This window comes from Physeter macrocephalus, chromosome 8, assembly GCF_002837175.3.
Source record: "Physeter macrocephalus isolate SW-GA chromosome 8, ASM283717v5, whole genome shotgun sequence".
NCBI classification, from domain to species: domain Eukaryota; kingdom Metazoa; phylum Chordata; class Mammalia; order Artiodactyla; family Physeteridae; genus Physeter; species Physeter macrocephalus.
In genome coordinates, this window is record NC_041221.1 from 97,753,581 (window position 1) to 97,810,355 (window position 56,775).

Below are 56,775 nucleotides of genomic sequence, written 5' to 3' on the forward strand. Positions count from 1 at the left end.
AGCTTTCTTTTGGTTTCCATTTGCATGGAATATCTTTTTCCATCCCCTCGCTTTCAGTCTGTATGTGTCCCTAGGTCTGAAGTGGGTCTCTTGTAGACAGCATATATATGGGTCTTGTTTTTGTATCCATTCAGCAAGCCTGTGTCTTTTGGTTGGAGGATTTAATCCATTCACGTTTAAGGTAATTATCAATATGTATGTTCCTATGACCATTTTCTTAATTGTTTTGGGTTTGTTTTTGTAGGTCCTTTTCTTCTCTTGTGTTTCCCACTTAGAAAAGTTCCTTTAGCATTTGTTGTAGAGCTGGTTTGGTGGTGCTGAATTCTCTTAGCTTTTGCTTGTCTGTTAAGATTTTGATTTCTCCATTGAATCTGAATTAGATCCTTGCCGGGTAGAGTAATCTTGGTGGTAGCGTCTTCCCTTTCATCACTTTAAGTATATCATGCCACTCCCTTCTGGCTTGTAGAGTTTCTGCTGAGAAATCAGCTGTTAACCTTATGGGAGTTCTCTTGTATGTTATTTGTCATTTTTCCCTTGCTGCTTCCAATAATTTTTCTTTGTCTTTAATTTTTGCCAATTTGATTACTATGTGCCTCGGCGTGTTTCTCCTTGGGTTTATCCTGTATGGGCCTCTCTGCACTTCCTGGACTTGGGTGGCTATTTCCTTTCCCATGTTAGGGAAGTTTTCGACTCTAATCTCTTCAAATATTTTCTCGGGTCCTTTCTCTCTGTCTTCTCCGTCTGGGACCCCTATAATGCAAATGTTGTTGCGTTTAATGTTGTCCCAGAGGTCTCTTAGGCTGTCTTCATTTCTTTTCATTCTTTTTTCTTTATTCTGTTCCACAGCAGTGAATTCCACCATTCTGTCTTCCAGGTCACTTATCCGTTTTTCTGCCTCAGTTATTCTGCTATTGATTCCTTCTAGTGTAGTTTTCATTTCAGTTATTGTATTGTTCATCTCTGTTTGTTCTTTAATTCTTCTAGGCCTTTGTTAAAGATTTGTTGCATCTTCTCAATCTTTACGTCCATTCTTTTTCTGAGGTCCCGGATCATGTTCACTATCATTATTCTGAATTCTTTTTCTGGAAGGTTGCCTATCTCCACTTCACTTAGTTGTTTTTCTGGGGTTTTATCTTGTTCCTTCATCTGGTACATATCCCTCTGCCTTTTCATCTTGTCTGTCTTTCTGTGAATGTGGTTTTTGTTCCACAGGCTGCAGGATTGTAGTTCTTCTTGCTTCTGCTGTCTGCCCTCTCTTATTTTTTAAGAAAATAAAAGAGAAAGATTGACTTGTAATGTCCGAGTCTTTTTTTTAATTGAGGTATAGTTGATTTACAATGTTGTGTTAGTTTCTGCTGTATAGCAACGTGATTCAGCTTTACCTATGTATACATTCTTTTTTACATTCTTTGCCATTATGGTTTATCACAGGATGTTGAATATAGTTCCCTGTGCTATACAGTAGGACCTTGTTGTTTATCCATTCTATATATAATAGTTTGCATCTGCTAATCCCAAACTCCCAATCCATCCCTCTCCCACCCCACCTCCCCCTTTGCAACCACAAGTCTGTTCTCTGTGTCTGTGAGTCTGTTTCTGTTTTGAAGATAGGTTCATTTGTGTCATATTTTAGATTCCACATATAAGTGATATCATGGTATTTGTCTTTCTCTTTCTGACTTACTTCACTTAGTATGATAATCTCTAAATCCATGTTGCTGCAAATAGCATTATTTCATTCTTTTTTATTGCTGAGTAGTATTCCATTGTATATATGTACCACATCTTCTTTATCCATTCCTCTGTCGATGGACATTTAGGTTGCTTCCATGTCTTGGCTATTGTAAATAGTACTGTTATGAACATAGGGGTGCATGTACCTTTTTGACTTGTAGTTTTGTCTGGATTGGGATTGCTGGATCATATGGCAGCTCTACAAGAGACTTTAGAGTCATAGACGTGGGTTTGAATCCTACCTCTTCAACTTCCTTCTTTTTCCTGGGGTGGGGGGTGGGGGGAGGGGAGGGTGGGTAGCATGACTTAGTAAGTTACCTCACCTTCTAAATTTCCTATCTGTACAATGCAGAAAATAATGGTATCAAATTGTAAGATTGTTATGAGAATTCAGTGAGATAATAGTGAAGTTTATATTGGTTTCTGAGCTAATTTCCTATGTTAATTAATAGAATTTAGTTACAATTATTGCCTTTCTAAAGCCAAAAACAGATAATACAGAAGAGATCCCAACTATGGATTACTTTAAAATCAAGTCATTCTTTCCCCAAAATAAAGCGGATAGCCTAAATCAGATTCCCAAACCTGCAAACAAAGCTTGTTTATAATATTTTATAACATTTCACAAGTACCTTTTATCCTTGGACCAAACTATAGTTTGTTCTCACTCTTTTTATCTTTTGTTCCTTAAATTTAACTTCTAAGATTTCTAAACTCAACATGTTCTTTCCTACCTAAAACTTCTCTATCCTCACTCTTTTCTCATTCCATATACATATAATTTATAATCTACTTTTTTCTAGTCTTTTCCCCAAAAGGCCTACATTTCCTACCACTTCTCTGACTGCTTTGATCAAACTGGCTGTCCTGAATTTCATATGAAACATGAGGCACTCTAGGTGTTGGCAGGACATGTGAGAAAAATCCAGACCATTAACCTCTAACACTATAATCAAATGAACCATTTTATGTATTTTATTGTATATAGATATCAAAAAGGTTTTCATGTATCTTTAGGCAAATTTACTAAAGATAGGTATGTTTTTTCTAATTTACTGGACCTACAGGGGAAAGAACATATGATACACATAGGTAGGTGTGAATATGAAATCAGTCATGGCCAGTACCCTACAGTCTTTCGTGATCCATGGATCCCATCACTGAGATGTGGAATATCTGAAGTGTCAGATAAAGGAAAATTTGGTTCCAATTTCATTAAAATAATTTTAGTAATATGAAGGCTGTTAAAAACAAAAATACTTATACAAGAAAAAAATAATTCAGAGACTTCATCTGTTTACTGAAATGAAATAAAATTGATTATTCAAATTACATGTTTTTACATGCAGTGTGAGAATTCAGGGCTGGATACAGCAAACATCTTGATGTCAGGCAAGGAAATATTGAAGAGATATTCACCAGGAAATCTAACAGAAATCTTAAACCTAATAAGTCCAAAACTAAACTCTTTCTTTTCCTCACAGACAATATTTAACTTTACCTGAGCCCTCTGCTCCCACTCTTTTGTGTTCAAAGAAATGGCTAACCGTGAAGCACCACCCTGCCCTCAAATATATCAAGATAAGTCACCTCTACTCTTCCTCAAATGAATCAGATGAGAAAGCCCTCTCCATCCTTCCTCATGACTCCCATAAGATGACCTGATGACTCCATTTTGTACCTGCCTCTCCCTCAAGGCCTCTTCCTTTTTTCTGAGATGGTCCTCATTAATGAACTTTCTCCTTATTGCAACAGACTGAATAAAATCATCTCCTTAACTGGTGCATTTTGTCTTTCCAACCTGTTCCAACTCAGCTCAGTTGATGGCAATCCATCTTGACGGTGCCTCAGGCCAAAAGCCTTAGAGGGATCCTTGACTACTCTCTAACATCTCCATCTGATCTATCAAGAAAGCCTGTTGATTCAAACATCCAAATATATCCAGAATCAAACCACTTCTAAGTAATTCCTTTGCTACCACTATTGGTCTGACCTGCTATCGTCTCTTACATAGATTATTGAAATAACCATCCCAATGGACTCCCAGCTTCCACCTTTGCCTGGTCATAGTAAATTCTCAGCAAAACTACAGGAGTGAACTCCTAAAATTCAAATCAAGTCGTTCCTCTGCTCAGAATTCTCCTAGGGTTCCCAAATTCAGTTAGACTCCTTATAATGGCCTTGAAGTTCTTTGTGATCTGGGGCCCTGTAATGTATCTAAACTCATAACTCTCCCTTGCTCACTCCATTCTGACAAAACTGGCCTCTCTTCTCGTTCTGAAAACTGCCAGGCATGCTCCTGCCTCAGAATCTTTGCACTGGCTGTTGCTTCTGCCTTGAACTCCCTTCAGATAGCTGCGTGGGTCACTCAATCAACTCCTCCAAGTCTTTGCTCAAATGTCACTTTCTCAGCCAAGCCCACCGTAACCACCCTTTTAAAAATTGTACATACAAACCATCATTCCACATCTCACTTTCATGTTCTATTTTTCTCAGAGCATGTTACTCCTTTTAATATACTCTACAACGTCCTCATGTTTATGTTTATTTTCTGTCTCTCCTTCTAGGTGGGAGGATTTTTATGATTCATTCATTGATATATTTCTCAGTTCTTAACTCTTTTTTTCTTTCACCGATATATCTCTAGTGCCTAGAAGAGTACGGGCACATAGTAGGTAGTTCAATAAATGTTTATGGAAACATTGATTGGCTCAATAACCAACTGACTGAATGAATGAACAGTGGATAAAACAGTACTAGCTCTCTGTTAAAAGTAATAATGGGGGGCTTCCCTGGTGGCGCAGTGGTTGAGAGTCCGCCTGCCGATGCAGGGGACACGGGTTCGTGCACCGGTCTGGGAAGATCCCACATGCCGCGGAGTGGCTGGGCCCATGAGCCATGGCCGCTGAGCCTGCGCGTCCGGAGCCTGTGCTCCGCAACGCGAGAGGCCACAGCAGTGAGAGGCCCGCATACTGCAAAAAAAAAAAGTAATAATGGGTGCAGTAATGAAGTTGTGCATTGATAACTCAGATTATTTTCCATTGTGATTATATCAGACTTTTTCCACATAATTACCTCTAGTGTTCCTTCCAGGCTCTGGATGTGGTAGGAAGCCACTAATATTATTGTGTACCTGGCACCATGGACACCACTCATGCATTTCCATAGTCGCACAAACCTTACTAAGGAAATGGCACAAGCTACGTTGTGAAACAGGCACAATTATGTCCATAAGATAATTCTGCTTGTGAATTCCCTAGAAACGTATAGGCATCCCATTGAAAGAGTGTGCATCAAAACCTGTACTCCCGTGATCAAGCCATAGGCTACTGGACATTTAATCAAGTGAAGAATGTTCATTCAAGTCTTGACAAGAGCTATCTAGAGTGGCAGAATATGAGTTGAGAAAATCTTTGGCTCTCTGCACTACTGAGGAGAGATTCTTGATTGGGCTAGAAGAGGACTACATGTTTAATTTTAAATTTCTAAAAGTAATTCTTAATGTTTTTTCCCAATTAGTTCACCTTTTAATTCTCCTATTAATTACACTCATTTTATTTGTCAGTGGCGCAAAAACTTTATGATGAATCTCTGTGCATTCTAATGCCAGGACTGTCCATAAATAACTAGAGCAATGAAGTCTAATGGAAAAAAACTGTACTTTAGAATCAGAAAAACTTGGTTCAAATCCTGTACCAACCACTTATTATGTATCTTTGGGCACGTTTTTCAATCTTTCAATCTAAATTTCCTCATCTACAAAATGAGAACAACAATCTGTGCTTCAGAGAGAGGTTATGAGGGTGCACTTAGAGCCCACCCACTCCCACCTACATCGGAGTCAGACACAAGGTGTCACTCCTAATAGTAATTAATTAAATAAATGCTTCTTCTATTTCTTACCTTCCTGAGGTTTGGGAACAACCAAGAAGTCTCCCTCATTCAAGTGCCAAAGAACTCTGCCTTAGATTGCTAAAAATTCTCCCGGGTAAAATACTTTTTGCCATAGTTTTTTCCATTCCTTGAACACTGCAAGATTGTTCATACCTTGAGACCCTGACCTCTGCCTAGAACCCTTTCCCCCACATTATCACAGGCCTTTCCATGATATCTCAGAAAGCCCTTTCCATTAATGGTGACTCCTTCTCACCCTTGTTGCTAACATGCACCCTATTCCTTAAACTCTATAGCATTATTAAAGTTATTTTGTTTATTGACTTGTTTACCTGTTTATTTTCCCACCATCCAAATGTACATTCTTCAGAGCCTTGTCTGAATTATTTTCAGCAGTATCCCCGGGATTTAGAGGATTGCCAGGCTCACTGGTGGGTGCTCAAAAATCATTTGCTTAATCGAAGGATTAAAAGAAAGGAATTATATTTGTGCATGATCCTTTCTGTAACAAGGAGAAAGTATCCTGGATGCTGATTGTTTGCCGGGGGGTCTGGGGGTGGTATCCCCCATCTCCCTTGTGGCACCCCTACCAGGGGGCAGGGGAAAAGGAAACTTCATCTATTTCACATAGATCTCTGCACCAGTCATGCATTCCTCACATTCTTAGTTGATGGACAGTCCCAGCTGTGACAGCTGAAGAGCACATTAACAACTCAACAGCAAGAGCCTGTCCTCTGAGAATCCTTTCCTACTCTTCTTGTGAAATAAGCCCCACTCCTGAATTCAGCCAGATTTATTTCACTCAAACTTCTGATGAACATGCACTGTTTTCATCCCTGGGTTCATTCTCAGGCTCCAATCTAACCTTACTTCTGGCACAAACACTGCCTGAGTCTCTTTGTGTGGCTTAGACAACTTGAAAGGATGGCATGATGAAATATGAGAAAAAAAGAAGAAAAAGGAAAATACTTATTGTTTTTGTATTTGTGATTATTTGAACACTGATTTCTTTGGTCCCATTATTTTTTCAATTTATTAAGTGGAATTAAAATATATTTCCTTGAAATTTTCTCTGATATGGGTAGGTATAAACATAACATTCATATATTAGAACACACTTAGTTTTTTTATTATTTAAACTCTTAATTGGTAATATTGGCTATTAGAATTGAGGTTATCCAATTTCCCAAATGTCATAGATTTCATGACATTTTAAGGATTTTGGCATATTCCATTCTGTCATATTTTTATAATGTTCTTGCCACTCTGTATACAGGTGAGTGTGGGAATAGAGACTTCATCTCTAAAAGAAGTTATGAATTACCATGGTAGGTCTAAATTGGTTCACAGAAGAGTAACTTCACAATTTTTTACCTCTCTAAAAAGGTTCTTTTCCAGCTTCTTGAAGTTTATCTTTTATAGAGCAAATGTAATGTAAAAGAAAGTGAATATTGGGGGGATATATATTTTGCCTCTTAAGATTTATATTACAATAAACAAATGGGACCTAATTAAACCAAAAACTTTTGCAAAGCAAAGGAAACAATCAACAAAATGAAAAGACAACCTACTGAATGGGAGAAAATATTTGCAAATGATATGACTGATAAGGGGTTAATATCCAACATATATAAACAGCTCATACAACTCAACATCAAAAAACAAAACAAAACAAACAACCTGATTAAAAATGGGCAGAACCGAATAGACATTTTTCCAAAGAGGAAACGCAGATGGCCAATAGGCATATGAAAAGATGCTCAATGTCGCTAATCATCAGAGAAATGCAAATCAAAACCACAATGAGATATCACTTCACACCTGACAGAATGGCTATCATCAAAAAGAACACAAATAACAAATGTTGGCAAGGGTGTGGAGAAAAGGGAATCCTCGTACACTGTTGGTGGGAATGTAAATTAGTGCAGCCACTGTGGAAAAGAATATGGAGGTTTCTCAAAAAATTAAAAATAGAACTACCATATGACCCAGCAATTCCACTGCTGAGTACAGATCCAAAAAACAAACAAAAACACTAATTCAAAAAGATACACGCACCCCAATGCTTATAGTGGCATTATTTACAATAGCCAAGATATGGAAGCAACGTAAGTGTCCATCAATAAATGAATGGATAAAGAAGAGGTGGTATATACATACAGTGGAATACTACTCAGCCATAAACAAGAACACAATTTTGCTATTTGCAGCAACATAGATGGACTTGGTGGGCATTGTGCTAAGTGAAATAAGTCAAAGAAAGACAAATGTTATATAGAACAAAAAAGAAGCAGACTCACAGATATAGAGAACAAACTAGTGGTTACCAGTGGGGACGGGAGGAGTGGCAATATGGGGCAGGGGAGTGAGATGTACAAATTATTGGGTATAAGATAGGCTCAAGGATATATTGTACAAGATGAAAAATATAGCCAAGATTTTGTAATAACTGTAAGTGGAAAATAACCTTTAAAATTGTATAAATTTTTTTTTTAATGTTAAAGACATATTACAAGATCTAGAAAATTTGTGTGTGTGTGTGTGTGTGTGTGTGTGTGTGTGTGTATGTCTATAATGACTACAATTGAAAAAAATCTACAAATACAGTAGGGAAAAGGTCAGTCCCTGCTGTTCCATGAAATATGTGTGTGTGTGTGTGTGTGTGTGTGTGTGTGTGTGTATGTCTATAATGACTACAATTGAAAAAAATCTACAAATACAGTAGGGAAAAGGTCAGTCCCTGCTGTTCCATGTTCTACTATCTTACACTGTGCTGGATGGCTAAACGATTCATGACAAGAGCTTTTCTAATAGCAAGCCCACACAAAATTGTAGCTTTTTTCCTAGAACTTCAAGGAGATTATTGTCTACTTTCTTTTTATCACATATATTTTCATGAATATTAACTTTATTAATTTAATACACATTCATTTATCTACTTTATTGTATACGTATGTAGGAATACTTTAGAATTGCAGGGTTTCTCTAAAAAATCAGGCTTGCATTGCTGATAGAATGTAATAGTTTTCATCTTCTGAAGGATTTTAAAAAAAATTTTCTTTGTTCATTAGCTATGTGTCCAGGGGTTTCATTTTAAAATTTACAATTTACCAGAATTCTTTACTTCAACCATCACGTGAGCTGATGGTTCAAGACAGCTCTCTTACATCTTTGTATAGAGGGAAAAAAGCAAAGCAAATTCTCACCCTTTTACAGATAGAAGTAGGTCTTAGATCCTTTATAAAGTTTTCACTCAATTTAAACACTGATCCTGTAAAATAAAAAAGATCTTGATGAACTTCAATAACATTTAACTAAATTAATCACATGTAGAAAGTATAACAGCATTTTCTCCCAGCATTATTTTATATATGTTCTATTCCTTACCAATCTTATTATTGGTGCTACTAACATTTAAAATAGTGTAATTTATTAGCAATAATAATAATTCTCAAACATTATGAGTAAATAAAGGATATTAAATTGAGCATTAATCTGAAACTAGAAAAGAAGTACAACACATGCAATAAAAAAGAAAACAAATACTGAAAAATGGATTCATTTGGTGCTTGATCATTGAGATGACTCTTCCAATTTGCAAAAGGAAAAACTAGAAATATCAAAAGTAAGCAAACTATGACCTTGACAACTGGAGAGTTGAATGTATACATTAACCGAACATTTTAAAAGCTGAAGTTCTATCACGTTTAAGTGGAAATTCAGAGGATGGTGCAAATACACATTGAATCATTAGAAGGTTTCTTTACAGTCAGTAGAGAAATGCTAAGTCAAACACTGAAGGTGACTTTTTTGTCCCTTTTCTATTCCCGTCTTTGGTTTATTTTGGTTGGTATGAGAAAAAAAAGAAAGATTAAAATGAAATAAGAGAAAAAAGTTATGGAGCATTGAGCAAGATAAAGAATTTTGGGAGGAAAAAATAAGCCATGTTCTTTTACTAGTGGAACATACAGTGTCTAATAAGAAATATAACTGTTTTTAGCATATATGAATGGGACAGTTATGAGGGTGGGTGTGATTGATACAAATGAAAGCAACAGAATTTAAAAAGCTGAAAATGTTTCTCCACCACTATTGTTTAAACAATAACTTATATTCCCCAATGAAAGTGTACTTAAGAATTCTCTTTAATATATAACTTTTAAAGTGTGCATTGCTATGAAAGCTAAGCAATTCTAAAATTCTTTTGATAAAACTGAGGAAGCAAGAGATTTGTAGTTTGAAAATTAGCACTTCATTATGAAATTTCACCTTTTTTTGTCTTGGTTTCAGAAAAGATTCCACACAAAACAGTCAAGGTTGTCCAGAGGGAGAACTAAGTCTAAAGATTCCAAAGTGAATTGAAAATTCTGGAAAGTATCATGAGGCTAAGGAAAAATTTAGTGTATTGATTTGATGAATGCATTTACATGAAGACTGGCAATATTTGATGAATGCATTTACATGATGACTGACAGTACAGATTCCACTGACCAATATTTATGGGAAGGGTGTGGGGGGGAATTCTGGCAGCTTCTGCCTACTATTTATGTGCTGTCCAAAGCCAGCTTTAGCAGGGGAGTGGTGAAGGACTGGGGCTGCATTAGAAAATGTCCTCTGGGCTGGCTCTCTGGTCTTGCTTTGAACTCTTGTTCATCATTATTTTATGTGGCAGCTTGTCTTTGTGTTGGTGGAAGGAAAAAGAAAAACACAGGAGACTTGCCTTTACGTTCTAAATCAAAGCTCTGCTCTGTTGATTGCTGAAGTGGCTTTTCAAAGGCAAGCAAGTGAGGACATTAAAATTCCTTGTTTCTGTGGACCAGGAGCTGAGGGTTATTATTTTTTTAATTCTCAATAGCAAAAAGAGCATTTTTCAGTGTATCTTACGTTTACCGTGACACATCCCCAGTATTTTTATTTTCAATTTGATTGGCATTTGGAGAAGATAAAGCAAGGTGGGTAAACGCTTCAAAGGGGAAAAGGGAAACTACAGAGAGGGTGCGAGGAGACGTCTCTCGTCATAGGATTTCAGAACCAGAAGGAACCCGACCATTGCCCCTAACACACCCATTTTGATAGTGACCCAAGGTCCAAAGACATCAGTTGCCTAAGACTCCTATTCAGAGAGTTCTTCCTGGACCCTCCTCACTAGATTCCCACTCCTCCCTCTTTACCCTGCCCTATGCTGCCTCTAGCGTTAGACCGAGAAACTATAAACAGTGGGGGCAGCAGAAGGTGAAGAAGAAAAGCTAGAGAGGGTTGGAGAAACTCCTAAGGAGGCAAAAAGTGAAATACCTAGGTCAAGACGCTTGAATATTTATTTGCCTGGACAAAGAGAAGCAGCCCGCTCGCCCCAGGCCTTGCTCGCACAGAACAGTAGCTACTGCTGAATACCTGTGATGCTCATTTTCAACTTTGGAAGATCAGCTAGTCCCTTCCCTCTCGTCCTGCATACCTTCTACTCTTACCCAAGTGATTCTTTCCTTGAACATTGCGTGGGCTTGTTCTTAATAACACACTTCCTCACCTGTGTCTTAGATGTCTCTCTCAACCTTCTCTCCCCTCGTAATTCCCAAATCGTTATCCTGGGCCTTCTTAAGCTGCAAACTCAAGCCACATTTAGATGGACAGGAAAGGTCGCTGGATTCCTTATTTCGGCGAAAATCCAGAGGACCACTACTGCCCCTCTCCCCCAGTTTAGACATACTAGGAAGACACTCAAAGATCATTTATGCAAGGGAAGGAATGCATTTTGTGGCCGCTGGTGGACAGCTAGAGAAAGCGGTGAAAGGGGGGACAAGGGACCGCATCTGTGCCTGTGCCGAAGCGCAGAGCAGGAACAACCTGCATACGTTCACTGCCGCCCTGCCCCGGCGAAGGCTGGCACACTCACCAGGCGGGAATGGGCTGGTGCTGCGGGTGGGCAAAAGCAATGCGGCCGGTCTGGAGGGCGGCGCGGAGGGTGGCGCTGGCAGCGTGAAAGGCTCTTTGTGCAGGCCTTAGGGGTGGAGGTGTACGTGCGAGAGGCGCCAGCGGAGCGGGAGCCGGGGGCTGGGGTTCTGTGACACCGCTACCTGCCACTCCGCAGCCGCGCTGGAAAGATCCGGGGTGTGCCGACAGGGGGAGATGTGGAGGGGTGGGGTGGAGGCCCCTAGGTTTGGTCTTTGATTCCGGAGGGAAGAGAGAGCATCTTGGAGAAAGCAAGACGGAATCGAGGGGTTTGCCTCCCGCGCCCTCCCCGAGGTAGCGGAGACGTCGCGGCAGCCGGAAGGGCGCAGCCGCTCGCCGGGCGCTCACGCAGCAGTCGGGGAACAGGGAGAGCTGCCCCCAGGCGGAGCCTCCCTCCCGCCTCGGGTTACCGCCGCCCCGACCTGGGGAAGAGAAGCGGGCGCCGCGCTGCCCCCCTCAGCGCCCCGGCCGCGTGGCTTGCGGCTTATTTTCCCAGCTGGCAAGCGTCGCGCTGCAGACAAGGGAATGCCTGTGGTGAGTTGTTTATTTTGTTGAAGTTTGCGGTGGGCCAGAGGGACGTGGGGGGCGAGCGGCAGGCAGCGGCTGGGACTATTTTGTTTAGGTCTCCGTCCACCTGTGTGGTATAAATCTGCCAGCCTCGGGGCGGCGGGAACCGGGGTGAGAAAACCCCAGCCCTCCAAAAGGCCCCTTCTTGCCCCTTGTAGACCTAGACCCACCTTTGCTTCTCCACTCTTGGAATCGGCTGGATCCTAGCTAACACTACCCCCACGCCCCTGATCAGTGCTTCCCGCCCCCGCTGCAAACAGGGCTGGCGCTCCAAAGGGGAGTCAGCGCCCACTCCCCGGGGACAGCTTGCTATTGAAGTTCCTCCCGGGTACCCTCCCCCGTTCCTTGAGGATAGGGGAGCTGAGGACTTGATACGAGGGGCTCTTGTGAAATTAGTGGGAACTTGTTTGGGCTGCTTCCGGCATGAAGTCGGTTCAGGGGTGTCGGGTCAGCCCATTAGTACAAACTGGGATTTGGGTTGGCCAGAGTTTCCCAGCCTGGAGGCTGGGGGGAAGTAAGCGGTTGGCTCCCGGCGGAGCTCAGAGGAACCCCCGGGGCTGATGGCAGTCGCGGCAGCGGCTGCGTTTGCCTGGAAGAAAAGCTTAAATACATTAGCGAGCTGGTAAAGCTTTTAAGGCCTTCTCGGGAATGAGTGGCTGGGTAATGAGAGGTTAATTTTGTTTGGAAGGGAAGGCTGCGCTGGTTTCCTGAGATAAATGGACAGGAAGCGCATTACCTCCGCGCGCTGGCAAGCGACTCCCAAATGCTTTTTGCACCTGCCGCTTTGAGCGGTGTGAGCCGCGGCTGAGCCCGAAGGGATCGCGGGGGCCGGTTGTGTTCGCTCGGGTGATGAGCCCCACGCACGCCCCAGGCCCTCTCCTTCCGGGGGCGCAGCGCTTACCCCTGGCTCTGGGACTCTTCTCTCACACCCAGGTCCTGCGTGTTCCGGAGCTCAGGGATCCCCTGACCCCGCCAAGCCCCCTCCAGGAGCGGAAGGGTTAAGAATGATGTAAGTACAATACACAAGCTGCTTGCTGCTGGGCTGTCGGACTCCGGGCTCCTTCACCCCTGCCTCGCGTAGGGTGGACTGGGGAGCCTTTACTCTAAAATGGGTTTTGCACAAATCGCAACCCCGGGTCTGATTCCTGGCTCCTCTGCCCCCGGTGATCTGTTAGAGACCTCGCGTTAGATTTCTGGAAATGGAGATTCTGTATATTAACAGGGGAACAGTTAAGACATCATGTAAAGGTTCAGGAGAAGAAACCACATCTTGTTTAGAATCCATTAATGTTGCTAGCATGTGTTTTAATTCTACCCATTTTGCACGGATGCTTTGCTGTGTCCCCTAATTATATTGTTCCAGTCTCATCTTTTTTTTTTTTTCCTGAAAACAAAGACGCAGGAGGAAAGAGTACAAGTGGCAAGAAACAGGGTGGATTTGTGAGTTGTGCAAGCTGTCACTTCACGATTTTTTTCTGATTAAAATATAAAAACTTTTATAAGTCATCGATTTTATGTTTGTGTTCTAGCTCCCTCCCCAGATTTTTCTTTGTAGAGTCTTAAAATCCTCTTTAACTTGCAGCATACTAGCTGCGGGAGTGGATGCGCTGTAAGTGACCATTCACCACGCTCTTGCTTCCCAGGCTGATTCGGGATCTTGCTAACAGTCCGAATTTACCCCGCCGATGTGTCAACTAGACTAATGTCTTGAAAATAGGAACCACCTTGCGGTTTAATTGTGAAAATTAACATTTTCCTCTAGCAGGCTGAACACTTATGCAGCAATAAAAATGAATTGTTAGGCGTATAAATATTAAGCTTGTCAAATTTTACAACAGAGGAGCAGTAAAGTGTCTTAGAAGAAATGAAGTTTTTCCTCTAAAGAACAACAGCTCCATTTCAGGACACCAGAATTTGCAGTGACTCGAGGGTGCCCTCTGTTGATAAAATTTAAAGCATCCGTGTTCTTAAGGAGCAGGATGTAGGAGGGAGAAGAGGAAACGGGGGAAAATCATAGAAAATCAGGAGTGAAAAGACTCAAACTAAACTGAATTTGGTCCTTAACTCTTGGTTATATGTTTTAAAGTATGGTCAATAAAGTAGGATGCTTCTTTCATAGGGGTCGAATTAAATCTTGGGTTAAGGAAGAAGAAACATCTTACTGTTAGTCTTTGCTAGCAAAATACTTTGAAAGATAGTGTTCACATTTGATTACTATTTAAAAGACACTTACCAGTATTTCATTAACTTCATTTCATTTGTAATATGTAGTAATTGTAAGAGAGTAAATTTTTGATTTAACAGTATTTACAACACAGTATCATCTAAAAATCATATCAGATAACTCCCCCCAAAAAGTCATTTATCCAGGCAACTCTGAAGCTACTATTAAGCATATTATAGATACACACAAGGTTTGGATTATATCTTGGGCAGTGGAAAGGTGTGTTTACCACTTGAGTCATCATAGTACGTAATAAGTAAGTAATGAAAAGTTGCAGTAAAAATAGATAGGCATCCTTCATTAGGGACCTAGTGGTTTGTATAATTCAGAATGCATCTAATGAGTAAGCTGGAGCGTTGGAAGGTTTGCCCTCAATTATCCTGGTCCATTGATTAGCACTTTTTAACATGTGGAATATTAACGTGTCCGTGGTTGATACGAAATTCCTAATTAGAGATTCTAAGTAATGTAGCAGGTAAGGTTGCAGACTGTGACTTGGATATCAGTGAATTTAAAATGGCAGCCCTTTGCCGTTTGGGGAAGGGCAAAGACAAGGGCAGTACGAAGTGGCTCCCGGCCTTTGAGGCCATTCTTGAGATTAGACACCACTTCACACCTACTCATAACAAATTAGAACCTATCATCAACCTCACAACATGCTTTCCTGTATCTCCACTGGCAACCTCTTTTCTGGCAGACAATTGGTTTTCCCTCATTTTTGGATCCATTCAATCGCAAAAGTAGAAACCGACCTGCCATTGAGTTAATTTGCTAATAGACGATGAAAATTTGTGGAAAAGCCACTGAGCAACAAGAAATCATGGCATAATTACTCTACACAGCATTAAAAACTCACTATCCTCATTAATCTAATTACACTGTAGCCGAACACATTGAAGTTCGCCCGCTCTCAGACCCTTCCCCGCAGCTTTCAGGACGGGAAATGTCAAAGGAACAAGAACACCGGAGCCTCGCACAGCTGCCAGCGAACTCCGCCGGGAGCTGGCGGGTACCTTCCCAGCCCATCTGATTTGTTCCGGACCGTGGGTCACATTCGGATTTCCAACGCGACTGGGTGCTAGCTTTACCAAAAGTCCGCAACAGGCTAGGAACGCGGTTCCGCAGATGTGATTGGCTGCGAAGGGACCTGCCGCAAGGCTCAGGGTAAAAGCGCCCGCTTCCTCCAAGGAGCCGGAGCCGTAGCTGGAGCTGGAGGGACAGAGTGGGGGTGATAAAAAAAAAAAAATTTAATAAAAGTCATGGAGGGAGGTTGAACCTGATCACATTAATTCAAGGAGAGGTCAAAGGCCGGTGCCTTTGTAACGACGCCAGGACAAAGTTGCTGTCGCCTGTTTCTATTGGGCGCGAGGAAACAGTAAATCGCAGAAGGGGGTGGAGGGGAGAGCAGAGGAGGGAGCCGGAGGGAGGCTGGGCCCGGGCGCGAAGGACAGTACTCGCAGCGGGAGGACGCGGAACTCGAATAACACTGGGCAGGCAGAAAGAGGGAGGAGGCACGGGGGGGGCGGGCGCTTTGGGCCCTACGAGTGGCGGGCTGGGCCCAGAGCGCCCGCCTCTCAGCCAATGGAGCTAGAGGGAGGGGCGAGGCCGGGGTGAGGACGACGCGGATTGGCGGGTGTAGGGAGGGCGGGGCGACAGTGAGGGGCTGAGATTGATTGAGCGCTGGGCTGACGCGCAAAGATATCCTGGCCGGCGGCGGCCGCTGGCTGGGGCTGGGTGCTCCTCCTTTTCGTCCACACCCGAGCTCCACGCCCGGTGAGCCCACGCTGGCCGCGGCCAGGGCGCCCGCGCGCTGCAGGCCGGGCCCCGCACTCGCTCACGGTCTTTGTGTCTTCTCTCCCGCCCCTTCTCCCTCCGCCCGCCGCCGTCTCCGGCCGCCACGATGCCACTGCGCCCTGTTGCCGCCGCCGCCAACTCGCTCCGCCCGCGGCGCACTGCTCGCTGCGGCGGTGGCGGCCGCCCGTGTCCGACGCGGGCCTGAAGGAGGAAGAAGAGGAAGCGAGGCGCGTCCTCCGGCCCATGCCGCAGCCACGGCCCGGGACCCGCCACGGCGCCCGCGCCGCCGCCCTCGCCGGAGCCCACGAGACCTGCATGGACGGGCATGGGCTTGAGAGCAGCATCTTCCTGCGCCGCCGCCGCCGCCCTCGCCGCTGCCGCCGGGGCTGAGCAGCGCCCCCGCCCCCGGCTCTGCCCGCCGCCCCTGGCGCTGCTGCTTCTGTTGCTGCTCAGCCTCGGGCTGCTTCACGCAGGTATGAGGCGCGCGCGCGAAGGGAGCCAGCTCTAGGGCCGAGTGCTTTGTTCCCCGACACCCCTGGTCCCGTAGGCGCTTGCCGGGGCGGAAGGCGGCGTGGCGCCACGGGAAAGGCCTCACCAGCCCCTGCCATGCACCTTAGCTGGGCTCGCGGGGCGGCGGCAGGAACACACCCGCTGACCGAGCGGAGCGCCCGAGGCGCAGAGGAGAGGCCTCTTGCCCTCCCTCCCGCCTTCCCCGCCTTCTGCTCGGACCGTTGATAAATCTCCCCTCCAACAGCCACTTATCAAAGATGTAGCGGGCGGGGGCTGCGCACCCGAGACAAATGTTCCGGATGGTTTATTGCTCTCTGCATTGGTGTTTACTGAAAGTCAGGCTGGGATCAGGTTTCCGCAGCCGCCGCCTCCTCGGTGGGGTGACTAGGAGCCTTGTGCTGCTTCTCTGGAGTTGGGGGTGGCGACGAGGCGAAGAAGTCGCACCAGATGGAAAGATTTTCACCAGAGCTGGAAAACCTGGGGGTTAATCTCGAAGTAACTTAAACTTTTTTAAACTGGGGTTTCTTTCATATTTGCGAAAGCTGCTTTTAATTCAGCTTTCAACCTCTTTGGAAAAACTCGTGCTTTGTGGCTAGCCGCGTGTTTTCGGGTTCCAGGAGAGGTTGACAGATGTCTTGCCTTCTGGAGGTTTGGCGCTTCCCCTATGGAAGCAGCGGTGAGGAATCTGTTCTTAACGAAGTAAGCCTTCTTCGTTCTTCTTAGCGAAGATGAGCCTTTTAGCATGTTTTAACCTACTTTTAAAAATCGTTTCATTAACACGATGATATATGTGAGTCACATTTCAATAAAGCTGGGGAAAAAATCTAGGACCCTCTTTACAAATAAGTACCACTTCTAGGAGCAGGTCTAGACAAAGAATTTTTTTTAATACCAAATTGAAAGATAATTTATCTTTTAGTTTGAGAACACCTAGAGCATTAGGTAAGTTTTCCTTCGAGATCTTTTTGTCCTGTATTTGTAGGACAGCAGTCACAACGCTCTGATCTGGAGAATACTGAACTTTAATGCCACCCAACTGTACGGAGTAATTTTTATTTATTTACTAAGTCATAGCAGCAGTGTTAAAAATCCAGGAGGTCTTTTAAGTAGTGGGGAAAAAATGTGGCATTTGGAGGAGGCGACTTAATTTACTTTGCATAACTTTGCATTGTGATGTAACAGCTGCATTTTAACACTGTCACTTGTGGAAACAGACCGAGGTCTTAATAGAGAGTGTAAATAGCAAGTTTTACAATGATTGAGGTTTTAAATTAGTGACTTTAGAACCTTAGAAAATAAAGTCAGTTTGCTTATGGTTACATGGAAGATTTTTTATGACGTGTCAAAAAATCTACTCAGGAGGGTTTTGTGCGAAAAAAATAAGTGTCCATAATGTCAAAGTGTAGGCTTCTTGAAATGGAAATTGAAGTGGTAGGCAGCACTGTGTCCCTCTTGACTACTTGGATATCGTTTCCTTTAGTTGCTATTGGGTCCTATAACAGGATTGGAATGTGGTCCTTGAAGATTTCTTCGTTGGCCCATGAAAGGCCTAAGAAGTTGGTTTAAAGGTTTAGAAAATTAAGGTGCCTTAGTTCAAGAACTTGGAATGTGAAACTCCTCTCAGTATCCTAATGTGCTCACGCTGAAGTCACCATTAGATTCTACCCAGAGTTGCTGTGGTGAGTGATATCTGTGGACAGCTTGTTGGAATGGAGCAGTTAATCTGGTTATAGAAAAGAGGGCTCCTTTTTGAGAGACTTCTTTGAAGAGCAGTGCTATTGAAATGCAGGGGTTGTTTCTCCTCAGAGCAGGGAGCCTAGCCGAGTGCTCTTTACAGATGGGCTACCTTATGTTTGATGCCTGGATCCATATAATTTGCCTCTGCACCCCATATGGCTCTGCATTTCACTTAATTCACTTCAGCTATCTGATTTCTTTTATTATAAACTGGTGATTGGGCTGCAGATTCACACGTGCAGTCCAGACATTGAGGAAACTCTTGAATGGTGAGGTCTTTATGTCTGGATCATTAATGAAAGCTGTAGACCCACAAATCCCTTAGTAAGTTTCATTTACCGGAATGAAAATACTGTCACATCATAGATGATCTGATTTGAAAAATAGATCTGTAGCTGCAGATTTTGAATTCTGCCCTTGGGAAATGAAAAGAATACTTTTATTCACTTTTTTTTTTTTTTTTCCTTACACAAACCTCTGCTCTTCCTGAATGGAGATCCAATATGGGAGTTCCTTGCTTACTCATACACTTCATGGCCTTCTTGGCTGCATCCTTGAAATTGTTTCTGCTCTGCATTGTCTTGGTATTTTGACAGGAGGCTTACTTTACCGCCTATAACAGGCAGAGTGCGCATTGTCATTATAAATTCATGAAGCCTGCATGTTTCTGGGTGTATGCTGCAAATTAGTCATTATACAGGAGCCTGTGATGGGGCTGAAACTGCTGACCCAAATGCACTTTCTCTCTATTTAGCCCTCCTCCCTCCCATCATCTGTATTCAAAAAGTCTGTTAGAAACCTCATCCAAAACAAAGGAACCCAGGGAGTTCTGTTTTATGTGAGATTTCTCAAAGGAATCAGCACCCACCTGCTGTGAAAAAGGGAGGGGGGAGGAAAGAAAGGAACAAAAAAGGAGCTGGGAATCTAAATTCTGCTTTTCTCTTTCTTTCTGAACAATTGCATCTGCATTTCCATGCTGGTCTTACTTCTGATATTTTATGACTATTTGAAATAATTATTAGTAAGTGTATGCTTGGCTAGATTTTATAGGCCATAAAAAAGAATAGGCACTGCAAGTTTAGCAGAAAGTTCTTGTGCTGTCATTTATATGTTGTCCAAGAACTGTTCATTACTGAGTGATCTTGGCCCATATTTTATTTTCTTGCTTACTGCTTACTGTGAAGCTGATTTTAAAAGAAATACTATAGTTACGTCTTTTTTTAAGCTATCAAGTACTGTCTTGAGAATCAGGCATTTAGTAGAGATGTGACATGTGGAGGAATGAAAACAGGATTTGAGGAAAGGCACCATGCTCTGGGCTTCATGCTAGCTGTTTACAATCCAGCCAGGACAAGGCCTTTAGTGTCCCTTTGTCTTGATTTTCCCATCTGTAAAATGGCTTTAATACCATTTGGGGGGTTGTTGGTTGGTTGTATTTTTTGTTCGCATTTTTGTTTTTTTGAGTAAAAATAGTTGAAAAATGATTTGATCTACTTTATAGAGAGGAATTCTATAAATATCAACTTTGGAATGAGTAAACATAAAAGGAACCAAGCACATAAAGATGTATTTGATTTTTTTTAAGTGCGATTTAGTGATAGCTGTAAATTCATATCTCCAAGATATTAAAATATTTTAATGTTCTCTTTTACTCGTGTTAAATCAAATATCCAGTCTTGACTATATTTTTCCCTTTTTGGTGTTTGAAATTTAAGAATGGTTGGGGAAGTGCCTTAAGAGGTTGTCATTTCCTACCCTTTGTTTCCCCAGCTGATGCCATGAGCAGAGATTACAGGCTATTTTATTCAGATTTAAAAGCAGTTTACTACTGAAAAGGTTAAAATATCTTTCTAAGATGATTATTAGGGTTAGTTTTAAGTCTTTGTCAGATAAAGTACTAAATCTTGATATTATCCTGAAGTTCTCTATACCTGAATCTTGAATAATTATACATTTAATAATACTCTACTGACTGATACCCCCCCACACACAATAGATATTTTATGCCTAGAAAAGATCACAGAGTTTACTGTAGAACAACCTACTCATTTCTCATATGAGGAACCTAAGACTTGACATTGAGGCTCCTCCATGGTTGAGAGACCTATAAAGAATGTGCAAGTAATACAAATACACATTACAGTTCATTTGTATGAAATTTGAGGTGGATGATAAAGAAAATCGTTTTTCTTTTCAGTAATTCTGGTGTTCCCATTTTAAGGAATAGAGTGTTAAACTGATTGGTGCACACCACTGACCTAGTATTGGCAGTTCATTGTGTTTTTTGTGCTTTGAGAGATTTTACAAATTTTTATATGAGAAGCTAGGGGCAAACCATAATTTGAAAACTGACTTTTTAAATAATAGGGCAGTAATCACATGATTTTTCATTACTTCATTTTAGCTTGACTTAAATCATTACATTAATATGAATAAATCATTAAGTTTATGTGAATTGTTGATTTAGGGAGAAAGTAGTTTATATATACTCTAATAATTCTGTATCTGGTTCTGTTTCTGAAAAAAAACATAGCTGGTGGGATCACCTGTCAGTGTTATGTACTTTGTGAGTTAGTGTACTTTTACTGGTGAACGGTTTAGGAGCTGGAATCCTAGTGTGATTGATGTTATGGGATAAGTGAATACCTAGCTTGGTCAAATCAATCACTTCATTTTTTTAAGGGAACATTTACACTTTGTATTGATAGAAACCAGGAGATTGTGTTAATTTATATGCAATTTGTTGATAAACATTCCTCAAGAAATGCAGAATAACTTAATACCTGGATTTTTTCCTGATATTCTTTGCCTATAGCCATAGTAGAATCGGGTAAAGGTGTTTTACCTAACCATGCTGTAATTTAGGCGTTTCCCCTCCCTGAGGTGTGCAGGCTTTACTCGTGGTTTTGTGCATAGACAGTGATTTCCAAAGCAAATTACTTATGCAGTTTTCAAAATCAAAACAAAGTTCATATCTTTGACTTGGTCTTAAAGCAAAGACATCTTTCTCAAAATCTGTAAACAATAGCAAATTTGATAAAATATTTCATTTATCATTCCCTTGTAATTTTACCCTTAGAACCCTGGGCTAGACTCCTGTTTACTCACAATGGCCCATGCTTTAGTTTCAAGTTAACTAGCTGCATGCAGTGTTTCTCCCAGTGGCTTACTTTGTGAGAGGTCAAGAAGCACAATACAACCCTATTTCTGAAGGCCGTCTTAAAATAGGAGTATATGAAATAGAACAAACAGTTCCCAGAGGAGAATGTCATTTTCTCATGTCGCTCAGGAAGTTGTGAAGCATTTAAAAAATGTTTGTTCTTATCTTCTTTCTCATAGGTGACTGCCAACAACCAGCCCAATGTCGAATCCAGAAATGTACCACGGACTTTGTGTCCCTGACTTCACACCTGAACTCTGCCGTTGATGGCTTTGACTCTGAGTTTTGCAAGGCTCTCCGTGCCTATGCCGGCTGCACCCAGCGAACTTCAAAAGCCTGCCGTGGTAACCTAGTATACCATTCTGCTGTGTTGGGTATCAGTGACCTCATGAGCCAGAGGAACTGTTCTAAGGACGGACCCACATCCTCCACAAACCCTGAAGTGACCCATGACCCTTGTAACTATCATAGCCACGCGGGAGCCAGAGAACACAGGGGAGGGGACCAGAACCCTCCCAGTTACCTTTTTTGTGGCTTGTTCGGAGATCCTCACCTTAGAACTTTCAAGGATCACTTCCAGACATGCAAAGTGGAAGGGGCCTGGCCACTCATAGATAATAATTATCTTTCAGTTCAAGTGACGAATGTGCCTGTGGTCCCTGGATCCAGTGCTACTGCTACAGATAAGGCAAGTGTTCTTTTTTCTTCTTTCCTATAACTTTCAGAGTTTGATTCTTCAGACAACTTTTGAAGTGTGATACAGAAGACCTAGTTTAAAAGGAGCTCCTCTTGGTCATCTTGGCACACAGGGTGGATGAAGGATTAAATGAAAATTACTTGGTAAAAAAATTTCTCAGTGGAATTCTAGGGCTTATGTAAAATGTGGGTCTAAATTTAAATAGGCAGTGATATGAAAAATAAAAAGTAAACATTGAAGTTGGGTTCTCTAGGGAAAAGGCAGGCCTGTTTAATAGAAAAAAAAGTTCTTTTTTTTTTCAGTGGTGTCATTTTTAAGTGCAGATGTGTGTGGCTCTTGAAAAAATCCATGTTCAGATTTATCAGATGACTGAAATGGGTGTTCTGAATAAAGAACGCTGTGAAACCAGAGGCAGTAATCCATCAAGAAATTTTATTGGGAACTTGGAAGCTATAGTAAAATGTAATGGCTATAAGCCAGCTTCTCAGTGGCAAGCCCACAGTGGTGTTTTAGTTCCTAACCTAGTGGTGACCAAAGAAGTTAAGAATTGGATATTGCGTAGCAGTGATTTATAACCCCATGCAATCTCAGGATAAAAATGTAAGTCAGCATGAGGGGAAAACTGACATAGTTAAGTTAAGCTTACCCTGTCTAGCTGCCAGTGTGTGTGGTTGTTGTTTGTTTGTTTGTTTTAAAGAAACTAATACTGAATAGAGATCCTCTAAGCCAATTTTAAGGCACCAGTGTCTTAATGCAAGTAGGTGGAGAGGAACTATGACTGGCTTTCCAGTTGCCAGTCCGAGCTGATTCAGGTGTTAATAAATAAAGCAGTCAAAAAGGGTTGTCCATGAAAATAGTGTCCCAAGTAAGCAGCTCCTTCACTGTCTCCTCCAACCACAAAATCACACATACAGGTTTTCTCATCTTGCTTGATTTCCTTTGTTTATCTTTTCATCAGTTGGTTTAGACTAAAATATAATTGACAGGGAACAAGCTTTTATAATACTTACGACTGTTCTTTTGATTCCAGGACACCTCCCTTGCCTCCAAACATATGTGGCATAGTTATTAAGTGAATTTAAATTATTTTACTTGACATTTTGTGGAGGGAATGTTACAGCACCTCCAGAGATGTATGGAGACACCCCGGGGGTGTCACAAATCTAAGATTAGAAGTCATTGCTCTGAACAAAGACTGTTACATCGGTCTAGACATCTTAGGGGAACTTAAAACTATTTACACTTCAACTCCCAATAAAGCGCAAGCTTACCTTTCCAAATCTTATATCTCAAACTTTTCTTCCTCTGTGTTTTACAAGTATGCAAATAATTTTTCCTATCTGTATATTAAAATATGTATTTGCTGTATGTTATAATTATGAAGTCATAAAACAAGCCATGGGCAAAAAATCCATCATTATTGCAGTCATAGGATATAAAACCTGGGAATAGTCTTTGGAAAGACATAACACTGAAAATTCAAGAAGACAGTTCCATTAGGAAGGTATAAAATCATCAAAATCATTGTGTAAATAATTGAGGGCTTGGACTGGTAGCCTTCAAACGATACTTTTGAGATTAATAAGTGCTGTGTGCATGGGAAAATACAGTTGACCCTTGAATAATATGGGTTTGGACTGCACCAGTCCAGTTACGTGGATTTTTTGCCAGTAGTAAATACTGCAGTACTACACGATCCATGGTTGGTTGAATCCTTGGGTGCAGAACTCTCGATACGGAGGGCCAGCTATAAAGTTATATACGAATTTTCAACTGCACAGGGGTCTTTTCCCCCTAATCCTCCTGTTGTTCAGGGGTCAGCTATATTGTTTCTTTCCACAAGCCCAAAGTTTTGTTTTCCAAGCCTTCCATCCAGTTACATGTCACTTCTGTTTGGTGTTCAACCTTTCAAAATTTTATACTTTTTACTGATCATGTTGCAAATATTTGGGGACCACTGTTTACCTTATGAGTATTAACATTATATAAATGGAAAAGTTGACACTGAAGTACTTCAGATCATTCTATTTCAGTTGTGGTTGAATCTCTCATAGCTTTTAGCAAATAAATAAATACAATTTTTTTTCTCCCTCACTTTGGTAAGGATCAAAGATTTTACCCATTCCAGAAAGGAGAAGGGAAAAATTATCCTCTAACATAAATTCAAGCAGACAGTGAGAATGTTTGGTCTTTAATTGCACTATTGGAAAGTATTTCCCCACATCTGGTGACCATGCTGTTCAGCAACAAATTACTCTATGACCTCTAGTAGTTGTTTTTTTCCTTCTTCTTTTTGTAACTCTCTCCAAAGCCCTCAAAAGCATCTGGAAGGTTACTGTTGAGGGCCTGTCTCCATGTTGGTATGGATTCTGCTGGTGAAACCAAACAAAGGCCTAAAATTTTGCACTGCAATTTCCTTTTACCAACCCAGGGCCAAAATAAAACTTTAAAAATTCTAAGCAATGAAAGAATGATGGCAATAAAAATAAAAACAATGAGACAAAAAAGTACATAAGAAATAAGTTCCAAAAAAGATCTAATTTTTTTCCTTGATGTCTACTGTAATACTGTTTTCAAAAAACCTTTAAGAAGAATTTTTTATATGAGTCCCAGCTTTACTGAGACCTTAAACACATACATAGACCAGCTATTGGATAACCCAGCACTGCACATTACAGATACTGTGTCATCCTGTGGTCAAGCATTTTTAATGACCTATGTGCTCAGTGTCACTAGATTTAAAGACTGACCAATGATGTCATATCATAGAGGCTGGCTGGTTGTGATGCCGAAATTATAGTATTTAAGCAAACATTCATTTCACCACCTTCAGCACTAAACTGAAGCACTAGACTCAGGTGTTTTGCTCAGGGAAGTCCCTAAGGCAACTCAATCCTGGTAACCTGGCTTCTTAAGCAAGTCATCTTCAAGGCTGTCTTTGTGAGCTCTACCTGCCCCTAAACACCCACGTTTCAAACCTCATCACGAAAAGACAAAACTTGGGGGGAAAAAAATCTAAACTACAGGGTCACCTGTATACTCAAGGGGTTATTTATTAGCTAAGACTTTTCCTTATCCACATGGCAAGCAGTGAGTGTAGGGCAGCAAGACCTGCAGTGCTTGACAGTTTGGCTTCATCTTCCCTTGTCTACTTTCTCTCCCCCTTCCCTGGGAAACGTCGGTCATGCTGTGTGCAGGTATGCCTTCTCAGGGCCGCTGGGTTTATGTTGTGCCTTCCACCAGCCTGTTGGGGATCCTTTCCCAGGAGTCTGTATGGTTGGCCACCTTGCCAGCTAGATGTGTTCCTAAAGGGGAGACCAGGGCTATTTTTTCAGCTCTCCCCACCCTGGGGCTGCCGGGGTTCCTGGCACACCTGCACACCTCTGCTGAGATCCATGTCAGCTCTGGGCCACCTTCTACACCTTTGGCTGTAAGGGGCAGCTTCTGGCCTGCAAACACTCTGCGGGAGAGAGATGAGAGAGGGTGCAGGCTTAGAACTGGCAGTGCTGGCTACGTGGGAAGAAAAGCAGTTTCTGTTTTGGGCTGGGGGTGGGGGAGGGGACGCAATGCCAGTATCTCTCCTGGGCCTCACACAGGTAAATAACCAGGTCATCTGTGGGGATGCTGGGCTTCTGTACCTTCTCTTCCACATTCTCTTTGCCAGCCTCTCAGTCTCAACTCTTTTTTACTTCATTCTATGTATCTATGTATCCCTGTTTATGTGGATTTAATAAGGAATTGTATATTGTATATGCCATTATATCACCATTACAGAAGGTGATTTGGTATAAATTATTTTATGAAAGGATTCTGCACTTTACAGATGTATCCCTAGTAACATGTATTAAAAGCACCAATCTCTCAGGTGCATTTAAAATGATTCCTTTTCCAAAAAATTTCAAGGATGAATTTATTACACACCTAAACAATGGCAATATTTTAAAAAATTATTCTGTACAAATAATTGGTATACCTTTGCTTTGTTTTTCCTTTTGTTTTAACGTAATCATGTCCTTTCTCATCACTCTAGCTTTTGTATGCTGTTCTTCAAACTCAGTGAAACAAAACTGCAAGTAGGAGCGGAGATTGAGATGACAGCAGGTCCTTTTATAGATCTTCAGATTTTTCTGTACTTCATCCTTTAGTGAGAGAAGGTGGTTTACCTTCAGGCAGTTTGACTTTGGGGAAGAGGTGTTTTCTTTGTGCTTGACTAAGCCAGGTGGCTGTTGAACGGGTACTCTGAGATGCCTTGTAAATTCTTGCTGCTGCCATGGGCCACCAGCTCCCAGTGACCCCATGGGCAGTAGCTTTCAGTGCCTATCCAAAGCATGGTAAGAGACCCTATCTTTGAAAGTCCATAATTATCCCTAAGTCTCGAACTCTAGGTACTTTCTGGGAAATTTCCTGAAAACTTCCACTGGTTGATGATACTAGAGATATAGGAAGACTTAGTCCCTTTGACCCATTCTTGCTTACTATCTTCATCAAGCTGTATAACCCAAGGTGTTCCCTGATGATAAAATACTCTTCACTTGTAGGGTCCTAGAGCGTGATTGGATCCTTGGCACCTTTCTGATGCCCCTTAGCATGAACTGTTGTTCGACAACCAAATGTGGGCATGTAAACCAATGTTCTGGGTCATTCTCTGTTGGTTACAAAATCAGAGCCAGATGCGCCTGCATTGCAAAGGCTTTCCACCGTCTTTTAGGCATATCTTTGGATCACAGTTTGGAAATCTGTCCTCTCTTGACCCTGGGCCTAGTGCAATTTTTTGTAGCCAAGTTTTTGTAACCAATTATGTTTTTAGTATCTTCATGGAGACAATGTGAGCTACACAGTGGTGATCATTCTTATTTTTGTGGACTAAGGAAGATGCCTCATCCTTCTGTCTGCCGGATTGTGTTTTGAATACATGGACACTGTGCTTAACGTGCAACATTGTTACAGAAGGGACACGTGGCAGTTTCTTTGAGAATATAGAGCCCTTTCCTTCCAGAGAGCACAAGCTGTCTTGCAGATACATTGTAACTAATCCTTAAAATCTGAGATTGCTCTTTGTTTTGTTATGATTATCTGTTATGCAGCTAATTCTTGCCATCTTTTTAAGATTTGCATCTCGTCATGGTCCTCCTTATTTTGCAGAAACGCTAAAAAAAAAAAAAAAAAAAAATGTTGTAACACCAGTTGAGGCATATTGCAGAACAGATGGGAAAGAAGTTTGCAGTTGTAGCTCCCAGCTTGTATACTATATTCATTTCTCTGATAAAATGTATAATGTGGTGCTGCATTTGAAACACCCAGCATTAAAGGGCCTATTGTGCATGGGAGATGCAGAGGTGAATGTTGTCTCTGCCTCAGTCTAAGCACATAACTAAACTTTGCAGCAGTCGGTGGAGAATTGTGGGGTTTGTGTGTGTGGGAAAAATAGCCATTTTCAGGGTTTCTTTTTAGAACATTGGTGGCCCACATTATAAGCTGGTTCCAAGTGCTGCGAGTTGTCTCGGGTGTCAGGAAGGACCAGGAGGTTGGGCCAGAGAGATGGGCTGCTGTACCCAGGGCCTGACTGTCCCCGCTGGTCACCATCAGACACATGAAAGCATGTATTAGATAACCTTATCTTCCCTGAATTTATTTATTGTAGAGGTAATATTGAAACATTAAAGAATAGTTTTTAGAAAAGCAGAAATTAGCTATAATTCCAGGTGGTAGTATTCCTATTTGTCCTTTTCTGTTTCCTGCATAGCTCTTGTTTGTACTGGATTGTAAGGTCTCAGGCCCAGAAACTATTCAACTTTGCTTCATAGAACTATATGAAACTTCAACAGATTGCCTGGAGGTAAAAGTATATGTGGGCAAAGGAAGCAGGAAAAGAAGGAGAAATTATTAGCTCCATGATTTATCTGTAAGTGTGAAAGATCATTTTGTAAGGTGAAAATGGGCCTGCCTTGGTTATTCTTTATGCTGTACTTTCCAAACAAGATACACCTTTATATTGTTCATACAGATTCATGTACTCTGGGTAATGAGTCTTTTATCATCTTTCTATTCTCTGGAATAGAATGAAGAAACACGGAAGATGTTAGTGGAAACTGTCTAAAAATGTATAAAATTTGTGTCTGCGTATCTTGTCAGTATCTTATATTTTGAATCTCTCTGTGCTGCTCCCTCTGTCCCAGATGTGGTTTGGAAGGACAAAAAGGACCTTTGTAATCCCCCATTTATAAGTGAAATTAACCCAACGCCTGCCTGAGCCAGCCAGGATTCCACACGAGTGCTGTGGGCCTCTACTCCTTTAAAACAAATCCACACTCCTCCATAGTTTAAACCAGAGGCAGGAGGCCAAGTCTGATGCACAGCTGAGAGTTAGCACTTTTCTGTCACATTTCCAAATGTTTCTCTCTGCCCTGTTAAATTTTCTTTGAGTTAACATTTTGAGAGGAAGGGGCAAGAAGGAAACATTGGATGGTTGGTACTTTTCTTGTTGGCTTCAATTAATGCTACTTTTTTTGTTGGCTTCAATTAATGCTAACCAAACAGTTTCTGCCTGTGCGGAATGTGGGATAGTTACCTACAGTGTTGAACAATGAAAAATGCTACCTTACCCATTTTGTCTTTATTTGTTTTGACTGTAGTTGAACTTGCTCTTCCACTGTTTTGAATGTTGTGTTCTCATGGGTGGGGTAACTTCAGGACTTCTTAAACTGCTCAGCTTGTCGGTAAGTAATAACTAACAAGAATAGCAGCACCCATCTAAGATGCAGAATTTAGCTGGAGAGCCTTGTAGTGAAAACATGATGCTGTTGGGTCTAGAAAGAACTTCAGGTGAAATTGGGTCTGTGGAGAGAGGAGCTCTGTATGTCCCAGTTAGCTGGTTATTTTAAGAGTTGGAGCCCAAAGTACCTTCGCTACTGCTGGTGGGGTTCTTTCAGTGTTGGAACTTAGTATGCACACTGTGGATAGAATTGATGTGACAGCATTTAAATACTACCCATCTACTCTGCATATGCCCCTGAAAAGGGGGTCAGGGTTTAATCTTTCCATCTAAAGGTGTGTGTGAGTACACACATAAGCACACATGTGCATTTATGTGGTGTCCATGCTTTCCCCTCTCCCTGCCTCAGGAAAATGAAGACAGAAGGATATTGTTTTGTAACTTTCCAGTTAACTGGCTTCTTGGAATATATGGTCACTGCCTCTAACCACCTCGTTCCTGGGCTTTGCTTTTTTTTTTTTTTTAATAGCCCTGGGAACCTGAAATTGAACCTACAAGTGACAGAATGTGAGTGTATTATCGAGACCTTCAAGCCCTTTTGCATTTTAAATCACCAAAACTGAAAAATGATCAATGAGGCTGTGATTTCCTGATCCCCATTGGTTTGGGAAACAGCTGTGCTGAACCTAGGCCCAGAGCATTTGCCCGAGGTCCTGCTAGAGCCTGGGGATCTGTGGCCCTGTGCCCGCCCCGCCCCCCAATTAGGAGGGAGATCCCTGAAAGCAAGACCTGCTAGGGCGGATTCCTGCCCCTAGAGTTACTGCCTCTGGCCCTGGGTGTCACCTTTCAGAATATTTTTAGCCTCTGGTCTAAAGCACAGTGGCAGCCTGGGCCTCTAATACTGTCCACACATATCTAACTTCGCATCTAGTAGCGTAGTGAGTTCCTACATTTGCTGGCCTCCTCGATGCAAAGTCCGAACACAACAAACAAACAAGAAGTTCCCTTTGGAGTTCTCTGAGTGCCAAGACTGTGAGGACCAGAGGCCTTTCCTCCCCAGACTCAGCCCTGGTCTGTACAAGGAAGCTGGCCAATTTCCCTGTCTCTGAGCCTATTTCTACTTCCAGCCTTCCTTGTTTTAAGTGTACAGAAATTGCTCTTTGGAAGTCGACATTTTTTTTGCCTGTCCCTTTTATGTGTCATCCCTGGGCCTGCTTCCGTTTTTCTCTCACATGCTCTTTCCAGCCACTGAGCTTAATGCTTCTCCCCTGGACCACCCTAGCAGCCTCAACTGTGGGTGTCCTTTCCCTCTGGTTTGGTTTCTTCTTTCTCCATCTGCTGCCAAGAACCCCTCCAGCAGCCAAGGCAGCCCTTTTTCCTGCATGTATTATGTAGGGCAACACTGAAGAATAAATAAGTCTGATCCATTCCATTTCTCTGAAATCCTGTAAATGCTCCTAGAACAGAGCTCTGTGGAAAGAGACTCATGAGCATAGAGGAACCTATTTTGATATCCTTAGAAGGTAGGAGATTTTTATAGTCTCATTCAGGACTTAAAAGAAGTCTAGAGTAAGATTTTTAACCTGCCACCCTCCTCTTAAACACATGTACTACTGTCTTCCTGTTAGTATCTTGTCCTAGTCCAATGAAACTACTTAAGAAACTATACTCTTGTAGATCTTAAGTTCAGATTTCCTATAGGTAGATAGCTGATATGTAGGCTGAGTCGCAATGGTAAAATTACATTCGGTTCATCGAGTTCACACCTTCCTGACAGATTTTTTTTCTTAGTTTTTCGGGAAAATTATCAATGACATCAGTTATTAGCCAGTGCAACATTTTTTCCTTAAGTATGGTACATATACTCTCCTAGGTTTTGTATGAAACTGTTCAAACAGAAAGTTATTCTAGATGAATATGCTTTTGTTTCCTGTTCCACAAAAGGGAGAGAGTTCCAGAGTTCTCCCCAGTCCAGCGGAGATACTTCCTTATGGTGCTTCAGAGCTTCCGAGGCTCAGATTTTTCAACATTTAGAAAAACTGACCCTCTGAAGTTAAGTTTATGTGTTTTAGAGCTGGAGATAGAGCACGTGTATTTATTTCTTTGAAGCATGTGCTCTTGTTGGAATGGTTTCTTGTTTTGCTCAGCCTTGAGGACTGAGTGTAGAGGCTGTACTCCACTGATCTGGTATGAGCAAAGGGGCCATGGGCACAGCGTTCTCTTATTCTCCCACAGTCGCCTGTTTTTGCAACCTATAATTGCACCCAGAGGATCTGAGGAAATAGACGTATCAGCTAATTATATGAAATAAAATTAATTTTAGCTTCCTTAACACAAGCAGAATCTTAATTAGGTACATATCAAAATTGTTTCTCTATGTTCCAGGCTGATTGCTGTGACTTTCAGTTTGGTTTGTGGGCCCATCTTAATCCAAGAGATGGAGTCCCTTGATCTTAAAGTCCAGTTCTGGTATTAGAGAAATCTAGTAAGGTCCTGCACTTGCAGTGCCAGATGGCCTGATTAAACACCAATAAATGTTTCTTCCAAAATACAATAAGCACATATAGTTAAGTGCACAGCCTGTGGGGAATTCTACTGTTTGAAAACTTCTGTGCAGCACTTTTCAAGGCTGTCGAGCCAGGGGAAAACTCTGTGCATTGCCAAGGCAATGCCTGGTTCTCTGGGCTACATCGTTTTCATTTAATTTTTTTTTACTTTCCTGGTGGAAAGGAGAGGCAGCTGCCTCTAAATATCGGTATTTCATAGCAAACCTTAAATCCTTATCGCCTTACTCATGTGGAAAGGTTGATTTGTAGCTGCTATCTTGCTCTTCCTAAGAGACCCGTTGGGTGGTAAAGATCTCAGGGAATGAAACATTAAAAATGAATGAGGGGACTGGAGTAGTTTGTCTGAGGTGAGGGTTGGGAGGGGCTGGGCGGGGGAGGTTTAACAAAAGGCACTGGTGTTTTAAATGCACAGAAATGCCATCCATTAATAATAAATGGTGTGGCATAGAACAGATGTGCCAAATTGAGTTATTACAGCATATGGATCAGTTCATAGAGGGGGGAAGTAAGCAGCATAGCTGGTGTTTTTAAATTATCTGTTTGAGAGCTTTAGAATACAATTTTGAATGTCCTGTTTTTACTCTCTGACAGCTGCTAGTTGGAAATATAAAACGTGTAGAATTACCAAATATTCCAATTAAATTTTGAGTGTTTTTAAAGTAAGAATTATTGAGAGTGAATAAATTTTGTTTTTGTTTTTTTTTTCTGAAGAGGGAGACAGAATCTGAAAATGAATTTCTGGCCCTTCATGGCTGAGTGCCTGCTTTTTAAGACCTCGAGTTGTAATTAATTGTATGAGGAATGAAATTACATTACAAAACTTAAGTCATGTGAAACTGTTACCTAGTGTTTTCTACTACATTGATTATATCTCTAGGTATCTCTTCAGTACCTACTTAAACTACAGAACCACTCAGGAAACCTCTCTCATGCTTTGAGGTTGCTTCATTACCCTCAGCATCTTGATTCAAGGGCTAATTCTATACATAGGCTCCGTGCGAATTATTTCACCTAAAGGAGGAACAACAAGAGAAATACCAGCTTTGTTGTCTCATAGAGAAAATCGCTCCTAGGAAATTGGACAGACAAAAATCCATTAGGTAAACTGGAATATTTTGTAAGTGTAGATAGTATGCAGAGGTCAAGCTTTAAGTTTTACTTGATCTTCTAGAAGTAGTGGGAGTTACTGTCAGTGTCACAGGCCTAGCAGAGGACAATAACTTGAGAGTGTTTGAAATGACTCCTGAGTTGGAATTGGTGGACTTGGTGAGAGCTGGAACTATTCCACTCATCTTAATATTGACCCTTGCTTTCCTTTTTGGAAACTTGTTTGGAATTGGATCTCTCTGGTGTGTTGTCCCAACAAAACTAATTCCTCTGTGTTTTTCCTAAGGTGAACTAAAAAGTACTTAATTCTTGCAGATAACGCCAAGTTGGTTTAAATTTGAGGTTTGTTAGACTGGAAGGACAAATGGCCTAGCTGTTGTAGAAGAGTTCATTTACCCTTTGAGTGTGGATGTTCTAGTTGAAAATGAGGAGAGTGGCTGTATGAAAAGTCTATTACTCTTATTGTAGCCGCCTGTATTAACTTTCAACTCTTTCAGGTGCAGAATTTACTTGAATAAATCTTTTTCACCTCCAAGGGATCCCAGCTTGCCTTAAAAAAGCACTTGTCAAACTGTCTTTAGAGCCACCGAATAAATCTATTTTATAGTCCCATTAGATATCTAGCTCAAAATCCCACTCGCTCTGGAAGGTCGTATGGTTGGATGCACAACAAATTTCCTGAAATCATCTCTGGTACACCTCCTTCAGGTTGTTAGGAAGGTGTTGAAATGTGAGAAGGCTGGTCATGAAATTAAATTGTGGCTCAGGGTAATTAGGAAGGGAGAAAACCAAGCATTTTCATAGTGCATTGTCTGGCTTTTAGTTGCAGCTGCAATCAACGGATATGAATTTAACCAGTTGCTACAGTGCAGCTGGTTCAGATCTGGCTTTATAACTGGTTGAAGTGAAATGAAATGGCTGGAAAATTCCAGTCAGGTAACACTGGTGGTAACATGTGGAGTTAAATAGTGTGAGCAAATGCTGGCCGAGCTGGGGAAAAAGCCCTTCGGACATAAACTTGAGGGTGGTAGTGAGGACTTGTAGAGAGCAGGGTGGGGAGGGGCCGGCATGGCCTTTTTAACAAGGGTCTATTGTTTTGATTAGCCCCCTTGCAGGAGGTGGAAGGTTCCCTCCATCCAGAGTACTCTGTAGAGTGTTTGGCTTGTCTACCTCCCTCCTTGACTGAAGTCACCTGATACTTTTTTTTTTCTTCAAGAAGAAAGAATAATTGGGATTGACACATATACACTATTGATGCTATGTATAAAATAGAAAACTGGTGGGTACATACTGTACAGCACAGGGAACTCTACTTAATGCACTGTGGTGACCTAAATGGGAGGGAAGTCCAAAAGGGGAGGGATAGGTGTGTATGTATGGCTGATTCGTTTTGCTGTGCAGTAGAAGCTAACACAACATTGTAAAGTAACATACTCGTTTTGCTGTGCAGTAGAAGCTAACACAGCATTGTAAAGTAACTATACTCCAGTAAAAATTAATTTAAAATAAAATAGTTCTCTGAAAAAAAAAAAGAATAATAAGCTGTTACCTCAGTTATTGACAGTAACTCAGATCTCAAAGCATAGTCTTTTTTCCCCTTGGGGACCGTTTTCCCACCTCTGTGACCCAGAAGACCCTGTCTCTTCCTCGTCATCTTCCTTCCATCCCCTGCGGCAGAGATGTTGAGGATGTTGGAGACAAAGGTGCTCAAGGTTCATTTTTTAAAATAATTGTTCTAATTAAGGAAATAAAATCGGTTCACTAAAGGGAAGCTTTTGTATTATCAGTAGTTTTTTCTCCATGAATTGTCTGCTTAACTTGGAGGGTTGAGAGTTGACTGGGGAGCAGATTTCTGAGAAGTCGAAGGGCCATCGTGCTGTTTGGGGAAAACATTTGCTGTAACTAGGTTTAGGGTATTTAGTCTCTGCCAGTGCTTGGGAGCTGCATTTGCTAAGTGAGTTTGCCGTCACAGCGATTAGTCAGTCATGTGAAACATTTGATTAAGGGACTTAAGAGAAATCTTTCCAGAGGCACATGATTGGTAGCTGTTGCTGGGATGGCCCCCTCCTCAGCTTCCCATTTCCTCCCGCAGTGTTTATAAGTAAGTTTGTAGTGATGAGTCATGGGATATGGTTTTAGCGTCCAAGGGAGAAACTTTTTAGAAATCAAAGTTCTGGTAGGTTTATTGTTAATTAAGCCACTTAGAGCTTCTGCATAACTGAGAACGGAATCTTTTTTTTCTCAGAGCTCTACCACAGCTCATCTGTTTTTGGAAGGAGACAAGATATACATTACCAATAAAAATTGCCTGTATCCCAACAACAGCATTGTTCTGTCTTAGGAAAATGAAAATTTTTTCCTGAGGCACATTCCCCGGACCTGTGTTAAATTATCATTCCAAATACATAGGACTTTAAAAAGTTTCCCTAACAGTGACACCATTCACTTGCAAGGCAGAAGCAAAGAGGCCTAGTCTGGAGATTCTGTCTCTAGCCATTCAACTCCAGAATGGAGAGCAGCTCTTGCCACACAAGGATGCACCGTCCTGTATCCCTCCCATCGTGTTAAACTTTGTACGCGTTCCTTCCCACAGATCACCATCATCTTCAAAGCCCACCGTGAGTGTACAGATCAGAAAGTATACCAAGCTGTGACAGATGACCTGCCAGCTGCCTTCGTGGATGGCAGCACCAGCGGAGGGGACGGCGACATCAAGAGCCTGCATATCGTGGAGAGGGAGAGCGGCCGCTACGTGGAGATGCATGCTCGCTACATAGGGACCACGGTGTTCGTGCGGCAGCTGGGTCGCTACCTGACCCTCGCCGTCCGCATGCCTGAAGACCTGGCCATGTCCTACGAGGAGAGCCAGGACCTGCAGCTGTGTGTGAACGGCTGCCCCCTGAGCGAGCGCATCGATGACGGGCAGGGCCAGGTGTCTGCCATCCTGGGGCACAGCCTGCCTCACACGTCCTCGGCCCAGGCCTGGCCTGGCTACACACTGGAGACTGCTAACGCTCAATGCCACGAGAAGATGCCGGTGAAGGACATCTATTTCCAGTCCTGTGTCTTTGACCTGCTCACCACGGGGGATGCCAACTTCACTGCCGCAGCCCACAGTGCCTTGGAAGACGTGGCGGCACTGCACCCCAGGAAGGAACGCTGGCACATTTTCCCAAGCAGTGGCCGCGGGCTCTGAAAAAAAAAAAGAATAATTTGTTACCTCAGTTATTGACAGTAACTCAGATCTCAAAGCATAGTCTTTTTTCCCCTTGGGGACCGTTTTCCCACCTCTGTGACCCAGAAGACCCTGTCTCTTCCTCGTCATCTTCCTTCCATCCCCTGCGGCAGAGATGTTGAGGATGTTGGAGACAAAGGTGCTCAAGGTTCATTTTTTAAAATAATTGTTCTAATTAAGGAAATAAAATCGGTTCACTAAAGGGAAGCTTTTGTATTATCAGTAGTTTTTTCTCCATGAATTGTCTGCTTAACTTGGAGGGTTGAGAGTTGACTGGGGAGCAGATTTCTGAGAAGTCGAAGGGCCATCGTGCTGTTTGGGGAAAACATTTGCTGTAACTAGGTTTAGGGTATTTAGTCTCTGCCAGTGCTTGGGAGCTGCATTTGCTAAGTGAGTTTGCCGTCACAGCGATTAGTCAGTCATGTGAAACATTTGATTAAGGGACTTAAGAGAAATCTTTCCAGAGGCACATGATTGGTAGCTGTTGCTGGGATGGCCCCCTCCTCAGCTTCCCATTTCCTCCCGCAGTGTTTATAAGTAAGTTTGTAGTGATGAGTCATGGGATATGGTTTTAGCGTCCAAGGGAGAAACTTTTTAGAAATCAAAGTTCTGGTAGGTTTATTGTTAATTAAGCCACTTAGAGCTTCTGCATAACTGAGAACGGAATCTTTTTTTTCTCAGAGCTCTACCACAGCTCATCTGTTTTTGGAAGGAGACAAGATATACATTACCAATAAAAATTGCCTGTATCCCAACAACAGCATTGTTCTGTCTTAGGAAAATGAAAATTTTTTCCTGAGGCACATTCCCCGGACCTGTGTTAAATTATCATTCCAAATACATAGGACTTTAAAAAGTTTCCCTAACAGTGACACCATTCACTTGCAAGGCAGAAGCAAAGAGGCCTAGTCTGGAGATTCTGTCTCTAGCCATTCAACTCCAGAATGGAGAGCAGCTCTTGCCACACAAGGATGCACCGTCCTGTATCCCTCCCATCGTGTTAAACTTTGTACGCGTTCCTTCCCACAGATCACCATCATCTTCAAAGCCCACCGTGAGTGTACAGATCAGAAAGTATACCAAGCTGTGACAGATGACCTGCCAGCTGCCTTTGTGGATGGCAGCACCAGCGGAGGGGACGGCGACATCAAGAGCCTGCATATCGTGGAGAGGGAGAGCGGCCGCTACGTGGAGATGCATGCTCGCTACATAGGGACCACGGTGTTCGTGCGGCAGCTGGGTCGCTACCTGACCCTCGCCGTCCGCATGCCTGAAGACCTGGCCATGTCCTACGAGGAGAGCCAGGACCTGCAGCTGTGTGTGAACGGCTGCCCCCTGAGCGAGCGCATCGATGACGGGCAGGGCCAGGTGTCTGCCATCCTGGGGCACAGCCTGCCTCACACGTCCTCGGCCCAGGCCTGGCCTGGCTACACACTGGAGACTGCTAACGCTCAATGCCACGAGAAGATGCCGGTGAAGGACATCTATTTCCAGTCCTGTGTCTTTGACCTGCTCACCACGGGGGATGCCAACTTCACTGCCGCAGCCCACAGTGCCTTGGAAGACGTGGCGGCACTGCACCCCAGGAAGGAACGCTGGCACATTTTCCCAAGCAGTGGCCGCGGGACTCCCCGTGGAGACAGCCATTTGTCTGTCAGTCTAGGCCTCGCGTGCTCCATCCTTATCGTGTTTTTGTAGGGGTTGTCTTTTGTTTTGTTTCTGTTTTTGTCTATAACAAAATTTTAAAATATATATTGTCATAATATATTGAGTAAAAGAGTATATATGTATATACCATGTATATGACAGGATGTTTGTCCTGGGACACCCACCTGATTGTACATATTGTGTTTGACTGTTTTCACGTCTGTTGGATGTAGTGTTCTTTGATTGTATCGATTTTGTTTTGCAGTTTTGTGAAATGTTTTATAATGTCCCTGCCTGGGGACCTGTTAGAAAGCACTTTATTTTTTATATATTAAATATTTATGTGTGTACCTGGTTAGTATGTATATAGTACACGTGCACAGACACCGTCCGCAGCGCTCCCTTTGAAGATGACCGGCGACGATGTTTGTAGCTCTTCCTGTCCTTTCCCACTGCTGCTCAGCCCACGCACGCAGCCTTCACCTGCCGCCCCCTGGTGCAGCTGCCTCGTTCCTTTGAACTGGGTCCTTACCCTCTTCTTCTGCCCTCACTCGATGTGGACGGACAGTTAACCCCCCTCCAGGTGCTTTTGGCTGTTAAACACTGATTCTAGGACGCCCTCTCCCTCTTTTACAGCTGTCACTGTTTCAGAGGGCGGGGAGAATGTTAGTACAGTTCTTATTAACTAGGATTGTTATATCTGAGCACTTATAGTATGGTAGGTTGAATGAAACTGCTGTTTTCATAGGTCAGAAGGGGCTAGTGATTACTAGGCATCTTGCTAGACCCCGGCAGCTCTCAGACTTTTGTCATCCCGTGTCCTTGTTTAAACTGTAGCTTTTCCCTCTTTTAACTCTATTCTACATTGAATGAACAAAACGCAAAAACATAAATTGAGTGATCATGCCTTGCTCTTTCTTATCTCTGTAATTTGTACAAGCCCACATTCTTAGCCTTCTCTTCCTTGGCTGTTTGGGCTCAGAAACACACTGCTCCCTGTGTTCACACCCAGTAAGCCCTCCTCAGTCTCACTTTGGGATCCCAGGGACTGGGGTTTGTTAGATTCTTTCTTTACTGGCAAGGCCCAGATCCCATCACAAAGTTTTCCTCTTCCTTGCCCTCCACACTGAGGTCTTCCTCACAGCCTTTGACACATCTGTCAAAGTGGACTAGGGTGCTCGTGACAGAAGCGCTTCCTTGGCCTGACTCTGTATGTAGCTAACTCTGGGTGCTGGTTAGTCCAGACATTCGCACTGGGCAGTATTGCACCCCAGGTGGCCTCTCGACTTAATCAGATACTCTCCCTCTTAACATCTGTAGGTGACTATTATTTAGTCATTTTACTTTATAGTAATTTCACCAAGCTACATGAGAAACTCTTTGCCTCTTCAATTCCATTGTTGGCACCTCTTGCAAAAGGAACACACCACCAACAAAAGGAAAGAACAGTTAACTGAGAACATGAACTCCAGCATAGGTAGGTAGGTCTATGTTGTTACATCTAAAATGTAAATGTATGGTTCCAAGAATTAGTGGTAATAGTTGTACTTTACCCTAATCATTTACATAAATGCAAACAAAAGTTAGTGAACTTTAAATTTCACAGCAATTTGGGTCAAGGTTGTGCTTAGTTTTAGTTGGCCAGGTAATTTCTTCCTTTTGCCATGTCCTGTTGATGAGTGGCACTGCCAGAGGCCCAGACTGGCAGAAAAGAGGATGTCATTTTCTGAAGTTCTATTTCTTCGTGAACTATCAGTCACAGGATGGAGATGTGGGTTCATCCAGAGGTGGCAAACCTCCTCTCGACCATCTTGCTGGTATATGAGAGAATAATCTTGGCCAGTCTGGGAAAATCGTGAAGGCATCCTGCTTACAGAGAGTTGAAACCCAAACCTGTCATCCTTGTATAAGAGCTGGACCGGGGGGCCTACCTACCATCAGCTCTGAACCGTGACTTCTTTTGTTCACTTACAGAATCGTGTGCCAGGTTAGAAGCTATAGTTAGCTAGTAATTTTGTTATGTAATTGAGTAGAGTGAAGGAAAAATATTTAGGGTACTTCTAACCACTATTTTTGTGCAAATAGTCTAAAAGTGAAGTAAAAACAGTAGACGTTTTCTACAGTGTCTGGGTTTAGAGTGTATATGATTAACATACCTTTGTCCTTTTCAGGGAAAGCAAAACAACCACCTCTGCTAATAGTTGGGAAAAGAAAATTGGGTTGTTTTGCCATATCATTTACCTGGAAAGGATGCTTAAAAGCATCCTACATCACTATTATTAGTACCAGTGTATTTAGCTGTTCTCCCTTTATAGTCAGTATCTCTGTATGACACTGAGGTCCTCCCCACAGATAACTGTTTCAGAAATACAGGTATTTCTCTAGAGAAGGGCCTGGTTTATTTTCTCCAGTTTCTTTTGTAGAATGTCTAAAGAAAATGCTACTTGCACATGTTGGTTTTTGAAATCCTCCTTAACCAGAAGAGTGTCGGGTCATACTAACACATAGGTAGGATGTAGCTGTTCAGACGTCTTCTGGGGGAGCTTAAACTTGTGGGAAAACACTGGTTTTCACAGATGCTCCACGTGGCTGTCTTTAAAAGACTCGAAACTTTTTTTTTTTTTTTTTTCCGAAACATTTTTTTGTCCTTCTCTTTGTTATGCTTGGAAACTCCCACAGTGTGTAGAGTCTTTGCAAAGAAACCTTGAGATGTGGTTCATAGGTATATGAATAAGTATCTGTGTAAAACAGTGAGTGTGCAGTGTGTAAATACTTTAAATTATTATGGTAGAAAAATAAAGTTACATACCATCCTGTGGAATGTTTGTTCTGTGATTATAGTGACACCTGCTGGAAGAGCCGAGAAATAGCAGAAGAAAGGGAGTGAGGGTGTGTTTGTGCAAAATCCTTTATGGTTACTGACAGTAAGTCGTACAACTTGTCCACAGACTCATTTTCTAAACTATATCACTACTGTGGTTTTTCCTTTTTAAATTTTAAGCAATTGCAAATAAGTCGGTATTATCCCAAAGGTCTGTCTTTAGTATTAGTTTTGGGCCCCTGCAGACATGGGACCCGCATTTGGTTCTTTGAAGGCAGCCTGGATGGCAACAACTTAGTCCTGGTGGGGAGGATCTTGGGGGGCAGGATTTTCTGGCTTTGGGAACTTCTGTAAATCCCCACTTCTTGGGTGTTCCAGAAAGAGACATCACAAGATTGTAAGTTAGCCTTTGTTCACCAAACATGCCGAAGGGTAGGAAAGCTTGAAAAAGAATTAAACCCAAACTGAAGGCACAGAAAAGCACTGTTAGTGCTACTAGGTAGAATATTAAATGGAGCGAATTCTGATTGGAGAAAACATATATAATCATTTCTTAAAGAGAAAGTTAATCCTTATACTTAGTGTTTATGTGTGGCAGTTCAGAACAAATAAAAAAGGAAAATTATGTCAACTGAACTGCCCACATGAAGTAGGATGACAGTGTTAACAGCCACTGAGTACATAGTGCTTACGTCTGTACTGAATGAACACTACGAAATAATCTGTCACAGTGAGGTCTATGCTTAAAAATAAAAAATTCTTCACTATATTCACGTCCAGACCTCCAGCTTTTCAGGGATTGAAACTTGAGCAGCTGTCCAAAAATCTTAAAAAGAGGTCGTTATTGTCTTGAACTGCAGATGATGACTAACAAATATTAAGAATCCTGTTAGTTATCTCAATTTTCTCTTTTATTTATTTATTTTTTTGTTTTTTATTAAAAACAAATTTTTTTTGGTACCCACAGCAGTTAGTTAGCAGCATCCTGTTGCCTGGAATCACCTGGCCTACACAGTCTTGGACTTCTGCCGCCCTTTCTGGGCAAAGATACTTTGCCACAGTTTTTCCCTGTTCCCATAAACAGTTATCTATTTGTATGTGAACCAAGGAACATCTCCCTCCCTCATAGAGAATGTAATCAAGACATTCAAGAAACAGCAAGCAGTTCCCAGTTCTTTGTTATTTCACTTCCTAGCTCACCATATTGTTTCTGCTTCCATCTATTTTCTGTGTGTCTTTTAAATGGACAAGTCATATTCACATTATTATTTAGATGGTATTTTCCTTTGAATTTACTTCTCTTCTTTCCCCAAGTATCTCTCGTAGGCACGATGCTTAACGCAGTCCTTTGTGCCCTAAACATGATGTCTGGGAGGTATGTGCTTGGAGTGGTGATGTCTGTGTGTCTCCACTCCCTTGTTAGCAGTGTGTGGATTTACAAAGAGACTGGACATCCAAGCCCCAGGAGGATATACTAACAGGTCCTACAGAGGTAGAATGTATGCCGTTGGCCTCGTTAAAATGATGTTCAAACCAGTTGAACAAACCAGTCCTGTCAACTAAAATGTATTAAAGTAGGTCCATCAAACTCTAGCCAGAAGAAAGCAACCAGGCAATGTTTTCTAACTGAGAGTTCTTCACGGGTGACAGTTCTAGGACCCATTTTTTATTTTAATAATGAAAACCCCAACTCCAGAAGAAGGAAAAAAAGTAAACACTCTGCTATCAGATTGGATATAGACCAAACCACACACAAATTAACCAAGTATGAATTGTACCTACCTTAAATGACGTTTTAAAAACGAGGATTATCTCAATCAATAATGTAGCACTACCAAGGGAAATGACGCTATTTGATGGCATAAAGGACTTGCTTCCAGAGGCTTCTAACAAGAAGCAGTAAGGTAGGAGTCACTGAAGGGGAGGATGAGGGGGACGATAAATTCATTTTCTCTCAAGACCTTCTTTGGATCTGCCAAATAACAATGCCGTTTATGCGTTGCTGGCCATCCCTGCAGTGAAGTCTGTGGGGAGCTATCGATTGGCTCACTCTAAGTACAAGGGAGAGATTCTGCGCCAGAGTCACCACATGGATATTCATCTTCCTTCTTGGGAAGGAAAAGGAAAGAGCGGTGAAATAACTTGGGATAGCACAGAATATAAGATTCTCAGTATCCTGTCAAGATGGAAATTTTGGTGATGGTTAGAGGCTGGGAAAGAGGTGAAAGTTTATCTAGGGATCTGGGAGGAAACGTGGCAACAGGACAGGAAGAGCTCACAAACCAGAATGACAAATATGGAGTGCATCCTGATTACATTTGCAGCCACAGGGCCATTATCACAGGTTCATTGGTGCGTAAACATGTGTTTTATATACTCTTCCTTAGAGGAGGTGGCATAGCATAGCGGTCAGGATTATGGATGGTGGAGTCACACAGTTCTGAGTTCAAATCCACATATTCTACTAGGCGTGCAGCGTTAGATTTGACAAGCCATATAGAACTTCACACTTCAAACATTCATTACGAGAGTTAAATATGTTACCACATCTAAAGTGCTCAGCACAGCACCTAGTACAGAACTAGCCCTCAACATATGTTACATAAAAATGTACCTAAGATGGAGAATTGTGTGTTTACTTTTAGGAACTGGCAAACTCTTGAGCTATTTCTAGAACTAAGTTTGCATGTAGGCCCCTGTGAACATTCCAGAATTTAGGGCTGGGTCAGAATTCTGCCGATCCCTGAGATTAGACACATCCACGAGGGTGATGAACTCTGTACCATGGCTCCTAGGGGAATGGGTAAGACCAAAAGCAAGAGCTGTGCATCCCAGATGCCTCCTGTCTACCTCCTCACTGCAGACCCGTCCTCCCGCAAAATCTCGGTGTAGACTCTTTCAGGACTCTACTAAGAGAGTAATCCAGACGTGTGAGCAACCACTTGACCTGGACAGAAGCTCAGGGATTCAGGATGGCCTGGGGACTGGAAGAACTCTGAAGAAAAGCTGCTACCAGTGAAATAATTGATAGAGATTTCTGGTAATGTGTTATATATCTCAGCAAGTAAGAGTCCCAATGGAGAGAGTATCCAAATTTGGGAAAGGACACTCTGCCATGTTTTCATAGATTGGGTTGCATGTAGAAGGTTTGCTAGCAAGGCCTTCAGTACTCACACATAAACTGAACTCTTACCCACAGATCTCTTCTAGTTGTTCAGACTAGGCCAACTGAACGCATTCCTATCTTCTCAGAATTGTTTGTAGGAGAAAATGGAGAAAGGAAAGAGAAGAGACCTACCATGGCAGCTAACAGTCTTTGATTGAGCAAGTCTTTCTGCTTTCTGATGTTAGCATTTTTTTCAAATGTTAAGAAGTGAGAGGAGAGGAATCACTCAATAAAAAGGGCACACAGAAAAAAGTTAATGAAAAGAAAAGGTGTTGAAAAAGACTACAAAAATAATAGAAATAAGAAAGAGAAAATGGAAAAAGTGACAAAGAAGTAAAGGGTGAAGGAGGGATGACTGAGAAAAGTTGTAGACAGCAAATAAAAACGTGGAATAGAGATACAGAAATGCAGGCAGTGCTTGAAGTAGTTATGAAGAAGAGCAGTGACATGGAGGAAGCAGATATCCTTGTGCAGTTAGGGTTCTCCAGAGAAACAGAGCCAATAGAATACATATATGAAGAGATTTGTTATAGGAACTGGCTTACATGGTTATGGAGGCCAAGAAGTCCCACCATCTGCTGTCTGCAAGCTGGAGACCCAGGAAAGCCTGAGTGTCATTCAGTCTGAATCCTAAGGCCTAACAACCGGGGGCCACTGGTGTTAAGTCCCAGAGTCTGAAGGCCTGAGAACCAAGAACTCCAGCATCCAAGGGCAGGAGAAGCTGGATGTCCCAGCTCAAGAAAAGAGAGAGAATTTGCCTACCTCTACGTTTTTGTTCCACTTGGACCCCCCATTGGCTGATGACTGCCCACATTTCTGAGGATGGATCCCTTTACTCAGTCTCCTGAATCAAATGCTAATCTCTTCCAGATACACACTTACAGACACACCTAGAAATAATGTTTTACCAGCTGTCTGAGCATCCCTTAGCCCAATCAGATTGGCATATAAAATTAACCTTTACATCCTTCTGTTATATATTTGCTTTTACATTTTATTATACATCCCTCGGGCACTGGAGGGAGTAAGAAGGAATCAAGAGCCTGATTTCATCAACAAAATCTAATTCAAACTACCAAGCACAAAAGGGGAAAGGAGGGCCTTGTTGTAAGTTATAGAGCATCTTATGGATCTAGGGCAGGAATGGCGCCAGGCTCACAAGGAGGGAAACAGAGTCTGGAAAACTGTGAAGGTTTCATCTCTGCTTCTGACTCTAAAAGCCTTTTCTTTTCTCTCACGCTGCAGGCTGATTCCTCTACTTCACAGGAACTCTTGGTAAAATTACAGAGTTGTGGTTCCATCTACCTACAGAGAGTTCATATTCACTGGGGATCTCTTTGGCCCAGCTTAAGCCAGGTAAGCGAGCATAACACAGGATGGCAGCAGGCATCTCCACTACACGACAGGCCTCTGTGAAGTTTTGGCACTTGAGAGCTCTTAGGGCATTGATGGTGTGGCCCACTTTATTCAGGCCTCGAGAGGCCCACCATGACTGCCCTATCCACAGTGATACCCCCTCCCTCATTCTCTACTCCCAAACCCTGCATGATTTGTTTCTTCACTATCTTACAATATACTGTGTTTCATGTTTATGTGTTTATTGTGTCTCCCCTGCTAGGATGTAAACTCCATAAGACCAGAGATTTTTTTTTTTTACTATTTACTGTTTTGTCCCTAGAGAAGACTGGCACTCACTATGTATTAATAGAGTATTTGTGGAAGGAAGGAAGGAAGGAAGGAAGGAAGGAAGGGAGGGAGGGAGGGAGGGAGGGAGGGAGGGAGGGACGAAGATATGCTGAAATTCAATTTAGTGATCCCTCAAGAGTAGAGCTAGGACTGAAATTAGGAGAAACAAAGAACAGAGGAGTTGAGAATAAGCTGACAGATGTGATTATTATAATCAGGAAGACTTCAAGCTTATGGTAACCACTTTTTCTGACACTTACCTATTAGGAATATCGAGATGGAGGCTGTGTGAAAGGGGAGGAGCTGATTCTAGAACTGGACTAATCCTGCATCCAACAGAGATCTAATAGCTGTTGATCATTTATTATGTCTCAGACACAATGCAGGCACCTTGCAAACTCCATGAGATGTGAGGAGACTGAGGGGAGAGGTTGAGTTGTTAGACTGTGATCACCAAGCAGTGGGGGGTGGAGCTTACATTAGCGTCCAGGCTCACTGAAACCAGAAAGGCCACACTTGCCAGTGAGATGATGCTCGAGCCCAATAATGTTTTACTGTTGCTGTATGGTTTACATTAAATTATAGTACTTGCTTGAAAGGAAATACTAACAAAGTCTGGTTAAATAGCCTATTACACAAACCTTTTATGAATAGTAAATACTACAAATTACCATTTTAATTGTTTGCTAATAAGACATCTAAAATATTTGAGAATATTGTCATAAGAAAGTAAATAGTACATCTGTAATCTTACTTATCAAACACTTTGCTTAATTATTAATTAAGCAATAATTAATTAATTAATTATTACAAAAAGGACATTTATCATCCTTATTTGAATCAGTGGGGTCAAAAATGAAAGAATGTTTATCTGTTTTATGTGTAAATACCTATAGAAATACATATGCATGTGTATAACATTGATAAAACCTTACATAAGTTTCAACATTACTAATCACCTGACAAAAAGGTGCCAAAACTTGTCAATTCATCAGAGCCACATTCTTTGGCAATCATGGGGTAGGATTATGAATTCAATTTATAAAATAACTTACTGACATTGAAGAGGAATCTTAATGAGTAGGAAAATTGGACTGAGTGTAGTATAAAAAGGAAGAGTTATTCATTTAACAAACGTATACTGAGTATCTACTAAGTTCAAAACTTTGTTGAATGCTAGATATTCAAGTCTGAATAGTCATATTTCCTTACCTAGAGGAACTTACAGTTTAGCAAAAAGGAATATTATGTTCAACCCTCAGTGCTCAACTTTGTATAATTCCATTTATATGAAATGTCTAGAACAGACAAATTTAGAGACAGAAAGTAGGTTAGTGGTAGCCTAGGGCTGAGGGAATAGAAGAAAGGTGGGTGACAGCTAAAAAATATGGGCTTTCTTTTGGGAGTAGTGAAAATATTACAAAATTGATTGTGGTGATGGTTTCACAATGCTGTGAAGAGAATAAAAACCTTTCAATTGTATACTTTAAATGGGTGAGTTGTATTACATGTGAATAAGATTGTTAACAAAAAACCTACATAAGCCAACATTTATCATCTCATATTTTCTCTGGACCAGGAGTCTAGGCATGGCTTAATAGGGTACTTTGCTTAGGATCTCACAAAGCTGCAATGATGGTGTTGGACAGGGCTGTGATCATATCACTCAGTGCTCAACTTTAAATGAAATGTTTTAAATGGGCTAATATGTATTTCATATATCAAGTGTAACTTATTTCTATAATATCAATCCACAATTTCAATAAAGTAAAGTACTTTCTCTCATGGTTCTACAGATTGGCTGGGCTCAGCTGGGTGGTTCTTCCCCAGGATCTCCCATGCAGTGGTGGATAGCAGTCTTCAGGGATGCAGTGATCCGAAAGTTCAGTTGGCCTGGACATCCAAGATGGCCCGCTCAACTGGCTGACAGTCAGAGGTGACTGTTCGCTGGGAGGTAAGCTGGGATGGACATTAGAATACCTGCACGTGGCTTTCCGTGTGACTTTGACTTGGGCTTTTCATACATAGCATGGAGGCTCTAAGAGGGAGCACATGGAGAGAGAGCATGATGCAAAAGCAGTTAAGAGAAATCAAACACTTTTAAGGGCTGCACCAGGAACTAGCACAGCCTCACTTCCACTGTATTTCATAAGTCAAAGCAGTCACAGGGCTTATCCAAACTTAGAAACATAGAGAAATAAACTCTATCTCTTGATGAGGGAGTATCAAGACCACATTGTAGAATAATGTGGGATTAGAGTTATCTTTAGATATCTTTGGAAAACATCATCTGCCACAGATAGAAAAGTCATTGTTTTGAGCAATGTTTCATTTCAATTTTCTTTTTTAATTTTTATTTGGCTGCACCACATGGCACGTGCGATCTTAGTTCCCTGACCAAAGATGGAACCTGTGTCCTCTGCATTGGGAGCACAGAGTCTTAACCACTGGACCGCCAGGGAAGTCCCAAATTATGTTAACCTAACATTAAAACTTTCAAATGCAGTAAATCATTATCTGTCTGACAAGCAAGGTTTTTCCCATCTACACTTTCCTAAGGGAAAGAAGGAAATGCCACATTTGGGGAAAGAACTTCCCTCCAATGGTGAGACAAATACTAGTGCAGGTCTAACATGCACACCCACACCCCCAAGTAGCACAGAAACAAGTCTTTAATATCCAGGGCAAGATAATACATCCGGACAGTCTTCGGTGATAATAAATCTAAATGCTTATCTATGAGTGTCATGTCCTTTCAGCTCTTCATCAACTCAAACAGAAATTAATGTATTGAAATCAACTCTATGATACTGTTAAGTGTTTTAGACTGTATAAAAGCTTATAATCCAGAAACCATGTCTTCCTGGAATTTGCAACTTATGCCAAAGGGCAGAAAAATATTGTCTCAGCAGTGGTTGATGTGTCCCTTATTTTTGAGTGTTATTGGTTTTTGGCTTTTTTCCCCCAAATGGCTACCAGAATAAGTTGCACAAAATTCAGAATTAATTTTGCGTAGGCTGCCTTTTAACCTGCATTAATTTAGAAACATGTTCAAGCATCTCTTGTTTACCATCAGTAGAGATAAGATTGTGGTAAAAGTCTCAACATTTTTCCATAGTGCTGCAAATAAAAGAGAAATATGAACAATTTTCACAATAACTGACATAAGTTAATTTTTTTAAACTGTTAACTCTTCATGTTTGAATATGGTCATTAGATAGGCTTGGAAAACCCCAAAATGTTCTCCCAATGCTTAAAAATTTCTATGTTCCTGCATCTTTTAGTCTTCTTAGAAAGAAAATGTACCTAAGTGGGGACCTAGAAAATCCCAGATGGTTAATACACAGGTTCTGGCATGGCAGGAAGAGAGATAAAGGTATTAGAAAGTTGCAGTTTTTCCTGACAAGATCTTCCTCCTGTCTCACTTTTTGGTACTATGGAGAGCAAAGATTCAGTCCTTTCCTAGGTCCCATCCCCAGCATGAGCCTTGCCACCATTTATCAGTAGGGACAGTCCTGATAGCCCCCAAGCTCTCTGATGAGGTTACAAAGAAAGTAGCAAGAGGCTGGTTCACTGGAGGGCACTATTAATCAATTGTGAACGTGTGTTGTGTATGTAGGTCAATGAATTTCTGGAAGTGGGCTCAGGTGGCTCAATGAAGGTTACTTCCTTGGGCTACCTTTGACCTCAATTTAAGCAATTTATTTATAGTTGGGACAATGTCGTTTTAACATGACCTTAAAGTAAATTGAACAAGCCAATCCACAATGCAATGATCGGCCACTATGAAGCCCATTTTTTACAGGAAAGAGATGCATTTAGATCTTTGGGAAGAACTGGATAGGGACCGAGGTGGTGGAAGTGTGGGAAGAAATTTCAGAAACAAAGATAAATGGTTTGTTTTTTAGAGGAATAAATGGGTCAGTGTTCCAAACACTCCATTTCATTAATCAAATTGGCAACAGTATCAACAAACTCAATTGCTAGCAAATGATTATCTGATTAAAATGGCAAGAAGAATATGTCCAAATAGGTAGAGGGTGTGGACTAAATTTTATAAGATTTAAAATACCCTTAGTGCATTCTTTTCGACTGTATCAGTAGTACGTGGGGTGCCATTTCGTCAGAAAAAAATCTCAAGGATTTGCTTATTCTTTACAGACTATGCATCCCTTGTTCTCTTGAGACTCTTACTCCACTTCTCAAGTTTACTGAACTACGCTGATCCACTTAAAAAACTAAACTGACCTCAGTTATCTTTGCTCATGCCGCTAAAATTGAACTCCTTAAGGTTATGTTGTGTTACATGGTCCATGCATTTTGTTGTACCATTCCCAAATATTTCTAGGTACCTCAAAATGTTTAGGGTAGACAATAAAGTCACTAAATGAAAATTGGATGCAACTTGCCCAAATTTCAGAAAAGGAAAGGAATGTTCTTTTCACTCCACCTATGGAGTATGAAAATGACAGAAAGAGGCATTGACTAACCCCCAAACTCTTGCCCCAAGGGCAGGCCAACAATGTTGCAGATGGGTACAGACGGGTATCTAGAACATTCAAGCTCCAAGCCCTGGGCCGTCAATGCCTCTGTCTCCTTCATTTGGATGACTCAGTGCTACAGCCTGGTTTTTCTGGTCCCCATGCACCTGCAGCTCTTGCTTAACCAATCTATTATGTATAAGAAGGTGACTTTCCCACCAACACTTCTGCAATCTCTTTCTCATGAAATGCTTTGCAAGACAGCTCTCCCTTTGACAAACCTTACTGAGCATAATACTGTATCCTGTGTAGATTAATAATGTATTTGTCCCAAGATCAGTTATCTAGAAAACTCAGCTATCCAGAACACAGCCAAGAGTAAATAGGAAGATAAAAAGTCATCTGAGCCACTAAAGGAAACTTATAGAATATGTACACAAAATCTTGCTCATTTTGCTCAGAGAAGAATCTCAAGCCATTGCTCAGGGCTTATTTACTTCTATTTTACATGCAATTCGTACATGATAATTAACCAACTTCTTATTCAACATCACAAGAAAACCAACAAATATGCAGAAGGAAGAAAGAAGGCTGGTAGAAGCAGGCACACTAGCAATAACCAAAATAAACCTGACAACTGCTTTGGATGCAAAAGCGAGAACTTCAAAATGTACATCAGAATAAAAGATACATTATTCTAAATCAGTGCGTGGGAGCATCTCAGCATCCCCTGAGGCCATCACTGATGTTCAGTACAGTGGAACTGAGTCATCAAGGAAAGGTTAAATTATATTTTGAATTGCAGTAAGAAGGCAGAATGTGTATTGCCCATTACGTAAAGTTTTTCAATAAAAATGGCTGAAGTAAAGGATTTCAATTCATTCATTTATTAAATAGACATTGAGTGCTTACTATGTGCCGAGCTCGACTTCCATCCCCTGCCTTTGGTTTTTAATTTTAGATAACTGAGGCCTGGAAGATAAGCTATCTGCTCATTCCTAACAATTTTCTCAAAATCGTTGAGACTAAGCCAGGCCATAAAGATAGCGCATCACTGCCCCAGTGCTCTCCCTTCTGCAGGTTTGCTGCAGCCTCAGATTGCTGTCAGTGGATTGCTTGATGTGTCTGAATGGAGTGATGAGACACAGCTCAGTAAAACCCATTGCTTTATTAACTGTGAGAAACTTAGTGGAAATAATAGATATTAGGACCTGGGGATGCAGTCTCTCTGTTCTTAATATAAGGAATAAGGCTATCTCTTGTTAAGTTATGGGCTCTATGAGTCATATAACTGACTGCCTTTGCCTTGGTACCAGAAAGCGCAAGCTAAGACTGTGACCCACTTCTCACTACTGAAGGGATTTCATGGGTGTTATTTTGTGCACTGTGTTTTCTTTCCATGCCTTTTGTTTTCCATTTGCCTCATCCTTTTCACTTATTTTGAATGTATATCTTTTTGCTCTATAGTTTGTTTTATTTATTAAAAACGTGTATGGAAGTTGTCATGCGCTAGATGCTGTTCTAAGCCCTTTACAAATATTAACTCATTTATTTCTCATAATTATGCTATGTGATATCCATTTATAGATCATTAAAAACTGACACTGAGAGATTCGTTATCATATGTATCTTTTAATCTACACAAAGTTGTTTTGGAAAATAAGAAAATATATTGCAATCCATAAACAATTAGCTAATAAAATTAACTGGAAAATTTACTTAAATGTATCCTTATTTCCCAGCAGTGTCAAATATACCAGAGGTGTATGATATAGATAGAGGTGTATGCTTACATTCAAGTGATTTTAAAGTGTTTATTGTATTCTTGAGATCCTTAAGACACACCGTGATCTAATCAGGCAGCTAACAGCTAATCAGAGACACCTGGGTGGGGAATCGCTGCAGTGATTTGATGCTCCCTGGCACACTTCCTCCTGGCCTTCTGAGGGATGTGTTTCCCACCTCTTTATTTAGCAGGCTATAGTACATGCAAGCCCTAGTGAATGGCCTCAGTCGTTCATCTTACCTTACAGTTAATAGTGCTGTTAGCTGCCTGAGAATAAGTAACCCAAGTCTCCAAAAATCCTGAGAACGGAGGAACAGATTTTCCATGATTGTTTCAAGGATTCTTTTGGAGGTTTTTAGTGCAGCAGGCTGTAAATTGTTTCTTGAATTATTGAAAATCACGGACATCTGGGTTGATTAGCTGAGTAAACTTGAATGAGTTCTTTACTCCCAAAGTGCAGTGCTCCTCTCCTGCTGGGTTGATATTACACCCTTGCGTCTGGCTCTGGACAATTCAGAGGCTGAAAGAGGCATTATCATCTCAGACAAGACTAATCTCATTACCAGGTACAAAATGGCAAAAAAAAAAAAAAAAATCTTTTTGCCTGTTATCCACTTTAAAATCAGCCCAAAAATGAGAACAGAAAAGAAACAGAAAGTTTTTGATGATACTAAAATAAATCCATATTTCCTAAACCCGGTGTAAGTCAGAAGTGAATAGGGGAACGGTCACTCATCTACCAGAGTGAAGAAACACCCAATGCAGATAAAGGTAAAGGTAGATACCAGTGGGAAGCTAGTCAGTTTGCCCGGCAGCTCTTCTGAAATGCTCAGGAATGGGAGAAACCAGGTACCAAGAAAGGCCTGGGTGATTCCAAGTTGTTCCTCTGAGCCAGTTTTTGAGTGGAGACCTGGCATCTTATTGGTTCATATGTAATTATGTGAGTTCATTATCTTCAGATTGTTAAAGTTCTACTTCTCTGAAACACAGTACAGCTGTTAGCATATATTTTATAAATTTGAAATGTAATATTAATCATAATTTTTGCTAAAATCTCATTACATTTTAATGATTTCTAAACTTTTAGAGGCTGTACATGTGCTATTTGGACTATTTGATCAAGAAACTCTTGCTTGTTATTCAACTAAACTGAAATATTATCTCAATGCTCATGGTGTTTTCAAGTCAATTAAGTATCATCACTTAAATCTGTTAAACTCTCATTCTTCATTGCTATCATTCTAATTCAAAGGAAGTATATTCATAGCTTAAAAACAGTTCTTTAAAGATTAAAAGGAGTGATGAAAATGGTAGTATAAATACTGCAACTAAGAATAAAAGTGGAAATATAGATAGGGAGCAGAACTCCAGGGTGAATATAGAATGTGAATCTTCATAAGCTAGAGAAAGGGAAATTAAACTTGTAATGATTTTGCACAAGCAGCCAATAAAGAAAAGTGTGATTAAGTGCGATGATGAATATAAGATAAATGAACTTTATTGGAAAATTGATCCACTGCCACCAGTCCCAGTGCATTAACTGTTAAAACACTTGTCTGTAGTGACATATAGCCCTAGGGGATTTCTTGCATAGTGACTAGTCTTGTAAAATCAATCACAGTTTTACAAAACTATGCAAAATAATGCTATTCATTACATAACTGCTGAAATTTTTTCTGAAGGCAGGTTAATGACCAATATCACAGACTGATATTTATTCATATTTATATACCTCCTACCCTTTGTTGCTGTGAAGACTTTAAAACCAAAAAAGGTCAATACTGTATGCTTTATTAGAGAGAAAGAATAATTCGGAAGAAAAGCATGTCCAAACAGCATGATTACCAGCTATCTATAACTATATAACACCATAACAATTAAAACAGTGTGAAACTACCTCAGAATGAGAAAAATAAGCTAGGAAAACAGAATAGAGGTCAGAAGTTGACCCCAGCATAAATAGGACCTTGATATATATAATGGAATTGATCATTCAAATCAGTGAGAAAAGAATGAAGTATTTAATAAAGTGTGCTTGAACTGTTGCTTATTCACATGCAAAAATTGGCATTGTATCCTTACCTCACTCTAGATGAAAATAAATTCCAGATGATTTAACGACATAAATGTTAAAAGAAAAACCTTTTTAAATTTGAGAAGAAAATATAGATTGATTGATTGATTCATGACCTTAAATTAAGTAAGAATTTCTTAAACCATATACTAAAAGCACAAGAAGCAAACTACATAAAAAAAGATTGATACATCTGCAATATTTAATTTTGACATAAAATTTTAGGACATATTATTTCGTTATGTGAACAAAAATATTAAAAAGTGAATCATTGTCAACTTGGGAGAGGCATGAAGGGAAAGATTCTGGGAAGGTATCCAGGAGATTTCAATTATATCTATAATTTATCTCTCAACAATATGTATAACAAGCATGTATGGCAAAATGCTATGGTCTGACAAAGTTGACTTACTGGTGTGGGTCGTATTGTTTTCTATAACTTCTCTATTTTATGCTTAAAATAGTTTATAGTAAAAAAAAATTAAAGAATGCTTAAGAGGAATGCTGATAGAATGTGAGGTCCATCATATGTAAAACACAGGTTCCAGAAGGGAATGTTAGAGCGAATGGAAGAGTGGTATATTCAAAGAGATAATGGCTGAATATTTTCTAAAATTGATGAAAGACATGAATCAAGATATAAATATACACACACCCTCTCATGAATTCTTATGAATACACACTTTTTTAAAAGAGAAATTGAGTTTGAGCTGAGATCTTTTTGGCTACAATTTGTACCAAGAGAATAAAAGTGTCTGGGATGGGACATAACAAATGTATTATGAAACTTGAATACCAACAATTAAATATTCTCATGTGCCTGCCAATGAACAAATGGCTACTGGTAAAATTCCTTATTCAAATGACACTGTTAGTTGTTATATAATATGAATGGCACGTAATGTGGATGAGCAGTCTTTTTCTTCTGGGTGCTAGCAGATCGTTTACTTCATTGTTGATCACCAGTGGTCAAAGTATGGTTCAGATTTTGGCATCTATGCGATACTTATAAGGTAGAAGTATTTGATGATTTACTGTTTATTTGCTTTTTACTGAAAACCCAGGCTACGTTAAGAACAGACTTTTCATTTTGTTAACTGGTTTCTTTTTGAGCCATGATATGGGCCAGGGGTTAGAAAACTATAGCCCACAGGCCAAGTCTGACTCACCACCTATTAGCCTACCAGCTAGCAGTAGCTTTTATATTTTTAAATGGGAAAAAAAAATTTAAGAGTAAATTTCCTGATATGTGAAAATTATGTGAAATTAAAATTTCAGTGTTCATAAATACAGTTTTTTTTTAACACAAGCAATTTTGTCTTTATATTGTTTATGCTACTTTGATGTTACATTTAGGCCTGCAAAACCTAAAATATTAACTCTCTGGACATTTACAGAGGGTTTGCTGACCCTCTGATACAGAGTATAAATGTAGATCAAAACACTCCAGCTGATATGCAGGAAGGAAGAGACGTAAATTGCAAATAATTTATACATTAATGCGAATTTACACGCTGCTTTATTTACAGAGAACAGTTGTGTAGAATATATGACATTCAATCATGATTTGCCACTAAAGAAGTTGTGAAAATTATTAATATAATTAAATTGTTGTAATGACTATAACTGCTTTTCCTCATGTTATGTGAAGAAATAATAAGTAAATGATTCTGCTTTTACATATCACAGTAAACTGGCTTTTGAAGGGAAAGTTGCTCTCATGAGTTTGTAAAAGGAGAGATGAAATAAGACACTTCATCATGACAATGAAAATGCCAGTGAAGACAGTATTTTTACTTTCATGTTGTGTTATTATTCTAGTGATTAGCCAGAATCTAATAATTCAAGACCAAAATTCCACAAGGCTTAAGGTTGAAAATAAGAATTTGAATGAAAATAATGTTGAAGATAAATTCTACTAAGAAGACAAAATTTGGGTTCAAATCATTGCATTGCTGAGTTTGACTGTTTACAAGCACTTGATTTTTTTTCATCCTTCAGAGAATGAAATCAATGATATATTACAATACAAACCTTGTCTCTACTTAAATGCTAAAACAGAGCATGAAGAAATGTTCCAGAGCTAAATGAAACCTATATGTTCAACTTTATATGTTGAAGCAATCAACTTTATAGGTTTTTATTGTTGCTGGTGTTGTTTTCAGTGTAATAACTCATATACACAGTGTCCAGCAAAGTGATGAAAGTTATTTTCAGTGAGCAATCTAACTTCAATGTTATGTACAATACAAACATGGAAAACTGATTATCAAAACATTTCTCCCATTCTTAATGATACACAAATGTGATTTTCTAATCCAGTTAAAATACAGATCAAAATAAGAAATACCCCAGATGTGGAACCTCATTGTGCTACCTTCATGGAGACTGTACACACTGTCATTCTTCTCCATGGTTTGAAACAAAGATCATTCATGTTTTAAGTATTGTTCCCCTTTTGTAAGTTGTGATGAATTCTTGTTTTTTGATCTGCCTAAAAATTAGTGGCTAAACTTTGGCTATAAAGTGGCCCACAGCCACTGTTAGTTTACATAAAATGTTCAAAATGAAATAAATATCTTTTTTTTTAACAAGTAAATGGTGAAAATGCCACAAAGAAAATAGGAAATAAAGTGGGAATTGAAGGACAAGTAAGACTTTGCTAATAGATATATTTCAGGACCCAGAAATGTACATGCAAAGGTACAGAAGTGTGAAAAGTGAGGTAGGTTTGGGGGTGGTGAGTAGACCAGTGCCTGAGAGTGAAGAATTAGTATATAGGAGATGGAAAACAACTGCAAAGGTGATTCAAAGGGCAATTCTTTGTTTCCTCAGTGATGACTTATAAAACTTCCATTTACTTTATTTTTGAAACTTTTGAGCTTTTTTTTTTTCCAAAGCTTTTTCAAAGGTGGAAGCATATGTGATCTTAAAGAATTTGCAGATCAGATTGTGAGTGTCTGGCACAATGAATGATTCAAGAAGGAGGAGAAGAAGAGATTGCAATATGGACAAGGATTGGAAAGCAACATGTTCTCCTAAACCATTGGTTTGAAAAAAGAAATAATGATTTCCAACCTAGATTTTTTTTTTTTTTTTTTTTTTTTTTTTTTTTGTGGTATGCGTGCCTCCCTCTGTTGTGGCCTCTCCTGTTGCGGAGCACAGGCTCCGGACGCGCAGGCTCAGCGGCCATGGCTCACGGGCCCAGCCGCTCCGCGGCATGTGGGATC

General features: G+C 41.0%; 1 protein-coding gene and 1 long non-coding RNA gene across 2 annotated transcripts; both read left to right on the forward strand.

Annotated features, from left to right (window-relative positions):
* The first annotated feature begins 12,040 nt into the window (after positions 1-12,040).
* On the forward strand, positions 12,041-13,573 carry LOC114486789 (uncharacterized). The gene is made up of 3 exons (XR_003681089.1): positions 12,041-12,108; positions 13,075-13,150; positions 13,538-13,573. It is a non-coding gene; the product is annotated as an uncharacterized lncRNA (long non-coding RNA).
* A 2,911-nt stretch (positions 13,574-16,484) lies between these two features.
* RGMB (repulsive guidance molecule BMP co-receptor b) lies at positions 16,485-40,352 on the forward strand. The gene is made up of 3 exons (XM_028493104.2): positions 16,485-16,632; positions 21,746-22,254; positions 36,914-40,352. The coding sequence occupies exons 1-3, from the start codon at positions 16,485-16,487 to the stop codon at positions 37,580-37,582; spliced, it is 1,326 nt and encodes a 441-aa protein (XP_028348905.1). The 3' UTR covers positions 37,583-40,352.
* The last annotated feature ends 16,423 nt before the right edge of the window (positions 40,353-56,775 follow it).

Coding starts and splice junctions, on each gene's coding strand:
- RGMB (XM_028493104.2), top strand. CDS start 16,485: ATGGGCTTGAGAGCAGCATCTTCCTGCGCCGCCGCCGCCGCCCTCGCC. Junction 16,633..21,745: donor CCTCGGGCTGCTTCACGCAG/GTATGAGGCGCG, acceptor TCTTTCTCATAG/GTGACTGCCAACAACCAGCC. Junction 22,255..36,913: donor GTGCTACTGCTACAGATAAG/GCAAGTGTTCTT, acceptor TCCTTCCCACAG/ATCACCATCATCTTCAAAGC.